General features: G+C 39.1%; 1 protein-coding gene across 1 annotated transcript; it reads right to left on the bottom strand.

Annotated features, from left to right (window-relative positions):
* Positions 1-6,623: 6,623 nt before the first annotated feature.
* Positions 6,624-49,620, bottom strand: ACBD3 (acyl-CoA binding domain containing 3). The gene is made up of 8 exons (XM_036755382.1): positions 49,281-49,620; positions 25,502-25,643; positions 24,547-24,687; positions 19,979-20,137; positions 18,096-18,270; positions 13,119-13,305; positions 11,822-12,106; positions 6,624-9,024 (listed from the first exon to the last, which is right to left on the bottom strand). The coding sequence occupies exons 1-8, from the start codon at positions 49,591-49,593 to the stop codon at positions 8,819-8,821; spliced, it is 1,608 nt and encodes a 535-aa protein (XP_036611277.1). The 5' UTR covers positions 49,594-49,620; the 3' UTR covers positions 6,624-8,818.
* Positions 49,621-72,089: the final 22,469 nt, after the last annotated feature.

Genomic DNA, 72,089 nt, shown 5'->3' on the forward strand with positions numbered 1-72,089 from the left:
GGTGAAGGGGTTTTGCAAAAGTGAGACAATAATCTCCCCTCATCCTACCTTGCCCTACAAGGGCTGGAGGTCAAGAGATAAATTTTTCTCAGATCAGCAAAGTAGGGAAAGCACAAGATTTGGAGTTAAAGACCCTGGCAGTAAGTGCGGTATAACATTGGCCTCAGTTTCTTCATCAGCAAAATGGGATGATATAATTTGCAATACAGCTTCACTGAGGAAAATCCTTTATAAACCTTGGCACCAATACAAGATCCAAATTCAATCACTCACTGTGTAACTACCCTGGTTACTCTCCATTTCAAATCTGCCCTTGACATACAGATTATGTAAATATTTGACTATTGGTCTAACGTTTCATTCTGCAAGAGATTTTCTTGCTTTTCATTTGTGTCCTTCCATGTAACGGTCATAGAGGGCTGACTCACTGTTAGGGGGTACAAGGCCACAACTAGTCCCAACTTTCCTTCTCATTCCCAGTCCTCTCAAGTTAATCTGTGCATCTCAAATGTAAGGCTGTGGGAACTTGCGATCAGCTCTCTCTCTCTCTTCCTCCTCTTCCACTCTTTTCCTTCTGTTTCCTCAGAAAAGCCTCGCTGCTACAAACCAGGGGAGGAGTAAGGTAGGGGAAGAATGGAGAGCTTCCTAATCCTGGAAGGACAACGGCCATACATGTAGGGGAGTTGGGCAAACAATACCAATCCACTTGCAGGTAATTTGGAAGAAATTAAACTGAAGGCTGACTTAATCCTGTTTACTCACCTAGTCTGGGGATTATGCCAAGGAAAGCCTAGTTAGTCCTAGAAAAGGTGTTAGCTTCTCTCTTCCCTCCCCCTAGGGTGACAGATACAGAGACTTCACCACAACAGATGAGCCGAAGTGTGCCAGAGGTGAAGAAAGCAACTCACGACACTGAATAGAAACACTGGCATGAGAGGGGTGATTTCCCCCTAGCTGTTTTTCACCACTGCCTTCCTCAAAACTCATTCGTAATTAGAAAAAAAAAAAAGCAGAAGGGAAAACATCAGCTGTAAGATGATCAAACCAATGATGATTTTGAGGATCTGTTATGTTACCTTAAAAATCTTGCTGTGGGAACATTTCTCTTGTTGTGGGACTTCCCCGCCCTCCCCCCCAGGAAGCCTTACATCTCTCTACCAGTAACTCCTCCATCAAGCAGTTCTTTCTAGAAGGAGTCAAAAAATAACTTTACTTGATTCTTCCATTTATGCAAATTCCTTGCCTCCTTCCTGAAGCCAAGCCTGGCCATATTCTTTAACTTCCTTGCTGGGAAGGTAAGGACAAGTCTCAAAGGTCCCCATCATGCAAGTTCCCTCTTAAGAACGTAATGTGGTAACAAATGGATGCTGCAGGAAAAGTGTTCTGTCCAAAATGTTCCAAAGAGACATGGGAAGATTTGTATATGAAGTAATGCAGGGGGAAGAAATCAGATGCAAAAGAATAATACTGCAATGATTGCAAGAATGTAAATCAAGTCGACACGGAGGAACAACAAAATTCTGGTCAAATTACTGAGTTACAGTTAGTGCTGCAACGTCTGAGTTAAAAGGCATGGCCCTCCTTTCTGTTAATCAAGAAGTTAACCATTTTGCAGGAAAGCAACTTTGTAAAGGAGTGTTTCAAGTGTTCATGATGAAGGCCATTACTAACTTGTACCAAAATAAAAAAAGTATTAATAAGTTTGAGCATTTCAAAAATGCATTAAACAGATTACTGATGAGAAAAGAGCAAAATTAACTCATGGTTCAAATAGTCCAATTCCAGTAAGTCTGAGATATATACATATATACGTGTGTGTGTGTGTGTGTGTGTGTGTGTGTGTGTGTGTGTGTGTAAAGATTTGAGAGGTTCAAGGTCTTTAAAAAAAATTACTAAATGACAACTGGCCTACTACAAACTTGAGTTGCTTTCGTGTCCTACAGTAGCATTAATAATAAGGCCCACAAAAAGACTCAATCTGGAATGCCAAAAACCTGCTGTGCCCCAGGTCTGTTGCCTGGCAACAGAAAGCAGCTGCCAAAAATAAGCCAGGCACTTGTGAGGGCAGCAAGACAACCTTTTTGGCCAACCCGTCCCATGGTATTTTTATCATTAACCTCCTCAAGTTGAAATTCTCTTTAAGACTTTCAAGACACCCTTGGACACCACACAACAAAGGTTGAGAATCTCAGCACCAGAAGCAAAAGGGTCAAGAATGGCTTTTGATGTTGGAATGCAGGTAAGGGAGCAGAAAGATACTTTAGAAATCCATCTAACCTCACTCCCATTTTACAGATGGCTAAACTAAGGGCCAGAGAGGTTGCAGCAGAAGCTAGTCAGCTGTGGCAATGGAGGAAGGATACTGACTTCCAGAAGCCTATGCCTATGGACCTTCCTGGAACCTGCCCCCGACACCTGATTTTTCATACTTCCTCAGAACCAAGAATGGTTTTTACATTTTAAAATACAAACTTTATTATTTAAAAATGTAAAAATCATTCTTAGCTCTCAGATCATGTATGCTGCCAACAGCAGACCCCTGCTCTATACCTTAATGCCCTGAAAAATATGAAAAGGGACAAGTGAAAAAGGAAGTAGCAAGAGTACTTTGACTCCTGCTACTAGCCCTGGGGTTCAAAAGGGACACAGCATCCATCTGGTAGATGAGCAATTTCGGGCCAAAGATTAAATAATCATCAAGCTATTCTATATAAGGTAATGTGCACTGAGCTGGATAGCATGGGACACTGTCTTAGCTGTATGTGTGGTCAATATTCTGCTTTAAGGAATACACCTTCTCCTAAGACTCTGAAAGTATATAGTCAGTCACTCAGGAAAAAACTTGTTTACTACATACATCGAGTATTAAAGTCATGTTCAGAGAGCATATCTGGCTAATCTCAGTGCTGGTAGTTCATTTAGAGATTTGATTTTATTGAAAAACTCATCTGCATCCTCTCCAAAGGAACATCTATGTCTGAAGGGCGATGAAATCTTCCACCTAAATGTGGAAATGTGTTATTTACCTGACATCCCAGATATTACACTCATATGAGCAAAGGCACATTTTGCGGGTGGCTCCAGAGGGTTAGTGTTTTGCCCAAGCAACATTATTTGCTGCTTCAGGGATATTACAGTTTGCATAATTCAGGAATGGTTGACCCTTGATAATCACAGGTGGGAGAATAGTTAAGAATTAAGGCTCACACTCCCCACGTGTGTTTAAAGCTGGGCCTTGTTCTATTTCTTTTCTTGTTGTTTGGTTTGTTCTTTCCCCCCATAGGAAAAAAACCCTTAAAAGATAAATTGTAAAATACTGAGAAGGTCTTTTGTAGCACAGGAGGCGGCAGCCTTGGAATGAAGAGATATTTCAAGTGAATTAACCACAAACACATTTTAGGGACACAAATACATTTTAGGGAGTGCAAGGCTTTGTTTTATCCAGATCTTGGCCCTCGAGTGTTTTTTTCTGGCACAATCCCAAACCCAGCAGTCATAGGGCAGTGGCAAAAGCACAAGATTTGGAAGTCAAAGGACTCAGGTTGTCTTTGCTACTTATCATCTACATGACTTTGAACAAGTTACTGGTCCTCTCCAAACCCTCAATTATAAAATGAAACGCCTATACCAATCCCTTCCAGAACTATGTTAATCAATAAACATTTATTAAGGGCCTACTGTGTGCCAAGCACTGAGAATACAGTCACTGCCCACAACAAGCTCACATTCTATAAGGGAGGAATAACATGTATACATTTAAGTATATATAAAATAAATACATAAATACAAGATAATTTGGGGAGTGAGGCACTAGCAGCTGGGGGGAACATGGAAAAGGTTTACTGTAGAAGGTGGCACTTGAGCTGAGCTTTGAAAGAAATTAGGTAGAGGTATGACAAGAGTATGTTCCAGGCACGGGAAATAGCCTGGACAAAGGCACAAACGGGACATGGAGCACTGTGAGGAATGGCAAGAAAGCCAGGTGGGTTGGACCACAGAGTACATGAATAAGAATAATGTAGAGGTCAAAAAAGCTGGTTGAAACCAGGGTTTTTAACTATTGACAGAGGAGTTTTCATTTGATACCAGAGGTAATAGGGAACCACTGGAGTTTATTGAGCAGTGAAGTGACATGACCAGATGTATGCTTCATGAAATTTCCTTTGGCAGCTATATAAGTCCTGTTATGGGTATGGTGTAATCTGTCTTTCCTGGACTGATTAAATCTCTCGCCAGAATTTTATTCAATATTTAAAAGAGACAGAAATCCTGACCCAGATGCTAGAGTGTGAAAAGCGTCACACCTCAAAAGCAACCATCTAGGTTGGCACAGCCACCAAGCTTCTTAAAGAACATGGCAGGGAAAACTGTTTTAAAGACTGGAGGAGAGAGACAGACAAGACGTCTCTGACAAGACAGCATCAGATTCTAAGAGATAAAAACACTCAGGAGGAAAAAGGCAACTATTAAAAGATCATTTCAAAATTTCACCCAATAAGTGTATAGGGCAAAACAGGCCATTCCATACCTAAGTCTTCTATTGAAGGAAATACAATTGAGAGGTTGAGTGGGAAGAAGCCTAAGTGTCTCAGAGAGACAGAAGTGCTCTAGGTACACATCAGGAAATCATAGGAAGGGTCACCAGATCCAAGAACTGATAAATCCGTTCACAAAAACAGCCGAAGTAGCAGCCATTTAGTCCCGAAATGCCACCCAGAGGATCCAGAGCCTGAGCCACTGAAACAGAGAAGATGTGGTACATGAGGTTCAAGCCTGAATGGAAAGTTAAAGAATGTCAGTTCTCCTAGGAATCTTTGCCTATTACTTCATGGCAGCAAGCACATGACCAGGGCTTTCATGACTAATATAACCTTTCCCCAAAAAAGTGCTTTTTCAAGTATAGATGCCTATTTGTGTCATATTCTACATGTGTACAGCCAATGGCTCTGCTGCTACTTGTGCAAAAAAATACTGGGGTACTGCACAAATCCACATCACACCCACCCAGCATTCCCAAACAATATAGGAGGATCTGGGACCGTCAGCTAACAGAGGACAGAGCAGTACATCTGAACTAATTCCCTGTTGCTCTCTTTGCTTAACATGGGCAGAAAGTGATTTTAAGGCCATTTATATACACCCAAGCACATTTCATATATAACCATTTCATAAATATGCTCTTGGGAAAGTGGAAACTTGGCACAATCTGTACTAATTAAACAGAGTTCATATTCTATTTGATGGTGGGCAAAGAAGTCATCTTTTAAAATATACACACACACACACACACACGTGTGTATGAGAGAGAGAGAGAGAGAGAGAGAGTGTGTGTGTGTGTGTGTGTGTGTGTGTGTGTGTGTGTGTCTGTCTGTATGTGAAGGCAAGAAACCAAATGACTGCCCATTGCTAACCAAGTCATTTGAGGCAAGCCACTTAATTTCTCTGGGACCGTTTCCTTACATTGATTTCCTATAAAATTAGGGGGCTGGACAAGACCTAAGGTACCTTCCACCTCTAAATTTTATTCTCCCATGAATGTGTGAAACTATTTAAACTGATATTTCTCCAACAGCTTGTCAAGTGACTGAATAAGGGATTGGTTTTATACTTCTACTGTAATTACTAGACATGAATTAACCATGTTAATGTTAATCTTGATTACAAATCAGACTACTTGAAAAGCTCACAAGCAAAAGCAGAATTTTATGTTGTTAAATGGGTACTAATTATAAATTACAGTGTGGTCTGTAAGGACAGTGGATGCTTCTTTCCTATCTCTCTAATCAGAAAGACAACTACTCTAACATTCCAGGTAGGGAACGAGAGAGACAATAATTAAACTTTGAAAAAAATCTACCAAAAACTAAGTCAAAGAATTCTAGGTTACAAATGTGAAGTCAAGAACCAGTTTCTAACACCAAAGATTGAAAACATATTCGACAGAGTGACTGTTCCCAATTGTTCTGCTTCAGATGATCTCTCTCCTACCTCGCCAACTTCAATTCCTGAGTAGCTCATGTCTTTGTTGATGATCAGATTCTTCTGGAGGATAAGTACCTTCCAGTCCTCTGACACTCCACTGGGTGGCCTGTTTGCTAACAAAAGTGTTGCTCTGATATAGAGTTAGGGGGCTAGGACAATAGGCATACATTTATTATTGCATTACAAATTATTTTTAATAAGTGTCTTCTCAGGCTCCAAGATAAAACAATTGCTTGTCTCATAAAATGACAGCTACCAACAGGTCCTTTAGAAATGCCAAACCAATAGTCTCAACTAGTCCCTGAACTAGCTGCATGGTGTCTCAGAAATAGGTATGCCAACCTAATCATTTTATTTTGCTGAAACTCCACTGTAACAAATGGAAGTAGGTTAAGATGTCTATCCCTTAAAGTTACTCTGCAACCACTAGAACCCAGTAAGGCTTATTTTAAATAGGCCAATTCCTGGTATTCCAGATAACACCAATAAGATGACCCCACTGCTTCTGAAACATCAACTTTTAGGATCAGCAAGTTGGCTGCCCCATTTCATGTTCTATTTCAGAACATTCTTCACATGTCTCGGGTAAGAATATGTGCACACAATTGTGAGGGAGGAAAAAACTGTTTTAGAACAAAATGTTGAACAAAGGCAGTGCTTTTAATCAATAAGTTTGAAAAAAATTAAATCTATTTGAACACACAAGCATAATTTACAGCAGAAAGAAAATGAGTTGGTCAGAAAAGAGGTTTTTTTGTGTGTTGCTTTTTTAAAAAACTAGGCCTTCTTAAAAACAGAAAAGGCCCTTTAATACATTTCTTTTTGTCATACCTGAATAGGGAGTACAGTACTAATACTTCAGAAAACAAGCATATTTTTAAAAAAAGTCAAGCAGTTACAAGTAAATGTATTTTAACTGATCAAATATATTATTTTAAAGTATTTTTCAAATTGTATTTCCACTGTTCTAATCAATAGCCAAAGGGAATAAAAAAAGTTTAAAACCAAAAAGTTTTGATGTGAACACTTGATGAACTGTTGTCATTTAAAGCGATATATTTGCTGCTCCCAAGAACAATGACATTCTATGAGCGAGATAACCTCAATGTGGGCAAGGTCAAAATCTGTAATCAAATCCTGGAAGAAATATATTAATGTCTGCTTTTTTTAAGTGTTTATTTTACATTTTTAAATACAGAATTCTTCTCATTTAAAAAAAAAGCAAGGAACTGCCTAATCCCATGGTTTTACATTCCGTATGTACAAGAGAGCAGACTGCCTTAAAAATGCTCTGGGTGTAACAGCACTGATAGCCATAAGCTGGTACTATGTTTCTGAACCAAATTCAAAAACCTCAAATTAAGCACTGTGGAGCTACTTAGGAGAAAAAAAATCCAGTTTGTGAATGAGGAAAGAAAAAAGTTAGATATATATGTATATATATCTATGTATCTATATACACAAAAAACAAGGATCAAACAGAAACAAACCCAATACACGTGAAACTCAAGTGTCCCCATTAGGTAGTGAACTGTACAAACTGTAGCTAATTAATGGAAATCCTTCTTCAAGAAGTGATTTGTGGTTTTTAAAATCCATATATTTCAATAACATACATTAACAGTGTTAAATGTATATTAACATCTGTCTATATTACATTCCTCCAAGGCTCCCCATACTGGCCAATTGTTTTCACAAATACAGGCCAGACAAATCCATATTTGTTTGAACTGAACAGAACCACAAGATGCTCCATCATCATCCATGACAGACATAATGCAGATTAAATCTAGAAGACTTTAAAATTTAGGTATGTGATGGGGCATTTCAACTTTCCACAACACTTAATTCTAAGGTAGAATTACATTTGTGCACAAGTGGTACCAAATATGAGAAAATGGAGTGGCAGTGATTTATCAGTGTAACACGAATTCCCACACACTGAATTATATACTAAAATGATTTAAAATACTTAAATGCCCCAGGTACCAATTTGCATTTATAAAATACAAAGCAAGATTACTGAATTGGGTAGAAAACTGTGTTTGATATTTGACGTAAAAAGCCAATCAAGTCAATAATTTATTAACTTTGTTTTGCTACTGGTAGTCAATCTTGGGCAGAAATGGGAGGCTAGTCAGCTGAGACAGTTTACTCACTAGTACTACCTACGTTGGTACTAGAATTCATTCATCACCCTGGTTTAACAAATTCTAGCATCCAATTCTTCCAGAGAATCCTTCTTTGTATTACCTTGGACTAACCAAAAATAAAGGCAATCTGAGTCTTACCATTTGGGGCTATGCAGGACACAGCCAAAGAGAGACAACTTATTTTAAAAACTGCTTTCAGTAACAATTTTGAATTTCTAATTATACAAAAAAACCCAGACATTTCAAAACACAGCAATAGTCCATTAACAGAGGGGCTTCAAATTAAAAGGCAATTCAACTGTTAGCAATCACAAAACACATGGAGCAAGCAACAGTGGACTAACCATCAGCCAAACGGGGTTCACACTGGGGCATTCCATTTAGTAGGGTTTGAGGGATTTAACATATGTAACTCACGTAATTTCAGCTTAAGCACCATCCATCAGTGACTCTCTTGGTTAACCCCTAAGTGCTGGATGAATCTGGAAATCCCTCAAAGAATTCTTGTAATAGTAATAGGGAGTCTTGGGGGTAATCTTGACTCTTAAGAGTTCACAGACTGTCAGACCAAAACCAAATGGGGTAAACACTGACTCTAATGCTCTGTAATGTTAGAAGAGATTCCCAAATAAAAGGCCATCTTCTGCCCAGCCCAAGCCTCAATCGATATTGTAACACCACTTTTATCTAGTATAATAGACTCTGTAGTAGACTACTTTTGATCTCCATAAAGAATATGAGTTGTCGAATTTAAGTAGATAGACGCCTTTCCCTGGGTACTGATGACTGCCAGCATATACTTCCTCATGACAGTCTCGTCGGTACACAGGTACAATTTCATCTAGCTGAGGCTTGTTGGACTTCCTTTTGGCTTTTTCTTCACTGTTTTCTGTTAAAAAAAAAAAAGAATGAAGATAGAAAATCACCACCAGTCTAAGGAAATCATATCTACTACAAACAATTCAACTAAAGTGGATTCTCAGAATGGTTATAATTTCCCTCAATCCATAAGCAGAACTACAGAACTTGGCAGCACATTAGTGCAGTTTCTGTGTGTTTATGCCCTTTCTTCCCTCTTTACCCCAGTCTGATCTTCTTAAATAAAAGAAAATAAAAGCACCTAGGTTAGTGACTCTGGGAAAATCACTTTAGTTATTTGGGCCCTGCTCTTCCTTCTTGATAAAACGGGCAGCCTGGGGCTGGCAGGTCTCCTGAGCCTGGGATTCTGAGCTGAAGGGGGCTATTCCAATCAGATGTTTGAGCCATGAACACGGCATCGAGGTGGCACAGAGCTCAAGGAGTCCTAAATCCAACTCTTGGCATAGATACTTAACTAACCGGTGACTTGGACAAGTCACTTAATCTCTCCTTGCATCAGTTTCCTCAAGTGTAAAAAGGGGATAATACGAGCACCTACCTCCTGGGAATGTTGAGAATATAAAATCATATTTGTAAAGAGCTATGTAAATCTTCAAGTGTTAAATAAATGTTAGCTACTATAAATGCAATAGGGGGAAGGGAATCGCCACGTTGCTGAAAGAGGGGTAAACATGGAACAGCTCAAGACTACTGTTGTTGATCAGTGGTGGGCCTGGGCCCCTCTACTTGCAGCCTGGGTGTGACATCGGAAGAGCTGGTCTTTTTTTTTTTTAAATCAACTCAGGAGAGTTAGACTAGCTGATCCCTAAGGTTCCTCCCAGCACCTATGAACTTAGTGCATATTATTACCTATAAGAATAAAGGAACCTGAACTTATAATGCAATAATTTTCTCTGATACCAATATAAAAAGCAGGTTTTTAAAAGCATGAGGGCTAACTGGCACTCCTGTAAGACCTGAATTCCCCAAAAGAATATCAAATTTGCTTTACTGCAGAAAAAATACTAATTGGGCTCATTTGCAGATAAAACACTTTCTATGTTCCTGTATGTAAGAGACAAGCCCATCAACTGAAGATCTGAGTTTAGGCTAAAGGTTCTAGACTATACATCACCACAATAAGTAAGAAAAACACCTTTTAATGAGTATAAAAACTATTCAGAACAAAAGACAAAAGGGGAAAGTGCAAAGTAATACAGGAGAATGGTCACCCGGGGTTAAATATATTCTTTTTGTTGGAAGAAACACTCACCCTACTATTCAAGCCTGCCTGAATAGTTCTTGTGTTAATCTAAATTTTAAAAGACTTCTTTAAAAGTATACCATGGAGGAAAGGATTTGGTGAGTTCCTTCTCCTTTCAGCCATATGTATGTATGTGCGCAGATTATGAGGAGCAACAGACATACTTAAAGTTTAAAAAAAAATCCACCACCATGATATAGACAATTTAATCAACAAGTTATTAAACTGTTATTTAAAAGGCAGCTTTTATTTGCTAAGGACTTTTTGATCATGCATATGATAAATGATGTGCAGTGAAAGAGAGCCAGCATGGGGTAATACAACTAGCAATGGACTCGAGTCAGGGGACCAAGGTTCAAATACCACTGTAGAAAATGAGGAAACGGGCCTCAGTAATCTCTAAGATCTCCAACAACTGCAAATCCCAGGATTCTGTGGAGGAGTACCTAAAGTATAACAACCTATTCCCTTATGAGGCTGCAGAATTAAGTGAAAGAATAATAAATACTTTATTTGGCTTAAACTTTGTCTCAAGAAGTATTTTTTAAACTTTAATGTCTTATAGAAAATGTTAGCCACCTCAATAAACACTTTACAGAATACCATTATATCTGGTGATTTGTCAAGGAATGCAGAAGACAGTAATACTAAGAACTTTAAAATGCAGTTGCCATTCAAATGAGCAAACACTAACATGCCTAGGTGGTGTCCAGAAAGGAGTGGATATTGAGCTCTTCTGGGAAAAGGAAGTGATGAAACCACCTTGTTAATTATTTAGCAATGCACATACAGCACAATGATTAAAGGATCTACTAAACCTAAATGTAGGCCACCCTCATGGTTCCTCTGCCAACTCTACCTGCAGACTCCACAAGTTTCAGTGTTCAGATCTCTCTTCTCCCTTTCTGCACTCTCTCCTTCACCACTACTACTCACTCCCAAGGCTCCCCTTTCCTCTACAGAAGACTCCTGCACATTAATCTCCAGAAGAGAATTCAAGGCTGAGAATCACACATTTAACTTAAAATACCCAAAGGATGCTTCCATCAGCATAGTCCAGTGGCACCTGCAGCTTTACATATTTAAAACTCAGCTCATCTTCCATTACTTTCCACTGTCTAACCATCCTTCATGCTGGTGCCATATTAATCTTCAAAGTTCACATATCTGATTTGTCACTCCCACACACAAAACCTTTAACTGTCTCCCTAATAGCTTTGTAAAGAAGTTTAAATTCCTGATTCTAGCATTCCAGATCCTCCACAATGAAACTGCACCCTAACTTTTCAGCCCTTTCTCATACTATTCTCCTCCATGTACACTGTGCTCTTGCCAAACTGGGGTAGTCATTTTCGCATTATGTCCTGTACCATCGCTCTCCTCCAATGCCTTCTGCTCATGCTGTACCTTATATTTGGAATCCCTCCCCTCCCCCACCCCCCACCAACCTCTGCCAGTCAAAAATCCATCTCAAATGCCTTGTCTCTTTCTGTCATTTTTGCCAAAGATTTCTACAACATACGTAGACTTTTATTTAAGCACAGTTATGAAAAAGCTGCTCTACCTTCATCTTCTTCGTCATCATCACTGGATTCACTGACATGCACGCTGACGTTAGTATTGGGAGACACTGTCCATTCAAAAAACACCCCAAACCCAATGTCATAATTGTCTGTTGCAAACTCCCAGAAGAGGTAAGATCCTTCCTCATGTGTAGGTACTCGGACGGTGACTACTTCTCCTCTGCCCACTGTGATCACTGAATCCGCATCCTGCCGAATCTTCTCTTTAAAGTCTCTGATCTGAGGTCTTGTCCACATGGAAGGTGCAGCTATTACAGGAACAGATTCTAGCAACAAGAGGACTCATCAAAGTTAAAGAGGCCGACCATTTGTATTTAAATGACAATATGTGTTATGTAGCATGTGTGTTATATAATACTACTTTGACAACCCAGGTCTACCTACCAACCTAGTGATAAAGTTCAAGGGCTACTTCTCCTCTGGATTTATGAAGAAAACAATCCTATGGAACTGTTTTTTTGTAGGCCCAACATATTGGCAGTACCTCAATACTATGGGCACAAGTAATACCTCAATTCTCATCAATCCTTCCTTATCGAATACAATTCATAGTCTTATTTATAACTGTTTTTTATACTTCACTTATAAAAGGGACTGATTTCAGGGTAATTCCTGAAGTCTAAAAGTTTTAGAAACACCCCAAGAAGGTGAAACAAATAAAACTCAGAGGAAACCTGACTTAAAACTTCTTAGAGACTGAAATGATTGGGAGAACGATGTATATGAAGAAGCAGACATATACCCTTGAGTATTAGACAGACTTTCTATGCTATAGAGATTTTACCCAAAATATCCCTTTTGAAGATACTGAAAGCTCCTGCTAGTAAGTAGAAGGGCATGCAGGTGCATCTCTTAGATTCCTTCTGATGCTACTTTCTATGAAATGTTCCAGAGAGAAGCTATCAAGTATGATTGAGTTCTTTCCATTACAGTCGCTACATGCCACTGTTACGGCTGCTGCCCATCACTCAAGAGGGGTATATGCCTAGCATGGGATGCCTATTATGCAATGTTACATTTTTACTTTTAAATCTATTGGATAAATAACAGCCTCAAGAGGACACACAAGAGAGATTCATCCTAATTTATTCCAAAACTCTAGAGGTAAGTCTACCAGATGCAGTATGTTTAGTTTATAAAGGCAAAAAATGTTGCTCAAATCAACAGTTGTTAATACCCTCATGAGTAAATATTAAAATATGCTCATCTCACCCTCCTGATTTCTCGTTTTCAGAGCCTTAAGAAGGAAGACTAACGCACACAAATTCCTAACAATACCTTTGGGCCCATTCTCAAGGACTTCTTCTGAAGCTTCTGGCTCCAGTTCTTTGGCAGAGCTGTCCGGGTGAGGTTTGGCCTGTCCGTTGACTGAGAGCACTTCACCAGGTGTGGCCGCGTTCACCTTTGACGCTGCAGGCAAAGAGGCTCCAGTTGTGGCTGCTTCTTGCTGTTTCTGTAACGCTGCCTATAATTCAAGAAAAACGTAAAATGTACTGAAAGTGAAGAATGACTATTTCAGGGTATGATATTGCCTTTTCAACAAAAGGGAAAAATGCAGAAAAGCCTGAAACAGCTATGGATTATTTTGAAATCACCTGAACCAAAGCAGCTAGCAGAGACTACACAATACGCCTGACTGATAAAGGCTGCTTGAGCCTACTAGCACTTGCACACTTGGGGAATGGTTTGTTATTTTTTCTTTCCAGAGGTAAATATCTACCTATCCAAGATAATTGTTACTATGTTAAGTTTGTAAAGAGTGCAAGTTTCACCCCCACCCCCAAAAGCACATAAAACAATGCACCAACTACATGTTAGGAAATTTTTTAAACTTAAGTTTTGTTGTTGATGAACTGTATTATTTCATATTAATAGTAAACTGCTACCAATGTAACAATTGAGGAATACCCCCCAAAAACATCACTTCTAAAAGTAATTGTTTAGTTTTTAGAGATCATTTAGTAATCCCAACTGGAAGTATCAGGAAAGCTACCATTCAAGGAGTACAGAGTTGGACCTTGAAGAGACCACAGAGGCCATCAAATCCAACCCTCTGCTTTTACAAATTACTGAAGTGAAGCACAAAGGGCTGAAGTGATTTATTCAGTCACATGGCTAGTAAGGGTCTGAGACAGGATTTGAATCTGGGTCTTCCCAACTTCAAGTCAATGCCTATCCAATACACTGCACTACCTACAAAGTGTGTATTGCCTGCAAGAGCCAGGAGCAAGGAGGTAGAAAAGGAGCAGCAGCTTTTGAGTTTGGTTTCGATAGGCAAAAGAATCTGAGATCTACTCTAATGGCTCATTTTTTTAAAAATTTAAATTCTATTTTCACAAAGATCTGACTTCCCTCCCTCTCATCGCTCTCCTTCCTCACTGAGGAAGTAAGAGAAATGAAATTCCTGTTACAAACAATGCATAGTCAAGCAGAGCAAACTCTCCCACTGGCCAAGTCTAAAAAAAGTGTCCGTCTGCATTCTGAGTCCATTGCATCTCTGTCATCAGGAGTCCTCTAGAGTAATGGTCAGCCACCGTGATCAGAGTTCCCTCATCGTCCCCTTCTTAAAGCATAATAGCACTGCACCACACCCACATGCCACAACTTCTTTAGCCGATCCTCAACTCATGGGCATTCTCTCCATTTCTGATTCTTTGCCATCAAAAAAAGGGCTACTGAAAATATTTTTGCACCTATCTAACCTCTCATTTTACATACAAAGAAACTGAGACCCAGTTAAATGACTCTCTTCAAATGATTTACCAGGAATTTATCAGTGTTTTCTAGTATGTTGTTATAGTGTGCTCTAGCATTCTCCTCCAGGATTTTGGTTTTTTTCTATATTCAGCAAGGCTTTCTACTCATTAACTGAGAAACTGTTTACAAAAATTTATACTGGCATGAGCAACTTTACAAACTGTAATACGATTTTTTTAAAAGTCTTTTGCAACATAAGATGATGGAAAGACTATCTGACTTAAAATCAAAGAGGAATCATGAATGAAATGACTATTTCTGACACTTTTTAGCAAGTCACACAATATGAGAATTTGGAAGGGCTTTTAGAGGTTGATTTAGTCTAACCTGTATCTGAACAAAGCCAAATTTCCTCATCTATAAACTGGAGATAATAATCGGTCATACCTACCTCACACACATGCTGAGAGGATCAAATGAGACAATGCATGTAAAGCAATGAGTGTGCACACACGCACACGCACGCACACACACACAATCTAACTTAATGCCAATTAAAAAAAAGAAAGCTATAAAGGATGGAAACTATGAATGAAAGAAAACTGCTCAAGAACTTTTCCCACATAGCCATTAACTTTTTCTCATATAGCCGTTAAAATGTGTGTAAAAACATTTACAATCACTTCAGCTATAACACTTGTTTGAAAATGTAAATTTGTTCCAGCACAACTAATACATTAATGAAGAAACTTAGCATAAAATTCCTCTACAATAAAAAGTGAAAATGCAGAAAAACTGCAACCTTTCCAAAAATGTCCATTTCTACAAGGAAATTTCAGGGTTTTTCCAAGTTGAGGTTCCATATTTATGTACATCTTCTGATGCAACAGAACTGAGGATGGAGGAGGGCTGGTCCACACCCCTTCCCTTTCTGCCATACTCAAGGCCCAGAGTTAGGATCTTGTCCAAATTGCTTGAGCAGTCCAGGTCCAAGACAATAGATGCAGTCATTATTTATTGCAGTATCAATGCATTTCTTAACCATTTAACATGTATAAAACTATATTACTTTTTTTTATTAGGTTCCTATCTTTTAAATACATGTCACTGACAAAGTATTTGGTTATGCCACTAACCTCATTTCTCCCACAAGGCCTGTGATTTTCATTGCATAATTCTGCAGAGCTAGGTGGTTTGGGGGAACATAGATACTGTGTCACAGTAGGACTGATTGTATGCCCATTCCTCCAAAACCACAGCTTGGAACTGGAATGAATTTTCGTTTTGCACCCACTACTTTTCAAGAGAAATCGGTGATGTCTTGTGGTTTTCACAGACATCAAATATGTGATTCATAAACAAAACTAGATTTCTGATACTACAGATGATTTTACAAGGATTCAAAGAACATGCCAGCTTACTTCATACTGTCCTCTATACTCTTGCTATCAAGTCTGTTAAATATGTCAGAAGTAGAGAATTCACAAATTCTGTGTTCCAAGAATATGTTATACATTTATACATTTATATAAACCCTAAGCCTATTTATATGGAGTGACTTTTGTGTTACTTCAATAATAAATGGGAGGAATATAGCTTCTCTTGCTTCACTCATTCTTTGCTCATAATTTCTCTCTCACAGCTTTTTAAAAACTTAGCCAGTAGATGAAAAGACTGTCAGGCAAAGCCTCTCAGAGTTGGTAGGAGCTGTCAAGAATCTTATCTCCACAAGCAGAGTTTCAAGAAGCTAGGGCTATCTCCTTATCAAAATAAGGCCTCTGGGCTGGGGCATTATCTTATCTCTCAAATCAAGCTAAGCATGAGGAAAGGGGGGGTTCTGTTACCACCATTTTTTTTAGACTGGGAAACTGAGGCAGAGAGAATCACTTGAAGTTTAAATTATCTGCTTCAGTTCCTAGAGATTCTGGCAGAACCAGTACTATAACTCTGGCTTCTACTCCAGTGCCCCTTCCACAAGAGTAGAACTAATAGCTGGCTAATTTCTATACCAGTGCTCTTAAGATATGCTATGTGATGGCAAACGTTACACGGAATACTGCCTCATGATCTAACCACAGCTATCAGGCCAGGGGGGCCTTCCATCCCACAAGTCAAGGCCAGATCAAGCTCCCAGGCAGCATCATTCACACTTATAGCCACACAGGGGAAAGGCAATTTCTGCTTTTAGCCCAAGTGAAGGAGATGCAGGATCAGAAAATATATAGTTGCAATAGCCCTTGGAACAGATTCCAATCTTCTTCACTTAAAGAAGAGGAAGTCCCCGATGAAATACAGAGGCCGCTTGGCATAATGGATAAATGGGGGCCTAGCTTCACATTTTCCCTTATACACCAAAGTCCTAAGTGGCTTCAGGTAAGTCATTTACCTTCTCTCAGCTTCAGCATCCTCATCTGTAAAAGGGAGATAATAGTAACACCTACCTCACAGGGCTGTTTTGACGATCAAGTGAAATACGTTTACCGAGCTCTGCAAACTCTAAAATGCTATATAAATGTTAGCTAGTTATTTTTCAATGATTTATCTAAAAATATACAGGGAACAACTAGCAAAGCCCAGTCCTCTCATACCGGCTCTACGACACTCTTCCTATCTCATCAGGTAGGTTGCCTCGACTGGTGGGCAGGTCCTGGACTGTCTGGCTCCTGGGGGTTCTCTAGTCTAGGGGTTGCTAGGATCTTCAGGAGATCGAGGATTCATCCACACTCTGTGGTAGCTTCAGACAACAGCTTGCTAGCCTATGTTGACCCCGATTTATACTTCCATATCAATATCCACTGTCATTTTTTCCAGGTTTTAAGAGATGGTAAAGCAGCTTCTGGAGGCACTCTTTTCTAGCACTCATTTTAAAAAACTATCAAAACATGCTTCTTCAAGTATATTTTGTTTGGTAATTGTCCATGAAATCACATCTCCATCCTAACCAAAATGGACCCTTTCTCCTCAAGGTAAAACTAAAGTTCTTTTACCCTCTTCGAGTTCACTAGTATTGATCTAGACAGGGCCTGGCCCTATGATTCACTGGCGGGCAAGCTCCAGGTGAGGAAATGCCCTCTATAATGGCAAATCAGCATCTTCTCTGCAAGCCAAAAGTCTTGAGAGGGTCAGGGACTTGCCTCAGGGGCACGCAGCCAGCCTGAGTCAGAGTGAGACTTGAAGTCAAACCTTCCTGGATGTAAGGTTAGCTCTCTATTCCCTATGCCATAAAAATTATAATGGACATTTCTATGGTCCTGTAAGGTTTGCCAAGTGTTTTACATAGATTATCTCAGGTGTTCCTTTTAACAATCCTATGGAAGATGTACTACTACACTATAGGGATTATCTCCCTTTTACAAATGAGGAAACAAAGACTTTAACCAGTACCCCCGCTCACAGAACTGAGAATCAGAGGCTAGAGTGGAACTCAGGTCTCTCCTGATTCCAAGTGAAGAACTCATGTTACTACAGCACATTGTCTCTCAACTAACATGTACTAAAATGAATCTACTCCAATCAAACTGGATATTTCCCTAACGCTGCATTCTGAGTCTATCATACCTGTTGCTGCGAAAGCTGGACTTGATACAACTGCTGCATGTACTGCTGATAATGCTGCTCTTGCAGCTGACGAATGAGAATCTGCTGCTGCTCATAGTTCCCTGGATACTGCTGGGCCGCGTACTGCTGGAACTGCACAGCAGTCTGGGAGTTTAGTGCTGCCATTATCTGTTGCCTAAAAATGTTAAAAATAGACCAGGCTGACTACAAAGGACTATTTACTATGAAAGGCAAGTCATTGTTATATTTTAAGTTTTACAAACCCTTTGAAATGACTAGGCCAGTTAACTTCATTAACATGTGCCTCTGGCCTAAAAGAAATAAGTCACTGAACCTACGGTTGTAATTAACACCGTTTCAATTAAATTTTAGCTAACTTTTCAAAGAAGTATGTCTTGGTAGGATTTCTTTCTTTCTTTCTTTTTCAACAGAGCCTGCAATTCCATCGTTTAAGGAACTCTTGGTGAAGAACTCCCTCTACCAATACAGACTGTGCCCTGCTCTGAAATTTGTAGTCTTTGATAGACTCTGAGAGTTGCCTGGGGAACCAGCGGATGAAACGACTTGCCCTGGATCACACCACCAGTCTGTTCCAGAGGCAGGGCTTGACCTCAAGCCTTCCTGCTTCCAAGGCCAACTCTCTATCCACCATACCACATGCTGCCTTTTGGTGACTTTTATATAAGACAGAAAGCAGCACAAGAGGAGAGAATTCATCATTAGATAATCGTGATTAGGATTATTAAGTACAGGTAAATTCAGTGAAATTTTGTGGTTCCATAGGATTTTTAGGCCTACTTTCAAAAGACCTCACTGTACTTTATTTTGTGTAAAACTTTTAATAAAAAAAATGTAAAATTCTCTCTCACAGAGAGATTTAGAGTTGGAAGAAACCTCCCAGGTCATCTAATCCAACTCCTTTCTTTTACAGATGAGGAAATGGAAACCCAGAAAGCTTAAGTGACTTGCCCCAGGTCACAAGAATAATAAGTTAACAGGCAGGATTCAAAGCAAAGACCTCTGATTTCAAAGCACTAGTTCTTTCTATAATCATGCTGTTTAGAACCTTACAAAAAGTTATCTGGAATGTTTTCATAAACTGAGAGCTGCATGGTCAATTCACCAGAAACCCAGAAGCCACCCAGGCACACCAGGGCAATCCCAGATGCTCGGACAGACAGTGTCAGTGCTCCCTACTGGATAGAAATGAATGATGTCCATATATGGGATCTTCCCAGGTCCTCTGATCTCAAAGTACTCAACAGTTTTCTCATAATATCAACAAAAACATCCATCCATGCCTTATTTCTCCCCATTATATTTTCAGGTACTTGAAGACAGGGACTCAGGGTGGCAGGGTAGTTAAGGACAGGAAACCCAAGGACTGGGTTTTGAATCCCAACTCTGTCGCTTCTTATTTTTGTGACTTTGGGCAAAGCACACAATCTCTGTCAGCCTCTGTCAGCTATTTCATCTGCAAAATGGCCTCTATAAACTCCAATTTTATGATCCCATGACTGTATCTTCCTTATCTTTGTATTTCTTCCAGCAATTAGCTAAGTTTACTGCACAGAGCAGGCATTTACTCAATGATGAATGAAAGCATCCAGAAGGGTCAGAGGTAGGGTAGGAGAAATCCCAGTAGCTCTCTATGAAGAGAACCCCACCTATGTCTAGAGGCAGAAGTCAAGACAGAGGTCACTGCACCCTTTCAAGGCCAAGCCCTTAAAGAGGAGGCTCTTTTTTAACCATTAAGTTATCACTAGTACAAATTGCTATCAACCTACAAAAGCAGCACTGCCCCAAAGCACACGATGAAGAGCAAGGTTTCAATGACTGACTCAGTAACCCACTTTTAAGTGCCATCTAGGGAGGAGGCTTACTTCTGCTGCTCCAGCCGCAGCTTCTCCTCCTCTATTCGCCTCCTTTCCTCTGCTTCCCTTTTCAACCTTTCAGATTCTTCTTGAATACGTTTTTCTTCCTCCCTCTGCAAACGTTCTCTTTCTTCCTTTTCCCGACGCCTTTGCTCCTCCTCTTCCTTCCTACAAGGCAAAAAAAGAAATTAGAATGAGTGCATGAAAATGAAACCCTCCCCCTCTTTTTTAAAAGAGAGACGACTGAGATTTCAGGTTCTACAATTTTGAAGGTATGTTCTGTACAGCTAGCTGTAATATTAGGCAATAGGTTTTTGGTGAATTTAACAGAAAAGCTAATATGAGAAGACATTTGTCCTCAGGGACTACCATGGTCAACATGTCACTGATATAATACAATCACCACCACCCCCACTGTCATCACAATCTTTATTTAGGGCTTCAAGGTTTGCAAAGCACTTTACGTGTCATCTCAATTGAGCCTCACAACAGCCCTGTGGGAGAGGTGTTAGATTTAACAAAGAAAAAGTGTATATTTTACCAAATGAGGTTTGTACAGTGGATCATTTAACATCAAAATGTAATCATGTATATTTGTAAACCTATAATAGTGGCACCTCACATGCCCCAAATCATCAAGCAAGAGCTGTCCTGCATAAGCTAATTTTTTCAGATACATGAAACTTATCTCCATAAGTGCTAAAACTTTTCTTATTCTGAACTGTCTGGGATTAAAATCTAAAATGTACCACAATCTCTTCTGACATTTTAATATATAATATGCTGAACATAATTTAACCTGGTTTTGGTGACTGATCATTGACTTGGGTTCAAAACCTGCCTCATTAACTAGCTTTGTGGTCCTGGACAAATTACCAAACCTCTCTGACACTCAGTTTTCTTATTTGTGAGAGGACAATAATAATTAGCACTTACCCCATGAATGATGATAAAATCAAATGTAATGAAATACATAAACCTTAAAGTGCACATTTGCATTGCAAACCTTAAAGTACAACAAATATGAGTTGTTTTTTATTATAAATCTCAATTACTGCAGGGCAAAGAGTACTAGATTTGGAGTCAAAGGACCTGGATTCAAATCCTGACTCTGCCATTTTGTGTGATTTTGAACAAACAACCTCCCTGGACTTCTGGACCTCTAAGATCCCTTCCATGTCTAACCCTGTAATCCCATGATCTTTGACTTATAAAGGGTTTAGAGCCTCTGCCCCTGTCCTGTATGATCTCAGACCTTCACTTTGAACTGCTGTGCTGCCATGTGCCTTGCTTGACCTTTGCTTTTGGTGTGCTTGCCTCTGAGAGTTCTGTCCCTTTCCAACTGCCTAAAAAACCAGGTAATCATACAAAATAAAAGTACCTGGGCTAAGGGTAAAGGGGTTCTACTATTACACATCTGGATTGGAAAGGCCCTCAGAGGTCACTTTACAGATGACCAAACACAAGTCCAGGCCTGTTAACTTATTTTGTCCATGGTTGCAAAGGCAGTACAAGTAGAGGGGTGAGCCTGGGTACTCCGACTTCAAATCCAGCGCTCTTTGTGCTATACCATGCTGCCTCCCTCTCTGGGAATACCTGGACTCATCAACTTGGGCCATTCACTGGCCTCTTTTGCTTGGATGTTAGGGTTTACCTGTGTTTTGGATAAGTCAAATTATGGAATGGATGTTACTATCTTTTTATATATGTATGTGTGTGTGTGTGTCTATACACACACACACAAACATAAATGAGGCATTTTAGCAAAAAAAGAGAGAAAAAAAGAATATTAATAATTGAAAAAGATCAGTTTTTTGCCACAATTTCTAACTACGTCCATTTCTTACTATCTCTTATTCTTCAATCCCTTAGTCAGCCTCATTTCTAAACTATTCTAAACCATCCCTCACCCATGGCTTCCAGTCTCCCTGCTCTTCTCTGTTCCACCCGTACAGGACCACTATTCTAGTCTCGCCTCCCTCCCTTGACACTCAACCTTATGGTGAAGTAACTCAACCACAGACTATCGGTTACCTTTGAATCACCTGCCACTTGTCTTCTCACCAGTCATACCCCAACCCTAGTTGATCCCCACCAGTTTCCTTCTTCACTCCTATTCATGTGCTGCAAATATCACAGGACAAAGTCATGCATTTGTGCCCACCAGGGTTTCTACATTGTATGTTACCTAACCTCAACCAGGCCTTCACTGTTACAAAGCAATCTTTCTATTCTTTCCTGATTGACTGAATCATACTCTAAACAGCACCAATTTCAAATCGTCTCTGACTCTCAAACCTCTAACGCCATCTGCTCTTTCTCACTGTTCCCCTCTCTATGTTCTCAGCAGAGGATCTTGCCTCCTCCTTAAAAAAACAGAGACCATCAATGCAAGCTCCTTCTACTTTACTCCACACACCTACAAATCTCTCACTATAAACTCCATCTTTTCCTCCATTGCTAGAGTCTCTGATAAATAGACAGCTTTTTTTCTTACCAAGGTTAGCCCCTCCACTCGTGACTGGATCCAGTCTTCTCCAGGAGTTTGCCCCTAAGACATTCCCTTCTTCATCTTCAGTTCAACAAACATTTTAAATATTAAGTGTGCCTTCAATCTCTCATTAGCCACTGGTTCCTTCCCTACCATCTGCAAATGTCTAGGTCTCCCTCTTCCCTAAAAAAAAAAAAATTCACTTAACTTAGCCATCTCCCCAAGCTATCATCCTACATCCCTTGCCCCTTTCACAACCAAACTCCCCCCAAAAAGCATGTAAATTAATTTCCTCTATTTCTTCTCACCCTACACTCTCTTCTTAAACTACTCTGTCTTCTACCCCTACCCTTACTTGATACCCTGTGCAAGGCCATCAAAGCATTCTTTCCTGCTATATCCAAAGGCCTTTTCTCAGTCTTCATTCTACTTGATCTCTCTGCTACCTATGACACTGTTAATCACCCCTACATAAACGCTCTCTACCCTTCCTCCTGGACACTCTCACCTATCCCTGTTTGGGCTCTTTCTCAGGGTCTTCTTTGCTGGATCATAATCTAGTTCCAATCTACTCTCCATGTATATTATACTCCTCCTCCACCCACCCACCCACGGCAAAGGCTCTGTCCTGTGCCCTATTTTACTTCTCTCTCTATACCTTTTCCCTTTGTGGTCTCATAAGCACCTACTAAATGGACCCCATATCTATCTCTCTGTACTATCAACTACCTGCTAGAGATCTCCACCCAATGTCCTGAAAGCATATAAAAATCAACATATCTATACCAATACTCATATTCTCTCCCTTCAAAGGGAATTCGCTCTACTTCAAACTTCCCAACTTCCTTTGAGGGGATCCTTCCAGTCAGCCAAGTTCCCAACCTTGGGGTCATCCATGACTTCCTTCTTCCTTATCTTCCACATACATTGGAAGATGAGAAATCTTATCAGTTCAACTTCTACATCTCTTAAATCTGTCCCATTCTCTCCACTTGCACAAGGTCTACTTCAGACTCAGTACTTTTCACTGAAATAATTGTAAAAGCCCCCAACTTGTTTCTCTGTATCTAGTCTGTCCCACTTCTCCTGACAAACTGATATTCATAAAACAAAAATCTATGCCACTCTCATACTCAAAAATATTCAATAGCTCTATATTGCCTCTGAGATAAAATATAAAATCCTCAGCCTGGAATTAAAAACTCTCCAAAATATGGCTCCCAACTGCCTCTCCAATCTTATTTCATATTACTAATTAAACTGATCTACTAGCTACTTCCTGTACGAAGCATTCTATATCCAGCCTTCACGCCTTTGCCTAAGTGGTCAGAAGAGGATAAGATTAGAGATCTAGAGCTAGAAGGAGCTTCAAGGACAATTAATTCAACCCACTTTTTTTTATAGTTGAGGAAACTATGACCCCTCATATCTAGAATGTACTATTTTCACCTTCTAGTACAGCTCAGGGGTTACCTTCTATACAAAGTCTTTCCTGATTCTCCCATTGTTATTCTTTTCCTGCTTAAAATCATCTTGTTATTTTCCTGTATTTTATTTATACATGTCATTCAGTAGACTATGAACTCCTTGAGACCAGGGACTTTTTCCATTTTATTTTTGTATCTCTAGCCCTTGAATATGGTAGTAACTTAACATATTATTGTTTAAGTACTTAAAGGCCTACAACATTAACCAAACCAGGTCAACATGAATAACTGAACCAGTCCTACTATTCATCATAGCCAATGCTATGAAAAAGAACTTAAATATTCAACAGTTTTGATGAAGAGTGTAATAGAGTTGTGTGAGGAAGGTGGTATGTAGATCCAAATGAAAGTCTTCCTGAGATAAAAGTTTATAATGAAATTACTGAAAGACTAAATGTCAGAAAAAGAAATTTGTCACCTCTATACCTATAGTTAGGGAAAACCAGAAATTCCAAAACACCAGTTCATTCTGGGAAAAACAAACAATTGCAATACAGTGAGATCTTAAGGAAAAAGTTATCTGATATAAAACCAATGTGCCTTAGAGCAAATCATCAATCTACAGGACTAGAAGAGAACTCTGTGCCCTTAAATTTCACCTTCTTTTTTCTTGTTCTTGCTTCTCTATTTTATGGGATGTGACATATGTTGAAAAAAGATAGCAACATCTATTTAGCAGCTTGACGAACTCTAGCATAGCATCCTCTTTAGACAGATTTCCCAGGGCTGCCCATTCTTTCCTGTAAAAATTAAACAACAACAATCATCATCCCTCCTTAAAGGTAATTTTATTTAACTTAAAAATATAATCCTTAGATGAACAATTCCCAACTACCACTAAAATAAATCCCATGGAGCATTTGTAAAATGAAATACTTTGTTTTGCCATGAGAACCCCAATCCCCTCCCATAATAAGATCTTATACCTACTTACTAAAATAGCTTACTATTTACTAAATTTGCTAGATCATCATATTGCACATACCCTAGGCATAAGAATACACTTCAGGTATCAAGCTGTTTTAGTCCAGAGAGCTACTATAAAGCATATACTAAACATCAATTTTTTTACAGGCACAAAAAAGTTACCAGATTTAATTTTTCTCATCTTCTATCAGTAATTTTACTATCCTAGGGTTAAAAAAAAATAGAATGCATTTCCCATCTGATCATAACCCTGTTAAGCCAATCAGGGTCTGAGAGTTGGATGAAATTTTTGACATCCAACAATGACAGTACTAAATGATAGGATTAAGTTATTAAAACGAAAATAATTTTTTAAAAGTCTGTTCCATAACTCTTGGTCAGGAAAAATCAAATGAAACTATGTTTGTCTTATATTCATAACTAAATGAATGATTCTTCTACAATATCTGGCCCAAAACATCTTCAAGTCAAATACTTGAAGACTCCAGAAAATCGAAGTAAAAACGAGTTGACTCAAATACATTTTCTCAGCCACTGAAAATAAGTCAAATTCCTCTCCTAGTCAGATTATCTTGGAGCCTTCACTGTCATTTTCATTAAATTCCTCAAGCAGCAAATCCATGTTACCTTCTGTCATTCCCCAAGACATCAAAAAATCCAACCTCAGGATAAGTGTCTGGATTACACGGACCCCAAAGAACCTGCTTGTACAGTGCCACAAGTTTGAGTTTTTCTTCATAAGTCGGATGAAATGCTTTGCCATCTTTATCTGCAAAAAAGCACACACACACATACACACACAGACAAAATATGATCCCAGATTGCAACTACATAAAGGACAATATACAAACACCAATAGAGAGGGGCAAATGGACAAAGACAATGGAAGGAGGTCATGGGAAGTAGTTTCTAAGTAATAGATAGCTGCTTGCTGAAGGTCTAAGATTAATTAGTTGTAAATATAAGCTTAACTAGTTTGTCATTGTTTGAAATTCATAATAAATTATTTTTAAAAAGAAATTGTGCTTTATAATAACAATATCCATTATGTTTAACAATCTGCACTAAAATCGCTCTACAGGAGCTATGCCACAAAATCATCTTATTGTAGCCAACAAAACAAGGTTTTTCTTTAACTTTAGTAACTAAATTTAGTAACTAAATACTATGTGAGGTAGTGAAAGAATAAAGTGTGAAGACTTCACAGGGAATATGTATATATGTATTTATATCTAAAATGTTTGAGAATCAATATTTAGAGAAAAGGGAAATGGGATAAATTTGAGTCTGTGGGAATCTTTTATTTAGCCTTTAGGAATGTCTTTCTCCCCCTCCTCCTTTAGATTTATAGATGTCACCTCAGCTGTAAATGGAATACAGGATTGTGAAAGCTTCCCTATGAATAACTCATGCAAGGCAATATTCAAATAGAGATAGTACAAATTTAGTTAGGACGTGAACCTCACTAGGCCTAAGTTTCGTTTTCCTGTAAATCATATGATTTCGGGGAAACCAGATGATATTCCCCTCTCCCCCTCCCCTAGCCTACTTACAAACGGCCATCTTAGCATTAAAGTTTCCCTATAAGGTAATTCTGTAGTTTCTGTGCTTGTATTGGGTAAAAACTTATTCCTAGTTAGATTGTGAGGCCACTCGTCTCCGCAAATGGGGACAGGGGTCCAGCCTCTGGGGTAGGATTTCTTAGAATTGTTTGTACAAGGGTATATATCTCCCTGCTTGCCTCCCACCCCACCCCTCCTTGCCTCTCTTCACTGCTATCTCTGCCCTGATAGTGAGAGATGCCCAACTCTCGAGGCTTGATCAAATAAAGCTTCTGGTTTTTTTCTGCCTTGAGAAACCAAGACATCTCTGGTTTTTTTCTTACTTGAGCCAGTGGTCTTTTGTCCCACACAATACTAATATATAAAATCTAAAATAGATCCCCACTCACCCCTACTCCCCAATACCATTCTCTACTCTAGGGAACAGTGTCATAGCTGTGTGCCAGTATATGTGGCTAAGGCCTATATACAGAAGGCAGTCCATCTGCCAATGGAGCAGCTGACCAGTAAAAAAAGAACCTGTAAAGTTGAAAAAAGCTTGATCGAGGTCTTTAAAACAAAATGGAATTCAAAGATTATTTTCAAAACACCACTTCTGAGTTAAATGAATTAGCATTATATGTCAAGAAGATATAGAACTGTGTAGCAATACACCTAAATAAGAAGGAAAAGCATCAGGGAACACATATGGGTTTGGACAAAAAGGCAGAAACATATGATAATATGGTGGGATTACGTTACACAATATAAAGAAGAAAGGAATGTGTTCCTGACACAGAGGCATGTTACAGCTGTGACGTATCACTCTCCATCTTCTGAAGCTCCCTGACTACTCAAAGAAAAGTATCTGATAAATCCTTAACTTGGCTTTTGATAACTCCCTCACTTAAAATAAGGTGTCAGAAGCGATGATATAAACTGTCACATTAGAACTAACTTCCAACCAGAGAAGAACTAGCTGAAGAAGGGAATCAAAAAAATCATCTTACCTTAGACCTTGCAAAGATGGAAATAAAAGACATGTCCAAACAATACTGCCTAGACTTCCAGGAAGCCAATTTCAAAAAGTTCAGAGAAAAGACAGGCATGATCCCTGGACTAGAAATTTTAAGATGACAGTTCCAAAAGGAACATACCCAGTTAAAAAAAAAATTCTGATCACATAATAGCAAATTATGTTAATAAAAGAAGGAAGTTGGATTTTTAAAATGGCTTCATAAAAAGCTATTTTTTAAGAGGTTATTAATCTAAGGTTTTTAAAAGATGTGTAAAAGATAGGAGGCGAGCTATATAATCAAGAAAGTATAAAGGCCATAAAAAAAGACAAGAACAAAAAAGAGCTTTAAAAATCACATCAGGATTTATAGCAGCATTTTCTGTAGTAATAAGGAACTGAAAAGAAAGTATGTATCCATCCAATTGGGCAATGGCTAAACAGATTTGTGTCATGTGGATGTATCTGAATAATATATATACTGTGCTATAAGAAATGATGAATACAAAGAAGCATAGGAACACTTGTGTAAACTGATACAAAATGAAATGAGAACCAGGAAAACAATATACATGATAGCTATTACACTGTATGTGGAAAGAACAACAAAACAAAGGTGAATGATGTGAAATTATAATGACCAAACTTAGTCCCAAATAAGAAAAATGAGAATGTATCTCCATCTCTCTTTTTTCTAAAGCTGTGGATTTGGAATACTGCACATATCATCAGACTTTTCTGACATGTTGGTTAGTTTGCTTAAAATTTTTCCCCCTATTTTTTTTTATTGTTATAAGGGACAGCTCTCTGGAAGTCCTTAGGAAATCTTAGATTATTAGTCTTATCTTAAAGACTTATCTTTTATGGAAAAAGTAATATAAAAACAAAATATAACAATAAAATTTTAAGAAATTTTAAAAAGAAAGAAAATAGGTTTAAGCTACATTTCTCAAATAAAATTCACTGTATACCATGAAAAAAAAACTACATCAGGATAAAAAGGGAAATGATTACTGAAGAGGCCTGCTGACTGAGGTGGATGGTAAATGATAATGGTTAACAAAGATAAAGTGAGGCTGAACAAATTGTAGAATATGAATGTAATGCAATACTATTGTGCTATAAGAAATGATGAGCAGGCAGACTTCAGAAAAACCTGGAAAGACTTATATGAACTGATGCTGAGTGAAGTGAACAGAACCAGAAGAACATTGTAAATAGTAACAGCCAAAGTGTGAGATGACTAACTTTGACAGACTTAGCCCTTCTCAGCAATGCAAGGACCTAAAACAATTCTAACAAACTCATGATGGAAAAAGCCATCCACATCCAGAGAAATAACTATGGAGTCTGAATGCAGAGTGAAGCAGACTATTTTCTTTTTTGTTTTTTTTCTTTCTCATGGTTCCTCCCATTCATTCTAATTCTTCTATACAACATGACTAATGTGAAAATGTTTAATAGGAATGTATATGTAGAGTCTATATCAGACTGCATGCCGTCTTAGAGAGGGGGAAAAAATTTAAAACTTGTGGAAGTGAATGCTGAAGACTAAAAATAAATAAACTTATAAAAAAATACAAAAGGGATGGTTTTAGAGAAGCCTGGGAAAACTTATATGAACTGATGTGGGATGAAGTGAGCAGAACTAGGCAAACATTTGATATAATAAAAACAATACTGGAAAGACAAACCAAAAAAAAAAAAAACCCCAAAGATAAAGTAGAATGACTCAAACACTATTTTGCTTCCATTCGTTCCATTCCATTCATCCCAAATTCAAACTTCATCTCTTCCCCAAGCTCACTCCTCTTCCTAATGTCCTCCTTTCTGTTGAGAACATCACTATTCTTCTAATCACTTGGATTAGCACCCTGGCATTCCTCTTGCACTCCTCACTCTTCCTTACACATATTTATTCGGTTGCCAAGTCTTGTCAATTCAACCACAGCATCTCTCCCATCCATTCCTTTCTCTCTACTCAGGGTTACCACTCTGGTTGAGAACTTCATTATCTGTTGCCTGAACTGCTGTCCTTATATTTAGTCTCTCTCCTCTCTAATTCATCCTCCATACAGCTGCCAATGTGGTATTCATATGGCACAGATATGACCATGTCACTTCCCTTTCCAATAAGCTTTAGTGGATCCCTTTGAAAGATCAAATAAATACAAATCCGTTTGGCATTTGAAACTTTACAATGTAGCCCCAGCCTATCTTTCCAAGCTTATTTATTGATTATTTTGCTTCATAATCTCCTATGTACAGCCCAACCAGAGTGGCTTCACTGTTCCTTACATACAATGTTCTGTCTCCATCTCAGTACTTTGGGCTGTTCTCTCCATCTGGAACACCTTTCCTCCTCCCTATTCATCTTAGAATCCTTAGCTTCCTTCAAAGTACAAGCTAAGTTACTTCCTGTATGAAGTCTTTCCTGATCTCCCTCCAAATAAGTTAACTTGTATTTACTTAATACATACTTACATTGGTAATATATACATATGTATACATACATACAAATACACATACACACATACACACACACATATGTGTATATATATATATATAGATAGATAGATAGATAGATAGATAGAATAGGAACTTTTTGAGGGAAAGGAATGTTTTTGTTTTTATATTCCCAGAACTTTGGACACTGTTTGGCATATTTATTTCATTAATATAGGGAACTATCAGTGATGAAACTCCCTCTAACAAAGCAGATTTGCACCTGGTACTCTGCAATTTAAAGTCTCAAAGAGCTGGCTGAGGACATAGAGTAGTTAAATAATTTGGCATTGTCACAAAGCCAGTATACGTCGGCGGCAAAACTTGAACCCAGGTCTTCCTTACTCTCAGACCCTGTATCTATCGTGCTACCTCTGTAGGACATAGAAGCATAATAAATGCCTTTATATTGACTGATTTTCTTTTTCAAGAATGATGTTCTTACCAGAAAGGGTAAGAGAATTGGTTAAAGGACACTGGAATCAAATATAGGTGAGGAGAATGAGAACAATGAAATGCTTTAAATGAATTCAAAATACTTGGCCAGAATGAATGACAGACACCCCAGGCTGCTAAAAAGAACTTGCCGGTCTGATAATTGAATTGCCAACTGTCAATAATCAAAAGGAAAAACACTGTCAGGCGTTCTGGAAGACAAGTTGTGCCATCTTATTCCACAATCTACAGGCTGGCAGACTTGATTTTGATCTCAGGCAATATCCTAAAGCATATTAAATGGCTAACTTATAAGTACTTAAAAGGGGAAATCTCAATAACTATGAGGCTGCATGGGTTCACAAAGAACAAATCATGGCAAATTAGCCGAATTTCCTCCCTGCAGGTTTACTAAATTGAAAGAATAAGGAAAAGGTGGCCATGTAGTAGATTTGGATTTCAACCAAAAGCATTCTTATCTCCATTTTAAAGCTGAGAAAACTGAGGCTTTATCACATGACAAAATTACTCAAGAAATTTCTTAAGGACAAAATAAGGAAATGTGGACCAGATAATTAGTATAGGTCAGATGACCAATACACTTATATTAAAAGACTAATCCATATTAACCTAGGAGAAATTTTTCAATGGTCTGCAGCATCTACCTCCACTCTTTTCTGATAAACAATTATTTCTAGAAGTCAGTGATATACTGGGAAGGGTAGCTACTGGGTTCCAAAAGACAATGACAGGCTGAACTGAGTCAAATTTATAAGAAGTCAAGTAACTGAGTCAAATTTATAAGAATACAAGTCATTCCCAAATTGATAAATGGTCAAAGGATATGAACAGGCAGTTTTCAGATGAAGAAATTAAAAATATCTATAGTCATATGAAAAAATGCTCTAAATCACTACTGATTAGAGAAATGCAAATCAAAACAACTCTGAGGTATCACATCACACCTATCAGATTGGCTAATATGACAAAACAGGACAATGATAAATATTGGAGATGGGGGAAAATTGGAATGCTAATGCATTGTTGGTGGAGTTGTGAACTGATCCAATCATTCCAGAGAACAACTCAGAACTAGGCCCAAAGGGCTATAAAACCATGTATACCCTTTCACCCAGCAATATCACTTCTAGGTCTGTATCCCAAAGAGATCATAAAAATGGGGAAAGGACCCATATGTACAAAAATATTTATAGCAGCTCTTTTTGTGGTGGCCAAGAATTGGAAATTGAGGGGATGCCCATAAAGTGGGGAATGGCTGAACAAAAAATGACAAGTAGGATGCTTTCATAAAAGCCTGGAAAGACTTGCATGAACTGATGCTGAGTGAAATGAGTAGAACCTGGAGGACATTGTACACAGTAACAGAAACATTGTGTGATGACAAACTTTGATAGACTTAGCTCTTCTCAGCAATGCAAGGATCTAAGACAATTCCAAAAGACACATGATGGAAAATGCTATCCACATCCAGGGAAAGAACTATGGAGTTTGAATGCAGGTGGAAGCATACTATTTTCTCTTCTTTTTTTGTTTGTTTCTTCTTTCTCATGGTTTTCCTTTTGGTTTTAATTCTTCTTTACAACATGACTAATGCAGAAATATGCTTAATATGAATGTATGTGTATGGTACATATCAGACTGCATGGCGTCTTGAGGAGAAGGGGGAAAGGGAGGGGAAGAAAATTTAGAACTCAAAATCTTATAGAAGTGAATGCTGAAAACGAAAAATAAGTAAATCTAATTAAAAAAAAAAACAACAAAAATCAGAATCACATCTGACATAGTAAAGCATCAAATGGGGACTTTATTCTTTAATGACAAGTCAAAATTCTGAAGAATATTTTAATTACACTGCATATTAGTGCACAGATCCAGAAGGGTGACTGCAATTCTAAGGAACCTCAAAGCATTATCACATGAGTAACCGTTGAAGAAACTAGAGATTTCACTTGGAGGGTAAAAGATATGATAGATATGATATCATCATTATCTTCAAATATCTGAAGGGTTAACATGGACAAAGGATAGATATACTGTGTGGTAAAATTAAGATCAATGTGTATAAGTTACACAAGGGCAGATGTTGGCTAATATAAAGGAAAAATATTCTAATGCTTAGAGCTAGTCAAAAATGAAATGTACTATCTGATGAGGTAGCAAGCTTCCTGTCACTAGAGTTGTTTAGCACTGGAATTTAACAACTCACATTTTATATAAAAGCCTTTCCTTCATAATTCCATAAGGTACTTACTAAAAGCATTCTTATCCCCATCTTACAGATAAGAAAACTGAGACTTAAAGAAATTAAATGACTTGCCCAAGGTCATAAAATTAGTAGGCTAAGATTCAAACCCAAGTCTCTCCTGTCTCCAGTCCCAGAGCTCTTCCCACTATATCACACTGCTGATTCATATCCTGGGTACAGGATGAATGCCACTAAAGTGGCATTCTAGGGATGCCATGACTATGTGAATTTTAAAATGTAATGAATAAAGTTGACTCTCCATTTTTCAAATTAATACTCAAAATTTGACTATTTAATTGCTTATGTCTTGAATCAAGAATTTCCCTATACTTGGGCAGTTCTCACCTGCTAGTCTGCCTGTGTATACGCCCAGTTAGGGAGTACAGTGGATTGACTGCTGGCGCCAGTCAGGAGGATCTGAGTTCAAATGCAATCTCAGATACTTACTAGTTGTGTGACCCTGTGCAAGTAACCTTGTCTGCCTCAGTTTCATCATCTGTAAGACAAGCTGAAGGAGGAAATGGCAAACCATTCCAGGATCTTTGCCAAGAAAGGCCAAATGGGGTCATGAATCAAACAATAACAACACCCATTTGCAAAAATGACAGTTAAAAAGCCTCACTTAACATGTGGGTATATGAATAAACTGAACTGATACAGTAGTTTCAGCTTTTAATAATTTTAACAGGGCATCCAGCTTGCAAAGACATGATAAAACACTTGCTACAGTGTAAGTATCATGAATTGCTATACTCAAAACTCATCCATTCCAACCATTATGGTCACCTTTAACTATCTTTTCTATTTTGTCAATTAAAAGTAAAACCAAAATTGGAACCTAAGAAATCCTAACCAACCTCTATTCCCTGAAGGGGACACAGTGGCAATCTCTACCAGATCAATGTGTGCTTTAAGCAAATAAATAAGGAATACTAATTATCAGCAAGCTTCAATGGCACATTCTATTATATTAAATTTTTGTTTTTTCCTTAAAACGTTCAAAGGGGGAAAAAGCACTATACATTTTAGTTTATTTCACCCACATGCAAAATGTACCTAAAAATTTTTATTGCAAAAGAAAATGTTCATGTAAAAAACAACTCCAGGACACAATTTTGTGCATGAAGAATTACTTTAAAATCGCTATTAACCTCCCCTCAGATTATTATGGTGGTCTTTAATTGGTCATCTTATTCATACTGAAAAGAAAAATGCAAGCCAAAATTTCAGCTGTTGTATTAGAGCTAGGACTAACTTTCCCTATTTATACTTCCACAGTCAACAGGAAGGATGAAAGCGACACCTTAGAATCACATGCAGCATGTTACAGTTTTCCTAAGTTTTCCCATACAGATGGGCATTGTCTCCACTTATAAAAGCTCACTAAGAGTCTTGCAAAGCCAGAACTAGGCCTCATCTTGGCCTTTCAGCCTCTTTTGTACTACACTATGCTACCTGGAAAGATGGAGAGAAATAGTAACAGAATTAGAGCTGGAAGGGACCTTTTAAGTCATCTGAATCTTTCCATTTTACAAATGAAGGAACTGAAAGGCTATAAACACGTGAATTTTCAAAAAAATTCTCCAAAGAGAAAAGTGGCTGATAGTGTCACTTTCTTACATCCATCTATAATGCACATATGCTTATGTTTCTATAGAGAGGCTCGATAGCACTAAAATATTTAAAAGGTATTTCAAAGATCAATATTTCTAATGATAAAACCATAGAAGAGTACAACATAAAGCATTTTACTCAGCACTACAGACCCCTACAATCATCTGTACACACACACACACACACACACACACACACACACACACACACACACACAAAACAGGAAAATGAGTAACAGGATATGGGTAAGAATGCAGCACAATTCTGAAAACACCCGAAGGAGTTCCGGTTGGTAATCCTGCAAACACAACAGCATGAATGCCACCTTAGTACTGGAATACTACCTAAAACTGAAACAAAACCCTAGCTTAATGAGAATAGCATTAGTTTAAGAACATAAAACTACAGAAGCATGTAACAAACACAATACAGAAACTCAGAAATAGTTTTGGTATTTGATACCAAGGCAATTTCATGGAAAACGATGAATCTGCCACTAAAAATGATTAATTTATAAGATCTATATATTCTTCTTTCTTTTGGGGGGAGGCTGACATTTTAACTCTCTGTTCCCTATCACCATAAAAGTAACATGAGAGGCGGTGAGGGACACTCAAAGAGACATTTGGGTTCAAATTCCACCTCACGCATTTACAGGTTCAGTGACTATGAGCAATGTGCATCTTATTTGAGCCTCCTTTCCCTCATCTATAAAATGAGGATAAGCTGCTACTTGCCTCTAACACTTAGTACTTGTGTGACTTTACGCAAATCCCTTAACATCTGTAAAATGAAGGGGTTGGACTAGATAACCTTTGAGTCCTTTCCAGATCTGTATCTACGTTTGTTCCATACGATTACTGTGAGAATCAAATGAGAAACTCCACGTAAATGAAGTGTTTTACAAACCTCAAAGCACTAAGTAAATGATCTCTATTATTTAGTGCATAAAGTTTGAAAGGTCAAAAACATGTAAAATTTCAATTCAATTTTTTAAAAGTGAAAATTATTGATAAGGTGGCTCTAATAGGTCAGAGCCCTGAAAAGCTAGTTCAAATAGTTGATACTATTCTGGGCTCAGGATTAAAGAATTAGAAATTAATTCATCAGAGTAATTTTCAACTATCAAATAGACTAAAACTATCCCTGCTTTATTCCAGTTCCCAGAAGAGAGAGGGCTTTCCAAAGCCACCCTCATACCCAAATGACCGGGCTAGGATCAGAACTATTTGGCCAGATAGTTTGCTACATGACAGTGTTTTGTCTAAGTCTAAGATGAGAATCTTGCAAGGCTTCGGAGTAAGAACCCCTCACTGTCTATTACAGAATGCCAAATTCCACAAGAACTCTAGCAATGAAATGGAAAGACTCTCAGACTACGAGATCTCCTTTCCTCTTCACCAATAAGTGAACTTTGGTACTTAGGGTTATCTTAGCCGTAACAATAACAACTTATTATTGCAAATGTCAGTTTTGTGGTGCTTTCAAGTTTGAAAAGCATTTTACATACATTCTTTTATTTGAGCCTTAAAACAATTCTCTGAGGTAAGTACTATAAAATATTAACATCTCCATTTTATAGATAATGAAACTGAGATTGAGAGGCTGTGACTTTGCCCATGGACACAGAGCTAGAACTCAGATCTTCCAGACTATAAATATAGCACTTTACCTCCTATTCCATGCTACCTCTCTGTCACGCACATGTCCCTTAATATTCTGCCCCATACTTTTGAAGATATTCAAACAAATTTAGATATTTTTTTTAACTCTGTAGGAAAAGGAAATGGACAAGGTTAGTGTGTGGTAAAAGGCACATGGAAAATGCACTGGACTGAGAGTCAGGACTAGGTTTGAATATTTTCGCTTAAAGCCTGTGAAAGTGGCTAAGTATGCTCTTTGGGCTTCAACTTCCCTATCTCTAAAATGAGAAGGCTGAATGAACCAGAGGCTTCTAAAGGCCCTACAAATTCTCCATCTATGATTACCAGGAGATAGGGTAATAAATGCATTCAACTCCCCAAGATAAAGCCAAGAGAATACTTGCTATTGCTCTTCTGTGAATGAATGTTTTGAGATACTTGAATAAGGGTTGCAAATGATTAAAAAATGAAAATTTATCGGACATGTCAGGCTTTTTGAATGTTGAGTTCTTTAATTTCCTCACAGGCACCATGCCTGAAAAAACTTTAAAGATAAAGATTCTAGAACTGTAAAGAATTATTTTATTGTAACAATCTAGAGGTACCTGCTATTATTAACCCCAGTTTACAGATGAGGAAATTGAGTCTCAGAAAAGTTAAGCACTTTGTCCATGGCCATACAACTAGTAAGTGGGATTCCAACCCAGGTTTTCCTGGCTTCAAGTCCACCACTACATCATACTATTCCTCTTACTGATAAACTATTTGTACAAAAATATTCAAAGCAGCACAATCTGTAAAAACAAAAAGTCATAAACTGATTATGAGCCCAACAACTAGTGAATGGCTGAAAAATTGTGGAATGTGAATGAAGGTCCTTTCTAACTACAGATGGATGACCCTATGATTTCAGAAATCTTCACCAGCAATGAAAAATCACTGAGTCATAAATAACAAGTATGAAGAATTCACAGAAATGTGGGAAAACATATGAAACCAGGATGAAGAAGGTAGATCCAAATGAATATAAACATACTGTGACTCCATATGTAAATAGACATTAAATGGCAACAAAACTTAGGTGAAACACATTATTACTATCCTGCTAGTACCAAAGACTTCCTTTTTTTTGAGGGGAAGGGGTAAGGGACGAAATGGATGATAGGTATAGATAATTCCCTCTTTTGGAGAATTACACTTGTTATTGAAAATGACCGATAATAAAAGAATCTGTTTTTCCCAAAAAAAGAAAAATTATCTCAATCCTTGAATCTGTAGTCTTTAAAATCACAGCTCAAATTCTAATATTCATTAATGCCTATTTATTTACTTCAACCTATTCTCCAACTTACGAACAATAATCCCAGTCCTATCTATTCTTGATTTTTTTTTAAAAGGGCATATTGTATATGTCTGGCTTGATCCCTTGTTAGACTATAAACTCCAAGAGATAAGAACGTTATCTTGGAGAAACAGCCTACTCTTGTGGAAAGAGTGCTGGATTTGAAACGATAGGACCTGGATTTTGCTCTGCTACTTAGAACCTGTATGACCTTGGCCTAGTCACTTCAGTTCAGCCCCAATTTCTTTATCTGTAAAATGGGGGATTGGACTAGATGACCTCTAAAGTCCTTTCCAGCTTGAATCTATCATCCAATTCTTAAATATATATATTAATATGGTACCTTTAATTTCTATAAGACAGTATCAGTACTGATGTGGGTACTGAGAATTTTGAATGTAAGCTTCTGGCAAGTAGGAATTGTTTCATTCTTTGCATTTGTATCCTCAACGCCTAGCACAATGCCTGGTACACAGCAGACAGCTAATAAATGCTTGTTGTTTGACGACTGAAAAGATCCCAATTCTCGTATCATGAAAACAATCTAGTCTTAACAAGAGTATGCATTTGGAACAGAATTAACTTAAAGTTCTAAGATTTAGCCATTCAAAGGTAAATTATTGAAATTTCATTTTTAAATACTACTTCAATCATCACTATATATCAGACTTTGTATTTAAATATAACATAACCACAAAAATGTTTTCATTTGGTTCAGTAAATAGATTTTATTAGCAAGTAAGATATTTAAATACATACATCTGCAAAACAACCACAATAAAGTTCTGTTAAAATACATACAATGCTAAGATAGTGTTTCAGAGTTTTCTTTGGGGTCCTTTCATGTTACAGAACACAGGTGAACTATCTTAATTTATGCCAAGAACAACTAAAAAAAACTAGGGAAATTAAAAAGCTAGGTAAGAATTCAACAGATTAGAATTTACTTAAACTCCTTATAAAGCAGAATCATCTACTGGGACATCAATTACTGTTGCAAGAAATAACTGTCTTTCAGGTTAAAAAAAAATCCTAGGACTGAACCAACAATATTTAAAAGGAAACTGCAAAATGTAGTAAGGAGAGCATTAGTCTTGTAGTCAGGTGGCCTGGAGTACCAACCCCAGCATCACACCTGCAAGCTGTGCAACCTTAAGCAAGTAACTGTATCTGAGCTTCAGCGTTGTCACTTACAAAATAAATGATAGTTAACATTTATATGTCAATTTACATATGGTATCCTTTTATCTACACAACCCTGAGGCAATCGAGGCAAACAAAGGTTAAGTGACTTTCCCAAGGCCACACAGCTAGGAAATATCTGAGGAAGGATTCCGACGAGTTTTTCTGTTTCCAAATCCAGTACTCTATCAACTATAACACCTAGCTAAGTCTAAGACCTAACACCTGTAAACCTCAAAAGATTACAGAAATGTATGTCATTATAACACCACCACCACGCCCTGAACATAGATACGTACTGTTACTGAAACTGAACGAGGAAAAAAAATACTCCAGTCTCCTCTGAGGGGGCAGGAACTGGGGATAATAATAATAGTAACAACCACTTTTGTATAAAACCCACTCTGTGCCAGGCACTGTGCTACGCACTTTACCATCATGTTTGATCCTCTTAAGAACCCTAAGAAAGAGCTGCTACCGTTAACCCCATGTGACATGTCAGGACACTGAGGCAAACAGAGGTTAAGCTCCTTGTCCAGGGTCACAATGCTAGTGTTAGGCTGCATTTGAACCCAGATCTTCCTAACTCTAGGTCCAGCACTCCCATCTACCTCGCCATCTAGCTTGTCCCTGACTTGTTTTTTCACTGGTACAATAATTCAAGGATGAGTAAACTGCCTCTGAAATACAAAAATACAGCATTTTAAAATTCTTTCTTAGGTCTAGGTTTTAAACTGCCAAGACAACGCACTCTCCTTTAACTTCTTCCTTCCCGGTCCTCAGTTTTAGTGCCTCCCCTCTAAAACTACACCCCAATTTATCATATATACATATATATCTTGTTTTTACATAACTGTTTGTATATTATCTTCCCTCATTAGACTGTGAGCTCCTTGAGAGGAGGGACTGTTGTTTGCCTTTCTTGGTATCTCTGAGGCTTTGAAAGTAACCTACTGGATATTTTGTATACTTTAAGAAAAATATAGCTATACATAGTAAATATTTGTGATTTCATATGTGGAAAGGTTCTCTCTAGGAGTTGCCAAATTCAGAATAAAAAAATTTTAATTTATCTTAACACAATCACATTAAAGATTACTCTCAAAATAATAAAATGCAATTTGGATGTTCCCTCCAATGTTCCCTCCTGTGTTGATGTTCTCCCATAAGTTCATTGTGTGAGAGTCTACCCCAATCAACTAATTCCTTAATCTCTCCTGATATTCTACACAAAGATGTCAGTGGAAGACTAGTGCTGTTCACTTGTCATCCAATGTGGCCACATCACTCCCTTTACTTTGATAGTTCAATTAGCTTCCCTATACATGTTGTGGCCTGCTTGTGCCCGCCATGTTTACTGTCATTTGTGTGGCATTCACTACTTTTATTTCTTTAACAACTGTAGGGTCCCACCTCTTCCAACCATAAAACAGAGGTGGAACAATATTAAAAAAAAATACGGGCCTTTAGAAATTTGAGATAGCAAAAGTGTTTGCCATTTTCTGCAGATGAAACATCCCAATCTCCTCCTAATTCTAGTCCATACATATTCACCATCACTGTGATAAACATCTTTTATTATTATGCATATTCAAAAACCTGTTTCCTACGAATCCCCTCTCAGAAGATACCACTGATAAATGCACAGATGAACCTCAAATATTTTGTACAGAAGACAGATAAATATAAGATTAATGGATTTTTTTCTCAGTGGTCCAAGATTCCTTTTTTCCACATCTTTGGTGTCTTCTCTTTCAGATGGGTCAGAATCAATCCTCAAAAGTACGTAATCTCCAAAATGGATTTCCTAGATACACTTGGATTAATCCATATGCTTTTCTGGTCTTTACTATCTTCAATATCATTTCTAAATTCGGGAGCTAAGTACACCCAGGCTTGTGATGTTAGAATGTTAAGTGTGGTGACTTGAAACATCATCAATGGTGAAAATTTTGTCAAAAATCCTTTTCCAGTTCTCTTACACTTACAGTCCTTCCATTCTCATCCTGATTTTGCTTAATTGGGGCTAACACCAAATTTTCTTTCAACTAGTTTTACTCTACCATTGCTTGTCTCTGCTTTATAAGGGTATAGTGCTCATAATCTTCCATCACCCATCCCCCTAAGATTTTGCAAATGAGTTTATGTTCTAAGCCAGTGTTACCTTTGGCCACCATTTATATCTGCTTAGCAAATAAGCTGAGTTGAAGTTAAGGAACATAAGTTTGTAGTGAACTCAGTTGGAGATTGTGTGATTTCCTCCATCATCATTCACATGTGCAGGTATGAAGATGATGAATGGTGAAAGTCCTCCAAGGATGAGGCCTGACTGGGCTTAATCAGTGATATGAGGAGGATAGGGATTTAAATGAGGAGTACCATGTAGAGTTGAACTGGTTGACCAAGGAGTTAAGACAAAGAAAAGAGGAGAGTGGCCAGTGCAAAGGGGAAAACCGAGGGGTTCAGAGACTGTGGGTCGCTGTGAGGATGAAGAGTAGAGTTATGTAAGGCAAGGCAGAGGGAGGGACGAAAAGCTAATAGATAAATGGCTAGATAAGGAGATTTCAAAATTCTTGAACATGGATGTGGTACATATGTGAATGATGGCAACATCAAGAGCATGACCATAAAGGTGTGTGTGAGGGGGGATGGAAGGGTAACTCATGGGAAGTGAGTAGATTGAAGAACTCAGTGGTTAGGGTACTTGAGGGAGAATCAATATCTATGTTGAAGACCTCTAGTATGAAGGCAGAATTTGGGGAGGAAACAAAAACTGCAAGCTGGGTATCAAATTCATTGAGAGATCTACAGACAACAGCAACCAGGATTTTGATAGGGTGGTAGATATGAATAGCATGAACCTCAGAGGAGGAGAGGTTACTGAATAATGGAGGAAGGGGGAAAATCTGAAAGTGGCAACAGGGAGCAAGAAGTATTTCAACTTCTGAGCCTCAACCAGTGAGCTGAGGAGAATGAGTGAAGGTAGATTATTATTCTTTCTTCTAGCTTTTCCCCAATTCTAATTTCTACTCTAACAAATCAAGGATCTAATTGTACACAAACTGTTCAAGCAATGACTCTCATAGTCTTTTCCAGTCTGTTAAAATATAATCAATTTCATTGTCTGTGATGTCATGCATTGCTCGCCATATCCAATATCCTCTTGTTTTCTCAAAGAAAACATGATACCGGGATATGAAACTTCTGTAAACCCTGCAAGTCTTTGGCTTCTCTCATTCCTTGTTCCCAACCTATGCTTTCCAATATATTTCCTCACTACCTATTTCCAGGTTAAAAATCAAGTTATTACTATAACTTTTTACGCTGTAAAAAGCCAAAGCAAAATTAGTATAGCTACTTTTTGTTGATATGCAGCTTCCTAAAAAGACTTTGCTCTCATTTTTACTGAAGGTTATGAATAATTTCATTTTGCCTTTTATCTTAATTAAGCCTATTGACAAGATGTCTTGCTATTTTACAGAACCACTAGAAAAAATAACTGCAGAATGGCTCAAGATTTTGAAAGTATAAAACTGACCATTTTATTATGAAATACAACCAAACAACAACAACTTTCTGGGTCTCAACTTCATGACTGAAAGAATAATCATTCTTTAAAAGGTTTGTTGATGTTTTCATGAAGAATCAAATGCAGGCACTTGACCATTACTATCTTAAAGCCTCACACAAACAAAATTATGTTGCTGGTGATCTGAGAAAGCCATTGTTAGCATTAGAAATGAGGCATAATTCATAAGCAAAGGGAAATTTTTCCTCAATCTTTTTTAGTCTGTTTCCTAATTTTAAAATCTAAGAAAAAGATTTATAAAAGTATACAAAGGTTACTTTGACTTAATCACAGAGGAAAAAAATGGAAACTTTTATTGATTCAGTCTGTAAGATCAAGACTTACTCTTTTTTATCCTATGATACATATCGAACACTACAGTCTCCATACCAAACAGATAAAATAATACACAACAGCTTTTAAGAATCCATGCACAGTGGCTAAAGCACCAGCCTTGGAATCAGGATGACCTGAGTTCAAATCCAGCCTCAGACACTTGACACTTACTAGCTGTGTGACCCTAGGCAAGTCACTTAACCCCAATTGCCTCACCACCACACCCCAAAAAAAGAATCCATGTTCCACAACTGAAGAATGAACTTAAAGATAGGACAGTGGAATACGGGAGGTGCTCAGTGAATAGAGTGCTGGGTCTGGAGTTAGGAAGACTGGAGTTCAAAACTGACCTCAGAGCTGTGTGCCCCTGTGTAAGTCACTTAACCTGTTTGCCTTAATCCAATGGAGAAGGAAATGGCAAACCACTCCAGCATCTTTACCAAGAAAACCCCATGTGTAATATGGTCCAAGGCGTCATGAAGAGGAGACGACTACACAACTGAACAAAAGTGGAGTGGGTATGGAGAGAAATTAAAGTGTATCCATACCTACTAAAAATATCACTATATCCTCTAAACCAGGAGTTCTTACTCTTTTTTTATGTCATACATCCTTTGGAAGTTTAATGAAGCTTATGAACACCTGTTCAGAATAAAGTTTTAAATGCATAAAATAAAGTACATAGATTTACAAAGGAAACTATACCAAAATACAACTATCAAAGTATTTTTAAAATCAAGTTCAGAGACTACAGGTTATGAACCTCTGTGAGTCTAAACCTTTAGCCAATTTAAATAATAGGTAAAATTATAAGGATGCTTTAGCAAGTTAAGGCTAACCTTGAGCTCTTTAAGAAAAAGGAGGAATATAAAAAGAATCAGACGACAACACTTCTGTTTTCTAGAAACATTAATAGCTTTTTTTCTTTTTCCACCTAAATGAGGAATATGCTGGCTACTCACCAGGGAATATTTTTCCAAAGGATAAAAATATACCTTTGTGGTCCCAAACAAGAAAATACTTCCAATAATTTAATTAACAAAAGCATTCTTTCCTTACCACCACCACCCCAAGATGTGACCCTAAATTAAGATGATGACAGAAGGAATGGTAAAGAAGGAATGATGGTTTCAAAGAAATAAATTTTCAGCAAAAATGATGAAGATCAATAATGAAATGTAATTCAGATTGTTTTACCTTAAAAAAAAAAGAGCCTAAAGGGGCTTGGAAATAGCAAAAAGAGCAACTAACAAATATGTCAAATTTTAGGCAGCTTTACAGAAAATGCAAATATAAATGGGGGGGGGATATAAATACTCTCATTTATTCAATTCATGGTAGAATAGGCTGACAGCACGCAATAGTGTCCTAAATGATTCAAGAGAGAGCTTCTAGGTTATATTCTTGCTTAATTTGTTAGTGTGATGACTTTACACTTACCATAAAATTTCTGAAAGCTCTTCTATTTAAAGAATTTGACAGTAGTTATGTAATTTTAGCTACCCAGCCAAAATTGTACACGTCTGGAATCCACTGATCTGCTCCCACCTAAGAAGCAGCACAGGACATGGAGGGCACCTGGGTTCAAACTTTGATATTTAATTAACTGTGTGACCTTGGACAAGTCATGATAGCTCACTGAGACTCAGTTTTCTCATGTTAAAAACGAGAAGAGTAACACTTATAATGTCAGCTTCAAAAAGCTCTTGTGAGAAAGGTGTTTTATAAACCTTAAACCACTACATACACGTGAGTAATTACAAAAAAGTTTCTGAAGCCTCTTCTCTCTTAAAACAATGTGTACCAAAATTAAGAAAAAAAATATGCAACTATTTCTGAGATGTTTTAAAGGCAGTATTGGCAAAGGGTATGAAACAAAGGGTTTTTAAGATTCCTTGAAACTCTGATAATGTCTAGAAAAATTGAGTTAACCTCCTCCAAGAAAAATTTAAAATTAAATAAAATCAAAAATAAAACTGCCCTAATACTGCAATGATATGCAATATACATATTATATGTATATGTGTGTGTGTATATATATATATATATGTATATATATATATTAAATTGGATTTGGTGAAAAAATTTGATTTTTAGAAAAATTATAGCTAAAATTTAAGGGCAATACTAAATTCTCACAATTAGTGATCAAAGTACCTCTAAAGCTGATAATAAACTCTATAAACAAATTAAGATTAATAGTCTTTGTGATTTATGAGAAGAATGTTAACTAGCACTGGTTCATTCACAAAGCAGCCATCTTTTGCAAATGGACCTGAGATAACCTCCAAGTAAGAAAAATCTTTCAAACTTATTAGATAAGAGCTATCAAACTGGAACAGAATTGTTTAAGGCGGAATTGGCCAGAGGCCTAGCTAAATTTTCTGGGGATCCACACTTCTTCCGTGGCCCTCTTGATATCTGCTAGCTGTATAGTTGTGTCTGAAGGCGGGAGAAATGAGCATGTGAAAATGAAAACCTCAAATGACAGTTTCAAACAGCATCTGACCTTGAGGGAAAAAAATTACTTGAGAATTTGCCTACACACATATTCTCTTCCTCACTCCTCCCTCCCCCACCCTCATTACAACCCTATTTCCTATCCTCTAATATGGCCTTTGGTTTGGGGAAAAAAATCCTTATAGATGTTTAAAGGAAAGGTCAAAGGAAAATAAAAACCTTAGGATTTCCACAAAACTATCTATTCTCTATCAGCAATGATAATTCTATCAGTTAACAAGCAATTATCCTCAACATGATAGAAAAATCCACAATTTCTGAATTTTGAAAATTTTAAATTATTCCAACAACAATTCAAACATTTATTGTTTTACTGTGTGCTAGGCACTGTGCCAGCTGGGCCATACAAAGAAAGGCAAGAACAATCCTTGCTCTCAAGTAATTCACATTCTAACATAGTAGACAACATTCAAACAGCTATGGACATGCAAGATAAATGCATGATATAGTCAAGCTAAAAAAGTTTTTCCAAATTCAACTGCCTCTAATATATCAAATAAAAACATATATGAAGTCAAGAATAGAAATTTATACAAAATGGTAATATCAAACTCTTGCTTGGAATCCTGGATATTGTGTGTGTGTTATTTCTTTGTGATTTCATCTAGAAACACAGTCATTCCAACATTTATTAAGCAAAGATCCATACTAAGCAGGAGGTGGTAGAAGCAGAGAAGAAGAAAGATAAACAAGACAGCCCTTATTTTCAAGAGGCTTAAAATCTAGTAAGAAGAAGCAAATGCAATGGGATATATGAAAAGGGATAAAAAGCAAAGCAAAGCAACTTCCGGGTCACTGCTCCACAGTGAACAACTGCATTAAAACAGCTTTTCTGTTTCTTTGAGGATTATAATTCCCAGTGCCCTCAGTTAGAAGAATCAATCTTTAAAAGTATGATACCTAGTCAACTAATGTATTAATTGCAAATGAAACATCCCAAAGGATGAAATTAATTTGTTCCAGGGATAAGAAAATGGCCTGGCAAACTAATGTCTAACCAGTAATAATAAGATTCTACACTTCAATTTTTACTGGTTGCATAGGCTTTTAAAACCCTGAAGGGTTTTGGTTTTTTTCAGTCAAAGAAAAATTTCAAATACTTAACAACACATTTTAAAATTCCTATGTAGGAATCCTGAAAAAGATGTTCCAATACTCGTTTAAAATTGTCCAGCAAAGTCTGACATCAACCTAGATGGTTCCTATTAATTTTTAATTATCCTGAATTTAAGATATTTTAGATTTTCCCCTCTGTTTCTGTTCTACTTTGCATATAGAATGTTCGTTGCCAAATTCAAAATTTTTAAAGTGGAATTTTTTTTAAGGAAGAAAAAAAAATTTCAGACAGGTGTCATTCAACTCTAAAAGTGACCCAGCTATAATTCCTGGTGACATTCATCTGTCCCTCTATCCTCTAAACCTTCCTTTTAGATAGCTATAGCTTCTGAACTATTAACAATTCAAAAATATTTAATTTTCAATACATGTAGCCTATTTCTCATCCACCCAGAAATGACTTTAGTATAAACACTTTATCCTACTGCCATCCCATAACCAGGATCTACTAACTAATTGGTCTATAACTCTTAAAGATCACAACTTTACTCCTATTATTCGTCTTGATCCAAATAGAAAAGCTAAAAAAAAAAAAAAAAAAAAAAGCTAATTCAACTCGACATTGTGTCTCCCTACCCCATTTAATTGAAATTTGCTTTTAAAACAAAACACCTTATGCTTACATTTAACTTTTTCAAACCAATTTCATCTGTTCTTATTTCATCTTCATGCTACAGTAAGGTTATCTCTTGCTGCTCCCACCCCCATGGACAGATATACAAAGGCACAGAGGATTAACAGGATTATAAGGCTAACTCCCAACAGTGGTAGGAGAACCTGGAGTAGAAGTATATTATCTTTCAAATAGGCTAAGATACCCTAATTTTCAAGGTCTCTTTTTATTCTATCAAGTAAAAAAAATATTTCACATTTCAAATCGGTTGAGGAACAGGTAAACTTTTCTGAGCAAAATCCACATAACAATGATCTTGTCACAAATCTTAAAGGAAATTTCACCTTGCAATACTATTTTAGAAAAATGAATCAAAGCCCAAATAGTTTGCTAGGTCAGCAAGTTAGGGAAAAAAAAAACAAAACTACCCTTAGGTGACAAGGAAGGCAAGTCAACTTTTCCATAATTTCTCCTGACCACTTTTGGTCTCTCCCTTTTATTTTTCAATTAAGCATTTGCTATACTAAGCATCTTTGTTGCCAAATGATGCAGAAATGAAGGCCTTTAATCACTACTATACTGATTCTTTAATAAAAATACTCAGCATCAGCTTGAAGCAGCTTAAACTAGGAACTAAATGAACTCTACATCTATCCGGTACCTTTTATTTCTAGGTATGAGATTTCTAGCACCAAGAATAAAGTTTCATACTTTCAGAAGAGAGCTCTACGATCCATGGATAACATGTTATCTGAGTATGGCATCACTTAATACAAGGGTAAATCATTCTACCAATTTTATTCCACTCTTGTATTCTGTGGAGGCTGAAAACTTAAGATAGCAGGCAATAATATTTTGAATTATACTGAGACCAACAGAGCTTTATATAAACGAGGTTTACAAAGAGAGAGCAAGGCACAATGTATAGAAGGCTTCAGGAAAATGTGCATTCAAAGCTCTGACTTTGACCCAAACTAATTGTATGACAAGTCATCTAACATCTCAAGGCTCCTAGGCAACTAAGGTTATAAAATACAGACAGGTGCCTAATCTGCTTTAGTGGAGGGCTCTTCTCAGTTCCCTATATTCCTGATCAAAGATATGCCTTGCCTTCATTATCAGTTCACTCCATAATTCAATACCAGTGTCTGGTTCAAAGTAGGAAATAAATAAATGCTTGCTGACTGACATTTATTAGGGCCTTATTACATGCAAAACACTGAAAAATGAAGCCACTAAACACTGATCACTTAAGTAAAATGAGCTAAACTTATTTTCCATTATTATTTCTATAAGCTGTGTGATCCTCAAAGCTCTGACTTCAGTTAACTATTACAGCGAATCAAGTAGCGGCAAAAAGGTGTAATGAATTTTAAACAGCTTGATCAAACTAGCAGCCAGGTTAATTAATAAGATAAGAAATGTCTGAACTGGTTTGTACAGTTCAAGTCACAGGCGGTTTAGTGATACAAGATGTCCTTAACTTCTATTAAACCTATATAATGTGCAAGGCACATTCTTCAGCAACCACTTTTAAAGAATTTACTAACACATACACGGGAAACAGCATAGACTAAAGAGCGAAGGGGCCCGAGTTTGAATTCTACATCAGTCCTGGACATTGTGGAAGAGATTTTCGAGTATAGGTGACACATGACCACGAGGTCCCTTTCAATTCAAATGTGTAAGTAACTGTATAATAATCATGTGAAAGTGACAAACTCCCTCTCTGGGCCTCCCTTTCCTGCTCTATCTTTTTTTTAAAGGGTTGTTGTGAGGAAAGCACTTTGTCAAGTTATTACCCTGCCTAGCAATAATCGAGTCTCACATGAAGGCATTTTAAACCAAGTTTTCACAAATAAATCACAAATAAATTTGCTGTTCTATCTTCAACAATGGTATACGCTCCTTACCCGTGACTCTGTCAGGGGAAAGGAGATCACCACCAGAAGATTAGCGCAATCGTTCAATTTCGCCCTACCCAGTAGAAAACCACAGCAGACGGACCATGGACTGTCTCGGTTGTTGGTTGGGGTGGAAAAATAGAAGGAATTTCAAGTATAGTAAACAAACGGAATCGACGTACTTTCTAGTTGGGGGGGGGGGGGGGTTGAGACTTTGATAATCCAGAAGTCACAAAGGCCTTAAGCAGAACATTCCTTTCTCTCTGGGTGTGACATACAGGAGGGACTACGGGAAGTTTACTCAGGTACATCCTCTACGGTGCCCTAAGGACACTCATAAACCACGGGGTAATCAAAGGGAATTTCAGGTTAGGACTCTCCGGATTCCGGGGAGTGAGAAAAAAGTTCTGGAAAAAGCTTCTTTCCCCCCCACCCCTCCCGGAAGAACAAAACGTGGCGTGCCTGGAGTACTGTCAAATGAAGTAAAGAAGGTTTTTGTGTTTTTTGTTTGTTTCTGGCTGGGGTAGAAATCAGACCTAGAACGGGACCCTAAGAAGGGAATGGGAGACCGGAGAATTACAAACTGCGCAGCAACAGTGGCCCGGAGAAACCCGAGAAGGTGAAGCCGGTCCTCGGGGCACGAGTCCGGTCAGCGGCCCCAAGAGCCCCGGGACAAGCCCCCGAGGACGCTGCGGCTCTAGAGGGGAACGCGGGGCCGGCCCGAGGCCGGAGGCTGCCCGGGCGCCGGGCTCCGAGTGTCTGAGGAGAGGTGGGCGGGGCGGGTGGCAGCCGAGGGCCCGGCTCACCTTTAAAGAAGCGGAGAGCCAGGGTGTACAGCTCCTCCAGGCCGAAGCCCCAGAACTCCTCCAGGCACAGAGAGTCGTCCGCCGCGGTCACCCGGACCGAGGTCGGGGGAGCCGCCGGGGCCGGGCCCTCGGCCGCCGCCTCCTTCTCCCCGGCCTCCCGCCGCCTCTCCGACGCCGACTCGGGCCCAGACCCCGCCGGGGGCGGCGGGAGCAGCGGAGCCCCCTCGGCGCTGGGTCTCTCCTCCGGGTCGGGACTCAGAGTGAGGCCGTCGATGGAGACCTCGAGCCGCTCCGCGCTCAACACCCCCGCCATCTCGGGCTGAGCCTCCTCTGCTGCGGACAGGCGGCGGCCACGTATCTACTTCCTGCTGCCCTCTGACCTCCGCCGGCCCACAGCGGAACTTCCGGGAGGGGAAGCGGTAGGAAGGACAAGTCTGGGTTACCCCGCCCCCAAGGACGTCCCTCTCTCCCAGGCTCCGCCCCTTAGGCTTCTCCCCCCCCCCCCCCCCCACTCACTTTGGGAGCGCAGAACGCCCAGGAATATCCCTGATGGCGACCCGTAGCCCCCACGTGGCAAATCTGTTTTTAGGTTGCTTTCGTATTAAAACATCTGACTCTTTTGCTTAGTATTTAAAGCCCTGCCGAGCCTAGCCCCGACCTGTTCCAGCAGGCCTTTGTAGGAACTCTCCCTCCTTGCATAGGATGCTTTCCCTTACTTCTGGCTCTTGGAATCCCTAATCCCATTCGAGGCCTACCAAGATCCCAAGACCCGCCAGCCTTAATTTGACTTTTTCCGATCTCCCTAATTGTTAGTTCCATCCCCCATTAGCCCAAAGGAAATTGCTTTCCCTTTACTTTATTAGCTTTGTACACATTGTGCCCCACCCAGTAGTGTATTGTAAACTCTTTAATGACTTTTCATTTTTTTATCTTTCTATCCCCAGTGCCTGGAACATTATTCAATAAATGCTTATTGATTTGAATTGCCACCCAGCCCAGAAAGTCCCATTCCCTCCGCTCTGGGACCACCCTCATCCCTCTACTCCAAACTTTGCCTTAGACCCTGTACTTCAGTCAGCAAGCATTTCTTCCTGCACTACTGTGTGCAGATGCTCCATGGTGTCCTGCCCTATGTTCTTTAGCAAACTCACCCATTCTGATGACCTTGGCTCTCTCTTCCATGTAGAAGTCTCTCAGATCTATATTTTTGGCCCTATGCTCTGTTCTGAACTCCAAAGCCACTTCATTTGTAAAATGATGTTTCGGCTGGTCCAACGCTAGACCTATGATACTAGGACCTCTAGCTGCATACAGGGCTCGTCCTTGTTGTTCTGCCTTCGCTTCAAAATAGACATGTCCAAAGCCGAGCTTATTTATTCTAAACCTTTTCATCTCTAAGTTTCCTAATTCTTTTAATGGTATTGCTATCCTGAGACTCAGAAATTCAGAGTCATCTTTTTTTCAAAAAAGGATACTTTTGATAATGCACCTATTTTTAATGACAAAAATTCAGATCTTCTTGGTAGATCCCTCAAAAATACTGCAGCCCTGGAATTCACACTTCATCAGTACCCTCTGCCTTGGAGCCCATCACACTTAATGGAAGATAGGGAACCCCTCTCAAAACGTTCATTTAAGGAGAATGCCCAGGCCATGTGTCTCTTCATTTTCCACTATGCTATTTCCCTTAGTCCTCTCCATCGTGCTCCTACAGGGGTACTTTCCCTCCTGCACTCCCCTTTTCTTTTGTGGGTTGTCCTCCTCTGTTAGATTGTAAGCTCCCTGAGGGCAAGGACTGTCTTTTTTATATCTGTATTTCCAGCTCTTAGCACAGTGCTTGGCATATAGTAAGTACTTAATAAATGTTTATTGACTATTGTTTGTTGACAGATATTCTGTGATAAGTCAAATTGAATGTGTTACTATGATTGTTTAAAGGCTTCTATGAAGCAGTAACCCACCAGAGTATACTATTCAAATGTAGCATAACCTTGACTCAGTGCCATAACTGATCAATGGCCAAATCTTTGTTGATTCTACTTACAATTCTCTCTCTTGTATCCTTCCATTTTTCCATTTCTATTAATACCCTGGTACTGAACTTTATTATATCTGAGCTGAATTATGGATCAATCATTAAGCATGTATTAAGTGCCTAATAATGTGCAAGGTACTGTATTAGGCACCAGGGATACAAGATCAAAAATGAAACAGTCCTCGCTCTCAAGGAACTCACATTCTAATGAGGGATAATGTGAATAACTAGGCACATACAAGATATAGAGTGGATAGAATGGAATCTGAAAGGGAAGGGACTAAGAGATAGGAAGGAGAAGAGATTGGGAAAGGTATCCTGTAGATGATAGGACTTGAGCTGAATCTTGAAGAATGTTAGGGAAACAGTGGGGGGGGGCAGGTGTTGGGGGGACAAAGCATTCTAGCACAAGGGACATCCAATGCAAAGACACAGAAACCAAAGGTGAAGAGTCTTGTACAAGGAACAGCAAATAGGCTAATAGAGCTGAATTGCAGAATACACAGTGCAAGTAGACCAGAAAAGTAGGAAGAAGCCAGGTCATGAAGAGCCTTAAATGCCAAAGAGAAGAGTTTATATTTGATTGTGGAGGTAATAGGAAGACACTGAAGCTAACTGAGCGGGGCAAACTGCTAGGTCTATATCCCAACGACATAAAAAAAAGGGAAGAGGACCTAATTGTACAAAAATATTTATAGCAGCTCTTTTTGTGGTGGCTAAGAATTGGAAATTGAGAGGATGCCTATCAATTGGGGAATGGCTAAATAAGCTGTGGTATATGATTGTGATGGAATATTATTGTGCTCTAAGAAATGACAAGCAGGATGATTTCAGAAAAACCTGAGAAGATTTACATGAACTGATACAAAGTGAAGTAAGCAGAACCAGGAGAATGTTGTACACAGAAGAGCAATATTGTACCATGGTCAACTGTGAATGACTTAGCTATTCTCAGCAATACAATCCAAGATAATCCTAAAGGACTCATGATGAAGCACGCTATCCACCTCCAGAGAAAGAACTGATGCTGTCTGAAACATGCTATTTTTCACTTTCTTTTTTCATTCAAGTCTTCTTGCACAAAACGACTACAATGGAAATTTTTTACACGATTGCACATGTATAACTATATCTGATTGCTTACTGTCTCAGGGAGGGGGAAGGGAAAGGACAGAAGGAGGGATAAAACTTAAAATTCAAAACTTTACCAAAAAAGTTTAAAAATTGTTTTAACATGTAATTGGGGAAAAAATAAAATATATTAAAAAATTTAGAGCACTGGCCCTGGAGTCAGGAGGACCTGAGTTCAAATCTGGCCCCAGATACTTAACACACTTACTAACTGTGTGACCTTGGGCAAGTCACTTAACCTCAATTGCCCTGCCTTCCCCCTGCCAAAAAAAAAAAAATTTTTTAATTGAGCAGGGCAATGACATGTTCTTAAATAAACAGTGGTAGTTGAGTGAAAGGTGAATTAGAGTGAGCAGCAGACCAGGAGAGAGGTGAAGAGGGCCTGACTTAAGGTTTCCACTCTGTAAATGAAAAGAAGGAGATCTATACAAGAGATGGTGTGAGGGTAGAAGCGAAAAGACTTGCAGACTTAAACATCTTACATGTGCTTAGTCAGTGCTATAGAGGGTTTGAAAATGAAATGAGGTTGCAAGGCGAGGCTACTGGGAGGATAACAGTGCTCCTAGGGCAGTTAACAAAAAGGGAGGATTTTGAGGGAAAGATAATAAGCTCTGTTTTGAACACATTGAGTTTGCAATGCCTATTGGATTAGCAGTTCAAGATGTCCAAAAGGTACTTTGTGATGCAGCATTGTAGTTCAGGAGAGAGAAAGGGCTCTATATAGATCTGGGAATTATCTTCATAGAGATGACAAATGAACCTATGGAAGTGATGAGATCACCAAGTAAGACAGTTTAGAACAAAAAGAGAAGAAGACCCTGGACAGAGCCTTGAAGGACACCTATGGTGAGTGGCTATGACACGGATAAAAAATCAGCAAATGAGACAGAGAAGAGGTGGCAGGAAAATCAGGAAAAAGCAGTGTCATGAGAACCCAGAGAGGAGAAAAATGTCCAGGAAATCTCCAGCATCAAATGCCATCAGCTAAACCTAAACCTGAAGTAATGGATATTACAGTTGCTCTTAAGGGGTATGCCTAGCACACCAGAGGGACAGCGTGGGATCAGAGAACTCACGGAGTACTATAATTTGGCTGAGATGTCATGCCCAGCGAGTTGTTAGTCAAGTACATTGTGAATCACTGAATCAACTCAGCTTAGCAACAGAAGCATCTGTCCAACACAGAAATACATTCAAGTTCATTAAAGAATTTTTATGTGCAGTTCCCAAGCCAGAAAGAGGACAATGAAATTTCTAGGTCAGAATTGTGAGTTTTCCTGGGCATATGAGTTTTCCTTATTTATGTGCTTTTCTGACGGGGTTTCTGCATTCCCACTCTTCCCCACAGACACCAAGTACATTGATGGGAGAGTGTGACTTGGGTGTATGTGTGGACTGTGATATATGTATTAATCCTGCATTTGCCTTAAGAATACCTGTAATATTATTGTTTTTCCTTATTGTTAAGTAAGTGGTTATATTTGTGGTCCAATGTATCATCTTTTTGAGTGACTAGGATTGTGTAAGGGGAAGCCTACCAGTAGGGTTTCTTAAGAGCTATAGCAATGAGTAGGAGTATAGTTCCCCAGAACAGGGTTATCTCTAGAACTCTGAGTTTGAATATAGCTGCCCAGTGGTGGTCTGAGACCTACCAGCATGATGGCAGGTTGAAGTGAGCAAGCCAGCAAAAGAATGAATATTACCTGTTACTGGTATTCAAAGTTAGGGCAAAGTCTCTGAGGAAGTTGAGGAAACCCAACTCTGTACCAGAAAGAGGGTCAATAGTCAAGACCAAGATTAAAAAGACACAAACTTGCTGGGATGACCTTATTTTCCCATCTCCTGTTCGTATTATATCAGGCCTCAGAGCCAAACACCCAAGGAAGCAGAAATAGAGAGACTTTTGCCAGTCACAGAGTAAGGGTCTCTACTCTTTCTGAAAAAATGTGATACTACCACAAGTGAAGACTGAAGCTGTGCCTGGAGGTGGAGAAAGAGAGACTATGAGCCAGAGTTGGAAGAGCAGAAGTATAGACAATGGCAGCCACCACAGAAAAGGAATAGACTTCCCAGGACTCTGGGCAGAAGGTTGCCTGGGCTTATTGCGCAGGAGGATTGTTAGGACAGATAGTATATTGGTGAAACAGTCTCCTTTCCCCTAACTACAAGCCTCAAGTTGATAATCTTCCTTCCTCCCTGCAGGCTCCCTCATGGAAGCTGAACCCTTTCCCAGGCACAGGAAAACCTGTGCCTTTCTTTGTTTTAGATGCACACTTTTTCTTTACAAACAGCGCTGATCACAGGCCTTTGCAAGTTTGGGTGTGTTTATTGGAAATGCATTTGGAAGTCAGACGACAAAGAGAAACATCCGTAGAGAAGAGAGAGATGTGACTTTGAGATGCTTTGCCAGATTCTTGTCTTTAGCAGGGGGTTCAGAGTCACAAGAGATAGAATCATTGATCCTTCAGTTCAACTCTCCGGAGCAGAGGAGGAGCTTGTATATTGTGCTGAGAAGCCTTCTTTTGCTTTTCTTTGTACACTTCATACTTTGCGCAGTGCCTGGCACATAGAGGAGATGAATAATGCTAAATGATTGAGTTAGTATTATTATGGAGAGTAAAAAGGAGTGATTTAACAAAACAGTTCACTACCCTGCTCCATCATGGTTATTCTTAGATTGTCTCCCTGATAAACTAATTAAAGGCAAGGACTGATTTTTTTTTTTGGTAGCCCTAGAATATAGCACAGTGGTAATAGATGTAGCTAGATGGTACGGTGGATAGAGCACTGGACTTGGAGTCAGAAAGATCTGAATTCAAATCCTGCCTTGGACACTTAGTAGCTATGTGATCCTGAGTGATTCACTTAATGTTTCTAAATCTCAGTTTCCTCATTTATAATATGCAGATATTAATGATAGGATCGATAGTATTAATAATGATAGAGCACTTGATAAGTTTGTTGAGAGAACCAAATGAGACAGCGCTTTTAAAGTAATACATACATACTACATGCATATGTAGTGTGTATGTATGTATGTATGTATGTATGTATATTAGCTAGGGGGCATAGGGCCAGGTTCTGGAGTCAGGAAAACTCATCTTCCTGAATTCAAATTTGGCCTCAGACACTTAATAGCTGTGTGACCCTGGGCAAGTCACTTAGCCCTGTTTGCCTCAGTTTCCTCACCTGTAAAATGAGCTGGAGGAGGAAATGGCAAACCACTCCAATGGCTTTACCAAGAAAACCATGACTGAAACAACTGAACAAAAACAACACAATTAATAAACGTGTGTTGTTCTTTGCTGTCCCACGCAAAACAAATTATTTAAATAATTAAATTCAACAAGTATTTCCTGAAATATACAAGACACGATACTGAACATCAATCATTAATCCTTGTATACTTTTCATTTACTATAGTTCCTTGCTCAGGCAGGGGTGGGGAACCCACGGCCTCGAGGCCATATGTGGCCCTCTAGGTCTTCAAGTGTGGCCCTTTGACTGAATCCAAACTTCACACCTAGAAGGTCACATGTGATTTTGAGGCCACAGGTTCCCCACCCCTGTAGGCATTTTAATAAACATTTGGTAAATTGAATTGAACGGTGATCAACAAGATTTTAGAGGGTGCACATCTATAGGGCAGCAACAAAAGCATTTTAAGAGGAAGGGAATACCCTTATCAAAATATCTGATTCAGAACCATGAATAATGAGTGGGGTCTGGGGAACCACCTACAGGTATTTAAGCACTTAACACTACAGTTATCTCTTCCACGTCTTGACTTTCCTCGTCAAGGTTTCTGTACAATGCGGGTCCACATAAGAAATTAAATGGGAATTCTGGGGGAATTTTGCAGAAGCTGCAGGTGATGCTCAAAGGCCAGCAGATGACACAGAGCCTATGGCCAAATACTTCAACCAAATCTTATAATAAGGTACTGTAAATGCCCCACAAATGAAAAAGAAAAAATTCAGACTTCTTTGGTATGAAAGGAGGGCCAAAAAATTGTACACATATTTTCCAGATAGAGGGGGTGCCACAACCCTAACCCCCAAGATGTGGAAGGGGTAACTGTAATCTCCAAGCATTATTTACCAAAATGTTCCTTACAAAGAGCTGTCCATGATTGTTAGATTTGCCAAACTCTTCAAGAGAGCCTAGATCCAGAGAGAAAGTCGAGTTCCTTTGGTTCTCCTAATGATTGACTCTTCTTTTGTTAAGGTGCTCTTCTTGCTCACTTTCCCAAAGCCAGGCTAATTATATTGGGGCTAACCCTGAGGGGATGGAGTGCCCCTCCTCCGATGCTATTGCCTGAAGCCTCAAAGGGTTTTACCCCTACTGTTAGCCACCAGTGACCAGTGTCTCTATTCTGTTTGATCTCTGTTGGTCAGTCCTTTCAGTTGTGTCTGGCTCTTCATGACCCCGTTTGGAGTTTTCTTGGCAAAAGATACTGGCATGACTCATTTCCTTGTCCAGCTCGTTTTTTAGATGAAAAAACTGAGGCAAACAGGATTAAGCGACCTGCTGAGGGTCACACAGCTAGTAAGGATCTGAGACCAGATTTGAACTCTATCCACTGTGCCACCTAGCTGCCCCTGCCCCATCTAGTGATGACTTAACATCAATTTTTTAAACAAAGAAATATTTACTTCAAAGACATAATAATAACAGAAGTATAAATATTTTCCCCAGACACCTTAGGGGCCCACTCTCCCTTATACCTCAGCACAATATACTTGGGGGTGAGCAGGCTCAGACTTAGCACAGTTCCTGCATAGCATTAGTCCCACCAAGTTCATATCCAGGGTGGAATGATTGCCACATGAGTCCTTCCTTCCACTGGCTAGGATACTCTTCAGGGAATCAATAAATGGCCCATCCGCCTGGCCTTTTTGCCTGGATGGCCTGCTCTCCTGACCTTTCAAAACTTACAAGATAGTTTCCTGAACTTGACATCACATCTTTCATTTCTATACTTTGCAAGACTGTAGCCTCCAAATCCTCCATATAAAATGAAAGAGCAAATTCTGAGGCATAAGGACTGCAGCCCATTTTTATGAGGCCATATTGAAGGAGAGAGCCTAAGACCTCTCCCCTTACATTACTGACTGTATCAGCAAGGCAATAATCACAATATAGACGATAACTGTAACTATGCCTATGTAGTTCTGTATTGCCTATTAATGGGTGGGAAAGATCTTCAAATCTAAATTACCATTACACTGGCTCTCGCTAGACTTTGTATCTAGTGTCATGGAGTCAAACCAAGACTAGACGTCCACCAATAGGGAGGGTCAAGGCCAGCTAAGGTCTTTTGAAGGCCCCTGCAGCTCTGCAACTGTTCACCACTTAGCAGACCAGAACCAGTGATAAAGCATCTAAGCAGGCCCCAGAGATTTTCTAAGATACTTCCATTATACAAGATCACAACTCTCCCAGAAGCAGGGAGCTCATTAGCCAAGCATGCTGATGTCCTTTATGAATGGGTTCATCTTTCGTTACATATAAAAATAGTTTTACCTTAATAAATTATTACAGTGATAAAACACTGGCCCTGAAGACAGAAGTTGTTTGTTCATGTCCAAGTCTTTGTGATCCCATTTGGGGCTTAACTAAGATAAGGAGTGGTTTGTCATTTCCTTCTCCAGCTCATCTTACAGATGAGGAAACTGAGGCAAACAGGGTTAAGTGACTTGCCCAGGGTCACACAGCTGGTAAGTGTCTGAGGCTGGATTTGAACACAGGAAGATGAGTCTTCCTGACTCTGGGCCCAAGGTTCCATCCACTGTACCACCTAATTGTCAGAATCAGAAGACCTGGGTTCAAATGATACTTCTGGGATGTGATGAACTTGGATAAATCACTTAAACTCCCTGGTCTTTCAGTTTCCTTATCTATAAAATTAAGAGGTTGAACTAGACAGAATGGATAAAGGCACAGAGGCCAGGCAGTGAAAATGCCTTGGAAATTCATATGTTATAATTTCTGGTCAATTTAATTAACCTTTAGAATATTCCGCTTTTTTACTTAGTAATTTATCTTTATTTTTATTATTTTACAAGAATATTATGCCTAACCATGTACCTATGAATATACTTCAGGAAGATTTCAAAATTCTTTTTGAATGTCAAAATTTGGCAAACATTTATTAATCAACTACTATGCACCAAGGGCTGAGGATACAAAAAAAAGAGAAAAGAAAAAGAAGGAATATCTGACCTCAAGGAATCTAAATTATACCAGTAGGATACAAAATATAAACAAGTAATTACAAATTATATACAAAGTTCTGTAAAAATAATTTCAAGAGCCCCTGAACAACAGACGGAATCAGGAGAGGCCTCATACAGCTGGTAGCAAAGCAAGGCATTCTTGGAGGCAGAGGGAGGAGGAAGTGCATTCTAGACTCTGAGGACCCATATGTGCAAAGGCCTAGAAACTGAGAAAGAATTGTAGTTAAAATGGCTAGCAGGACAGTTTGACTGGAATGGAGAATTCTAAAAGGGGATTATTTAATTTGGAAAAAAAACCCAGCTGTTTGTGGCTTAAATACGAATCTTCATCCATGGTACCCCTCCCCTCTTATCCTGCCCGTCTTCTGAACCCCTTATATTAGCATCTCTATGCCCAGAAACTTTCCAGTTACCTGGCTAACTGGCAGCTTTCTACCTGTGACCCTGGAGATAGCAAACCAATCAAATCGCCCTCTCTATAAGACATCTCAGACACCCCTGATCTTTCAGTTGCTTGAGCGAAGGTGAACCCCAAAGGTCCCAGCAAGATTGAAGATTCATTCTGGAAATAGCCCTTCACAAAACAAACCACTATAGACTGGCCTCTCTGGCCACAGCTTAAGAATCGTTACGGCCAAGTCTTCCCAGCAACATTCTCAACTACATCCCTTCCATGACCTTCTGCTCAGGTAGTGTCAGTTGTGGTCCCAGTGTGGGAAGTCTTTGGGCTACCCTACTTTTGAAAGTGCCAACTGTTGGTACAGTTTGGATAGCACCCGCTTTCTCACTTCACACTTCATGTTTTCTCTGCTAACTTCTGTATTCCTAGGGTATCTCCAGTTACATAAATTCAGCCCTTTACAAAACACAGCAAATAAAAAGGTCTCTTACATTAGCATTTACTCACTTGTACAATGCTTGAAAGCCATATTCACGTTAGCAACTGATTCCAACAGGGAGTAATATGAAGTGAGACTCTATAGGTAGGTAGAAGTCAAATTGTGGAAGATTTTAAATGCCAGCCTGAGGAATTTGCATTTTATCCTGGAGGTAATAGGGAGCCCATACAGATTTTTGAGAATGGGAGTGAAATGATCATATCAAATTTGAAAATAAACCCATTATTCTGTTTTAAATTAGAAGCTAAAATGAGAAAAATCTGTTATTCCAAAGTGATTGTTCTTCCTGTACTTACTCAATATTACCCATATTTCCTTTTAAGTAACTTTTTGATTTTCTAAAAAAATCTAAAAATCTATTTAGGGCTCAAGAAAATTATTAACATGATGGATTTGATGAAACATGTATGGTTCAGTAAATGCATCGGATAAGGTTTCTTGCTATTAAAATAGATTCTATGGTATTTATGTTAATTAATCCTGAAATAAGTATACTGAACTCTTCCAATGGAGTAAGTTTAGAATTTAATTACTCTCCTGGTTAGGGCATATGGTGTATTTATTTGAATCTTTTGATAATAGTAAAACCAACATGATCTTATAGGATAATCATAGAAAATATTTCTTAATATTTTTTGAGATTGTACAATATAACCATTATACATAATGGTGTTTTTGGCACTGACTCTTTCTGCCCCACCTCGGAAGCAATGAGGATTGGAGCTAGGTAGCAATAGGAATTGAGGTCATGTGAAATAGCTATGTCAAAGAACCTTCTCTCTCTCTTCAACAAGGTAGAAAAGAAGAAGAGACAAAGAGCCCCGTAATAGTGAGGCAGCTTCTTGCTGGGGCTGGTAGCTGAGTTGGTTCACTTTGCTCTTTGATGGGCCATCCAAGGCCATAAGCAGTTAGAGGCCCCATACAGCCCAAGCTCTGGAAAGCACAAACCCTCTGGTCCAGGTGGCGCCAGATGCTGAGTCTCATAGCCTGGGCCGAGCCAAGATCCTGAATCCATTCCCTGGCTCTGAATGTCAGAACTAGAGATTCTCTCTCAGACTAGAGACTCAAGAATTCTGCCTCATGATTAAGTTAGATTTTTTTTGTTTTTACATTTTTAAAAAGTTTTATGGATGTGTTTTGTTTTTAAATTACAATAGGTATTCACAGATTGCCCCCCTCAGAGATGTCTTTGGTGACAAAGTAAAACAATAAAGTAAAATTTAAAACATAGTGACCTCATCTTGAAAATGCATGTACCATTCATATCTGTAGCTCCCTCAATCTCTCTCTCTCTCTTTTAAATGAACAGAAATAGATATTCTTGCCCTCCCATCTCCCATAACCCATGGTATGTTCAGAGGAAAGGGAGAAAGAAAAACAAATTCCTTGTAAGAAATCTGAAGAACAATGCAAAATAATGCCCTCGATAGCTTTATTCAAATCTATTTTTTTTTATTCCAGTGTGTTAGATTTAAAAGAACACTCTTCTTGCCAGCTTGGGGGGGAGGGTGGGAGTAGGGAACTTTTGAAAAAAATGTCACGTCTGAGGGTCAATCCAATATCTTGGGGAACTTCGGGGGTTTAGGAAAGCAGTGGGCTTAGAACTTCTTGGTAGATGTTTTATACATTTATTATGTATTGTTCTCTGATTATTATGTAATGTTTATTTGCTTATTGATTCTATGCTAAGCAAATATTGCATAGAGTATCTAATTAAGCATTTCTGCTTCTAATAACAATGATAATATCTAATATTCGTCTTGCAACTACCATGTGCCAGGCACTGTGCTAAGTACTTTACAAATATATGCTCATTCTATCCTCTGGTAGGTGCTATTATGATCCCCTTTCACAGATGAGGAGATTGAGACAAACAGGAGTTAAATGACTTTCCCAGGGTCACACAGCTAATGAGTGTCTGAGGCTAGATTTGAACTCAGGTCTTCCTGACTCCAGACCCAGTGTTTTATCCACTGCATCATCTGGCTGTAAAGCCAATGCCAATATATCAAAGTCAGTTGATTGTTGCTCACTATATAACAACCAGTTCACGAGAAGGCGGAGAGTGAGCCAGTGGATAGGAGCTCAGGGCTAATTTTGGCTGGGTCGTTCCACAAATCCACACATTCCTTCATAACAAATCAGTGTTATTCTATAGGGGAAGACCCCTGCCTCTGTCAGCCATAGAGAATAAATTCTTATTCAGTACTTCTGCCCAGTCGGACATATCCAAACCACCAGGTTAAGCAGAAACATTTAGTGATTGGTTATTGCTGCCACCTGGTGGTTAAACATACAAATAGGAAAATTTTTGAAAAATAATCATCTATTTTTTAGGAGAATCCTTCATCTCAGGCCTCATCTCTCGAATTTATAGAGAACTGAGTCAAATTTATAAGAATAAAAATTATTCTCCAACTGATAAATAGTCAAAGGATAGCAACAGAGAGTTTTCAGAAGAAATCAAAGCTATCTATAGTCATGAAAAAAATGTTCTAAATAACTATTGATTAGAGAAATGCAAACTAAAACAACTCTGAGGTACTACCCCACACCTATCAGATTGAGTAATAGGACAGAAAAGGAAAACGGCAAATACTGGAGAGGATATGAAAAATATTGGGACTTTGATACACTATTTGTGGAGTTGTGAACTGATCCATCCTGGGGAACAATTTGTAACTCTGCCCAAAGGGCTATAAAATCCTGCATAGCCATTGACCTAAAAATAGCACTTCTAGGTCTGAGATCAAATAAGAATAAATGTTCATTGAATTGAGTTGAATTGTCATAGCTGGGTTAGGGATATTTGGGGGAGAACAAAAATTATCACAAGGCAGATGATTTCATTCTCCCTTCTCTTCAGGAGAAAGTTAGCATTCCCACCCCTTAATAATAGCTTATAAAGGACTTTAGGGTTTCTAAGCATTGTGAGTAACAGCAGCCTGCGAGTTATCCACGACAGTTATTATTGGCTACTTTTAAAAATAAGGAGATGGAAACATTAAGTGATCACGTAGCTCGTAAGTGATAGGGCAAGGACTTGAACCTGGGTCTCCTGACTCCAGCATTGATACCACACTGACTTTTGAGATGCTGTGGTCTAATAATTCTCGGCCTTGGTGTGATTGTCAGTTCTCCCTTCTGCCCTTGGCGACGGATTCCTCATCCATCCCATCCCTTTATCCTTACTCACATTCTGTAACAACTTATTTTCCCAGGCATCTCTTTTCATTTTTCCTTTTATCTCAAACGTCTCTGTGGTATTTCTCACTTCTTCCCCCAAAGGCATCATCTGCCTTTTTTAAGGAAGCAAATAGGTAGTTTTGTGGGTAGGGTTAGACCTGGAGTCAGGAAGATCTGAGTTCAAATCCATTCTCAGACACTTACTAGCTGTGTGACCCTGGGCACATCACTCAACCTCTCTGTGCCTCAGTTTCCTCAACTGGAAAATGAGGATAACAATAGCACCTACCTCCCAGGGTTGTTGTGAGGATAAAATGAGATCATATATGTAAAACATTTTTGCAAATCTTAAAGTATTATTATTGTTGTTGTGTTGTTTATAGGAAGTCTGAAGTCTATTTATATTTAAAAGAGTGAGTTAGTTGTTGTCCTTTGTGTTCATAGAGGACCAAAATGACATCACTAGGCTGGGGTCAAGGTTCCAAGAGTGTGTCTGGCTGTGGCTGATCAGACCAATGTGAGCTCAGAGGCTCTACCACAGGTCAGGCACAAAGAGTCTGGAGATGTTTCTAAATTTGCACATCTCACATTTCGTTTGAGCTACTGCAGTTCTGCCCGGCTTATAGAGCACAGCACCTTCCCTGAGGCAGGCACACAGTGCCGGAGGATCCTGCGCCAGCCCGCGTCTCCCGTGTCACACAATCGATTCCCAAGTTCTTCAGAGAGACCTGAAGAGCGTTCCTGTATCGCTTCTTCTCTTCTTCTGACCTCTGTGTGAGCCTCTGCCTCTTGTGAGTTCTCTGAAAAGTAGTCTTTCAGGCAGACATACGTTTGGCATTTGAACAATGTGCGCAGCCCATCAGAGTCGCATGGTCTGTGGTAGAGTTTGAATGCTTGGCAGTTCAGCTTGAGAGAGGACCTCAAGGTCCGGTCCTTTATCCTGCCGGGTGATCTTCAGAATCTTCCTAAGACAATTCAAATGGAAGCGGTGCAGTTTCTTGGCGTGGCGCTGGTAGACTGTCCAGGTTTCAGCACAATGTCTCTGTAGACCTTCACTTAGGTAGGCAGCCTAATACCTCTTCTCTCCCACATTTTCCTTCAGAGCCTCCCAAGCACTGAACTAGCTCTGGCCATGTGTATGTCAACCTCATCTTCTGTGGGCACGTCCCTGGAAAGTATCCTGCCAAGGTAAGTGAACTCATCCACAACATTCGAAACTTCTCCATTTGCTGCAACCGATGGTTCCACATGCGGATGGTGCAGTGCTGGTTGGTGGAAAACCTGTTTTCTTGGTGTTGTCAGGCCAAAATGAGCACAAGGAGCAGAGAATTGATCCACACTCTGTTCCATCTCAGCCTCAGAAGCTGCATTGAGGGCACGATCACCTGTGAACAAAAAGTCATGTACCAACTCTCCTACTTTAGTCTTGATTTGTAGCCTTTTCAAGTTAAATGATTTACCATGTCATAACTGACTTTGATGATGTTTTTGTCCTCATTGAAGGCATCCAACAACACCACTGAGAACATTGTGCTAAAAAGAATGAGAGAAAGCACACGGTTCTGCTTCACTCCACTGCAGACTAGGAAAACATGAGAGCGTAGTCCATTATCTAGAACCTGAACAAGTGTGCTGTCATGAAACTGGCATACAATACTGATGCACTTTTCTGGGCAACCAAATTTTGCTATGATCTTCTATAAGCCTTCACAATTGACAGTATCAAAGGCCTTGGTCAGATTGACAAATGTTTTATACAGACCTCCATTCTGCTCCTGGAATTTCTTATGGAGTTGTCAGGCAGCAAACACTATATTGACTACTTCTTGGCCCTTTCTGAAGCCACACTGGCTCTTGGGTAGATGACCATCTCCCAGGCAAAGGATCAGCCTATTAAGGAGGCCTCTGGCAATGATTAAGAGAGAGACAACTCCCCCTCTCCCCTGTGATTGTCACAGGACAACCTATTTTATTTTCTTCTATAGAGATGGACAATGGAAGCTTCCTTATAGTCCTGGGAAATAACCTCTTTCCATATAACCCAGAAGATTTCAGTCAGCTTTTGTATGAGCACTGGACCCCCTGTCTTGTAAATCTCAGCTGAAGTAGAATCAGCACCAAGTGCTTTGCTATTTCAGAAGAGCCTAATTGCATTCAAAACTTCTTCAGTTGGAAATTAAGCTAGAGAGGGTCAATGGCTTCAGCACTGGCTGATGACAGCCTATGGAGAACATTATGGAAGTGTTCAGCACATTTCTTCACCTATCACTAATCAGTGTGGCTCCAAGTTGAGATGCATCATAGGTCTTTAGCCCATAAATACCCTTCAGGGCATCATAAAAGCACTTTGGATTATTACTATCATTGTAAAACTAAATTTCATCTGCCTTTTTACTGAGCCAAGAATCCTGCATCTAAGTTTCCCTTGCACTTTGCTTTTGATGGCATTATATGCTGCCTTCTTAGAGTTGAATGAACTATCCTGCTTGTAAATGAATCCTGTGGAGTTCTCATTTTTCACTTAGCAGCTTCTGAATTTCCCCACCATTTTCATCAAACCAATATTGACGTTTGTGAGTGTTCTGAACCAGATGAGTAAATGCAGTGCTACACACCAAATCTCTGAAAGCTGCCCACTTCTTTTCTGCTCCACTGTTGTCAACTGCATATTAGTTCAGCTTTCCTCCAAGTTACTGTGCCAGGTGGAGATCCCACCCTGTGGTTGAAACACACACAAAAAAATGCAGAGAGAAGCCATCTACTCTGTTGACATTAAGTCTTCTGGTAGTTGTCTTGCCACTGCTTTTGTTGAATGTGAATGTATAGCTTGGGAAGATAAGTCTATGATTGGTTCAACACTCTTTGTCACACACAGCCTTTGTCACTCTCACATCCTGTCTGTCTCTTCTCCTTACAATGACATAGTCAATGCTGGTGATGAGATCATGAGATACACAAATCTTCAGTAGTAAATAACTGTTGCTATTGTTTCCAACTCCATTTCTCCCAAGGACTCCCTGCTATGTCTGATAGTCTGTGCCTACTGTGGCATTTTAAAGTCACCCAGAATTACAAGCTTATTCTCTTTTGGCACATTGATGATGAGGGTCTCCAGGTCTTCACAACATTTTTCTTTGACCACAACAAGGCTTGCCCTGGTGGGAGCACATGCACCGATGATGGTGCTTTTCTGCAAGTGGCACTCACATCGTCATAAGCCTGTTGTTCACTCCTTTTGGGAGGCACAGAAACTTGTTGACTAGATTAATTTTGATTGAAAAACTGGTGCTCCCCACCACTGCAGCCATCCCAGAAAAATGTGTGTCCAGCTCCAACTTCAGTAAGGTGGGCTTCATTTGTCAGCTTTGTTTCACTCAGGGCTATCTGGATGTGATACCCGCTGAGTTCTCTCACAAGAGCCATTTGTCTTTCAGGTCTACTGGATTTCATGTTGTCCACAACTGTGCACACATTCCACATATCAATGGTGAGCAGAATCATGTTTACAAAAGTTTTTGTATGTTTTTTTGTGTTTCAACTGTAGGGTAGATCCCCTTCTGGTATGGAAAGCAGGCCAGGGCCAGACAATTTTTAGGGCACATTTTGTAGCCCCTTCTTCATGCCAGGAGGTGAGCAGTGTGGTCTTTCAAAAAAGGCTGCTCAGATACCCAAGGAGCTGCCAAATACCACTGCTTCTTCAGTCCAGTGAGAATATGACCCTATGGCCTGGGCTGCCTGTGTGCAAGGTTGTGACTACAGCTCTGCACATCTCTATAGGACTCTGAGTTAGGTAAAAATGGTAAAATGGTATGAGTGATATCATCTAGCTTGCACTTAAATTGGATTTAAGTGGTGCAGAGTTGCATGAAGTCACTGTCCTCAGTGTCTCTTCCAGTCATGGAGCCCAGGAGACTGGTGATGGCTCAGGATGCAGTGGATGACCTTGGCATCTTCCATGTCTAACCAAGCTCTAAGTGCTCCATAGCTCCTGTTTCAGTCACCTTCATGGCCATTGGAACAAATTGTTCTCATCCTCCCATTCCACTGGAGGAAGTCTTCACGTTTGGAGTGGATACCTCCCCAACTAACCAACAGGTTTAAGGCTCCTTGGTTACCTTCAATTTGGTTTAGTCTGTCTGCCAAAATAGTTCACCAGGATGTGGCCACTCAGCATGCTAAAGCTTCTTGGAGACACGGGTGAGAGTTAGGTGAGAGGTGGACACCAAAGGTAGATGAGCAGCCCTGAAAAGGGCTCAGGAACCCTCATACCAGAGGTGCTAGTCCTCCCTGAATACTCATAAGGCCCATTTAGAAGAGTACAGAGTATATGATAAACATAAAGACCCTAACTACTCGGATAAGGACTCAGTATTTGAGTCTTCTGGGAAAGAAACAAAAAACACTTCTGGAAAATTGGACAGAAAATTGGAAGAAATTAGGGTTAGACCTGAACTTCACATCTTATCCCAAAATATGCTCCAAATGGATACATGACTTCCATATAAAAGCTCACCTCATAAACAAACTAGAGTAACATGAAAAAAACTGCCTCTCAGATCTATTGATAGGAGGAATGTTCATGTCCAAACAAAGAATAGGGAAGATCACGGAAAATAAAATGGATAATTAGATTACATTAAATTACAAAGATTTTGCCCAAAGAAATCTAATCAAGCTAAAATTAAATGGGAAACTAGGAAAAACCTTTGCAACAAGATAAAGGTCTCATTGCTAACATTTATTTTTTTTTAATTTTGAGTTCCCAATTTTCTCCCTCCCTCCCTCACCACTCTGTCCCTAAGACGGTAAGCAATTTGTTATAGGTTATGTATGTGCAATCACGTAAAACATATTTCCATATTAGTTATGTTGTGAAAGAAGAAACAGGCCAAAAGAACCACAAAAAAAATAATCAAGAAAGTGAAAATAGTATGTTTTGATCTGCATTCAGGCTCCAGCAGTTCTTTCTCTGGATGTGGACAGCATTTTCCATCATGAGTCCTTTGGGCTTGTCTTGGATCATTTTATTGCTGAGAACAGCTAAGTCATTCACAGTTGTTTATTGTACAATATTGCTGTTATGGTATATAATGTTTTCCTGGCTCTGCTCACTCTGCTTTGCGTCAGTTCATGTAAGTCTTTCCAGGTCTTTCTGAAATCTGACTGCTCATCATTTCTTACAGTGCAATAGTATTCTATTACATTCATACACCACAACTTGTTCGGCCATTTGCCAACTGATGGGCATCCCCTCCTTTTCCAGTTCTTTGCCAACACAGAAAGAGATGCTATAAATATTTTTGTACATGTAGGTCCTTTTTTTCCCCTTTTTTGTGATCTCTTTGGGACACAGACCTAGGAGTGGTATTGCTGGATCAAAGGGTATGCAGTGTCATAGCCCTTTGGGCATAGTTCCATATTGCTCTCTAGAATGGTTGAATCAGTTCACAACTCCACCAACAGTGCATGAGTGTCCCAACTTTCCCACATCCTCTACAACATTGATCATTTACCTTTTCTGTCATATAACCAATTTGTTAGGTGTGAATTGGTACTTCAGATTTGTTTTAATGTGCATTTGTCTAAACAATGGTGATTTAAAGCATTTCCTCATATAGCTATAGACAGCTTTGATTTCTTTATCTGAAAACTGCCCATTCATATCTTTTGACTATTTATCAATTGGGTAAAGATCTCATTTCTAAGATACGTAAGTAACAGATTCAAGTTTACAAGAAAATGGGCCATTCCTCAAATGATAAATGGTCTAAGGATATAAACAGATTGTTCTCAAAGGAAGAAACCCAGGTTATTTACAGCCATGTGAAAAAAAATACTTCAAATCACTACTAATTAGAGAAATACGAATTGAAGTAATTCTGAGATTTTGCTTCACACCCAGTGACTATGCTGAGTGTTGGAGGGGCTGGGGGAAAATAGGCCTATTGATTCACTGCTGACAGACCTGATTTGGTACAACCATTCCTGAAAGCAATTTGTAATTACGCACAAAAAGTTACCGAACTGTGTGTGCCCTTTGACCCGGTTATACTGCTGCCAGGCCTATACTCAAAAGAGATCAAAGAAAGAGGAAAAAAATCTTTTATATACAAAAATATTTATAGTATCTTTTTTTGTAGTAGCAAACAACCCCCAAATAAACCACTAGAAACTAATGGGATTTCCATCAAAATGGAAGAAAAGGGAGAGAAAATAGATTTCTACTTTTTTTTTTTTAAACAGAAAGGTGTAGGGGAGGGGCAGTGCTATAGATGTGAAATATTGCATGCACTTTCAGATGTATTTTTAGTTACACTTGAACTGTTTTAGTTTTTCACAGGAGCCTCCCAAAAAGTGGGAGTAATCTGCAAATGTTTGTAAGATAAAAGCAAAACGTGTCAATAAAACTTAAATGTGTTACTATTACAGCTCCCCCCCTCCAAAAGAAAAGACTGTGTGGCTACTATGTAGGTGTCCATTTGTAGGAAGGTGTGATGAGCTTGGATTCAAGAAGACTTGTATTCAAATCCCTCTTCTGACATTTACTAGCTCTATGACCCTGGGCTAATGAGATTAATTTTAATCCTAAATTTAGGTTCTCATGCTGATGGAAGATTATCAAAGCAATTGGAGTCTGACTCTTTTTGTTTTGTTAGATTTTTGTTAGCAAACATTTTACCCCTACTTGCTGCAGGGAACTTCCTAAGCTTTACCTTTTACTAAGTGACATTTTAGGAGCATGTTAATAATTCTTCTAGGTCCCCCAAGGTTGCCTGCAAGCCCATCTCATAGATACCAGATGAAATGATCAATCAACAATCATTTAGTAAGAATTTGTTGTTCAATTGACCCTTTGTGACCTCATCTGGGGTTTTCTTGGCAAAGACACTAGAGCGGTTTGCCATTTCCTTCTCCAGTTCATTTTACAGATGAAGAAACTGAGGCAAACAATTAAGTGACTTGCCCAGGGTCACATAGCTAGTAAGTGTCTGAGGTCAGATTTGAACTCAGGAAGACCTGATTCCACCCTTCCCCTCCCCCAACCCTATCCACCATGCCACCTAACTGCCCCTAGAAATACAAAGACAAAAAAAAAAAGAAATAATCTTTGCTCTCACAGAGCTTATACCCCAATATATAAAGTACTGAACAAAAGACCCTGGATGAATAAAATGTTCCTCTGTTCTCTATACCTGTAGCATGCCAAATTGGTATTCTGGAAACTGACCCAGGGGAGTTAAGAGTTAAATGCGAAATTCAGGCCATGAACAAACCTTGGCATCTTTGTTCTTTTCTTTGTCTGTGCATCCCCTTATGAGCTCATGACCACCTGTGCAGGGGAGTGGGCCCCTGGGCTGTGGGAAGGTTTCCAGAGTTTATCTAGCCAAGGCCATGAAGAACAGGTTCCTATCTGTATGAGAACAGGCCAAAAATTAGACTCTTCCCCACCCCCCCACTCCCCGCCATCCCTTTCCTTTTCTCCCTGATTTACCTCTTCAACTAATTACTGTGCTCCAGGATCCCAAAGCATAGGTCTGGGAACAGAGGTAAAAGATGACACCTTGCTTCTCTGCCAATTGCCTCCCTAGAGCCCCTGGAGAACAGGGAAAACATCCCTGATAAAGGTCAGAGATGAGACCTTTCCGTAAAAAAAAAAAAAGGAGAAAGATGAGAAGCCACTTTTGGAGCTGTTCCTTGCCCTCCGCCCCCCACCCCAACTCCACACTATCTGAAGGACACTTGGAGATTTGCAGCCTCCCCATCTGGAGCCCCACTGAGGCCTTAGTAAAGACGATCCTTCGGTAAATCTCCTCTGGATAGCTGTTTTGTGTATTGGCTCTCTCTTCTCTTCCATTAGAAGCATAAACACACTTGCCACAAAATCATTCATTGGCAGAAGCCACCCAATGGAAGAATTAAAATGGGCAGGAGAATTTCCTTAATTTTTTCCCTTATTTTATGGAAAAACTTCTGCGACTCTGAAAAATAACACTAATTCAAGATTTATGAGCTACCTTATAGAGGGAGTTCTCTCTCCCCTACCCTCACCTCCATGAAATTATAGACTTTTTGCATATGTAAACCATTTATCATGAGACTTATTTTAATCCTAGATTTGGGTGCTCGTGCTGATGGAAGATTATCCAAGCTTTTGGGGTCTGACTCTTTTTGTTCTATTGGCAATATAAGAGACAGAGACACACATAAAGAGAGACAGAGACAGAAAGAATACTTTAATACCTTTTCTTCTATTCATTCATTTTAGACAGGAATATTCTCATGTTTGTTATAAAAATTATATATTTGAAGTTGGATACGTATTTCTAAAATGCTGGAAACATGACTCCATCCTATGGCTTTCACATAGCCCATGCATAATAGACACTGAAATTCTCCCAGGACTTTTTCATCGTAGCAGAGGGGAGACCCAAAGACAGAAGCAAGAGCAGAGGACCTAAGGAATTCTATAGTCAATTACATGTGTCCAGCCTGGTGCAGGGATAGTCTCTCACCTACCCTGCTGAGGAGGAAGGGGGAAGGGAGGGCACAATCCAGGAGGGGCAAGTAGCAGCCCCTGAAACCCAGTCCAGCACGGATTGCTCCGCAAATAGTTGACTAGGATCTCATTAGTTGGACAGAAGGCAGAACAGGAGCTGGGACTGGGAGGCCCTAACAGGTGGAGCAGAAATTTCCATCTGGTGAGCTAAGTGCTTGGCTGAGACCTTGCAATAGCTGAGATTTGTCCTGCCTCTCCTGTATCACCTCAGGCAAGTCCTGTCAAAATTGTCTATCCCTAAGGCTTTTTCCTCTGAAGATATGAATATTTAGAGATTTATAAAATCATCCAATTTTCATCTAGGTGGTAGTGCCTTAACACAGTGCACATAATAGGTAATAAATAAATAAATGTTCATTGAATGGATGCCTAATGCCCAAGGAACCCAAAGCAAACCCCCATTAGGATACTTAACTTTCAGGAATATTGGCAGCGTGTATCTCTGGATCCACATCACTCCAAGAGTGCTCCCCAGGTAAGGAGGTGGGATGTATGACTGCAGAGGAAGGCTAGAAAAGTGGTTGCCCCTTCCTAGATGCCTCTGCTCCTAAGACACTTATCTAAGCTAACTTCAGATCCAAGAGGGTAACTCTAACACCAACACCAGATGAAAATGTTGTGTTCTCTGCAGAACTCTTCCAAGGGGCAAAAGTTCAGATATATATTTTCAATCCATCAATGAAAATGCTTTTATCAAGTGCCTTTTATGTACTAGTCACTATGCTAGATGCTAGGGATACCAAGGCAAAAATGAAGCACATT

The sequence above is a fragment of the Trichosurus vulpecula genome, chromosome 4, assembly GCF_011100635.1.
Source record: "Trichosurus vulpecula isolate mTriVul1 chromosome 4, mTriVul1.pri, whole genome shotgun sequence".
In the NCBI taxonomy this organism is placed as follows: Eukaryota; Metazoa; Chordata; class Mammalia; order Diprotodontia; family Phalangeridae; genus Trichosurus; species Trichosurus vulpecula.

Bases quoted from the DNA above. Each gene is read 5' to 3' on its own strand.
- ACBD3 (XM_036755382.1), bottom strand. From the start codon at position 49,593: ATGGCGGGGGTGTTGAGCGCGGAGCGGCTCGAGGTCTCCATCGACGGC. The intron at 12,107-13,118 runs GTATTGTTAGGA...TCTTGTTGCTAG, and splicing joins CCTTGAGAATGGGCCCAAAG to AATCTGTTCCTGTAATAGCT. The intron at 9,025-11,821 runs GTAGAGCAGCTT...TTTTTTTAACAG, and splicing joins TGATGACGAAGAAGATGAAG to AAAACAGTGAAGAAAAAGCC.